At 40.6% G+C, this 72089-nt stretch overlaps 3 protein-coding genes and 2 long non-coding RNA genes across 7 annotated transcripts in view; 2 read left to right on the forward strand and 3 right to left on the reverse strand.

Moving 5' to 3' along the window:
- The window catches only part of LOC134098411 (titin-like), a 35218-nt gene extending 22322 nt beyond the window's left edge, over positions 1-12896 (reverse strand). For 2 of the 3 annotated variants that reach the window (XM_062551453.1, XM_062551452.1), the window contains exons 1-17: positions 12843-12896; positions 12075-12110; positions 11148-11426; positions 10335-10682; positions 9936-10214; positions 9443-9790; positions 9041-9319; positions 8551-8895; positions 6588-6866; positions 5799-6146; positions 5401-5679; positions 4910-5257; positions 4488-4766; positions 3995-4342; positions 3596-3874; positions 3100-3447; positions 309-587 (exon numbers count right to left, since the gene is read on the reverse strand). In XM_062551453.1, the coding sequence (XP_062407437.1) occupies positions 309-587; positions 3100-3447; positions 3596-3874; positions 3995-4342; positions 4488-4766; positions 4910-5257; positions 5401-5679; positions 5799-6146; positions 6588-6866; positions 8551-8895; positions 9041-9319; positions 9443-9790; positions 9936-10214; positions 10335-10682; positions 11148-11426; positions 12075-12110; positions 12843-12873 (4732 nt within the window). In that variant the 5' untranslated portion in view covers positions 12874-12896. The remainder of the gene's footprint in view (positions 1-308; positions 588-3099; positions 3448-3595; positions 3875-3994; positions 4343-4487; positions 4767-4909; positions 5258-5400; positions 5680-5798; positions 6147-6587; positions 6867-8550; positions 8896-9040; positions 9320-9442; positions 9791-9935; positions 10215-10334; positions 10683-11147; positions 11427-12074; positions 12111-12842) is intronic. The other variant, XM_062551454.1, reaches the window with a different exon arrangement.
- Positions 12897-18927: 6031 nt separating this feature from the next.
- LOC134098415 (GTPase IMAP family member 8-like) lies at positions 18928-36884 on the forward strand. Its single transcript, XM_062551457.1, has 6 exons — positions 18928-18956; positions 21012-21134; positions 29841-29900; positions 30921-31544; positions 31633-32271; positions 33697-36884. Exons 2-6 carry the CDS (start codon positions 21113-21115, stop codon positions 34947-34949), a joined length of 2598 nt encoding a protein of 865 aa, XP_062407441.1. The 5' UTR covers positions 18928-18956; positions 21012-21112; the 3' UTR covers positions 34950-36884.
- A 15590-nt stretch (positions 36885-52474) lies between these two features.
- LOC134097379 (GTPase IMAP family member 4-like) lies at positions 52475-54385 on the reverse strand. Its single transcript, XM_062550263.1, has 2 exons — positions 54268-54385; positions 52475-53981 (listed from the first exon to the last, which is right to left on the reverse strand). Exons 1-2 carry the CDS (start codon positions 54383-54385, stop codon positions 52567-52569), a joined length of 1533 nt encoding a protein of 510 aa, XP_062406247.1. The 3' UTR covers positions 52475-52566.
- Positions 54386-54856: 471 nt separating this feature from the next.
- LOC134098420 (uncharacterized) lies at positions 54857-55746 on the reverse strand. The gene is made up of 3 exons (XR_009941035.1): positions 55589-55746; positions 55446-55484; positions 54857-54936 (listed from the first exon to the last, which is right to left on the reverse strand). It is a non-coding gene; the product is annotated as an uncharacterized LOC134098420 (long non-coding RNA).
- A 13416-nt stretch (positions 55747-69162) lies between these two features.
- On the forward strand, positions 69163-71130 carry LOC134098419 (uncharacterized). Its single transcript, XR_009941034.1, has 4 exons — positions 69163-69247; positions 70152-70242; positions 70385-70425; positions 70835-71130. It is a non-coding gene; the product is annotated as an uncharacterized LOC134098419 (long non-coding RNA).
- The last annotated feature ends 959 nt before the right edge of the window (positions 71131-72089 follow it).

Here is a 72089-nt window from a genome sequence, read left to right on the forward strand (position 1 = left end):
AATAATACAGCAAGTTGAACAAAAATGATTGTTCACCACACTGCTTAAAATGACTTGAAGCTTCAAAGGGCTGTAGATTTGGAACCATTAGTGATAGAGATACAGTATACTATGTGAGATTTATGCATATGTTTAGTCTATAAACACCTGTGATTTTTTTTCAGGTTGTTTTGAAGAGGGTCACTTTCCAAATAGCTGAAATTGGGTGATTTCACATGGAATGACCCTTATTAAACAGTTATCTGTGTATGTGTTCTGACTGAGTCAATTCTATTTTTTTCATATGCAAGTTTCTCTTACATACTTACAGTTAAATGTTATGTTGACAGCATTGCTGTGTTGTCCAGATTCTGACTCACACCAGTACACTCCCTTATCCGATGCTGAAGTGCTGCTGATGCTGCATGTGGGTCCAACATCTGATCTCCAATAACGAGGACAGCCTGACTCCTCTTCTCTGCGTGTGAACCATCTCAGTCTCCATCCAGTAGAGTCGTCCTGCACCTCACAGCTCAGAGAGACGGACTCAGATTCAAACAGCTGAGTTCTGCTAGGTCTGATGACCAGAGAGACTGGAGGAGACAGACCTGAGACACAGTGAAGAAAGCTGCATTTAAGACTCAGGCACGCTGTTTCTCAAAGTCAAGGATGGGTCCTTCAAAGCCACTTTTTCAAGTACTTTACGTCATCGAATCTCGTCAATGCCAAGGATGCTTTAAAATTCTATCAAGCCGGCTACTGAGTCCTTTGCTCTAAGAATTTCGTAGGATGCATCGATGGATCCTCAGTGTTCAGAAATCACCCACAATCCTTTGTGCATGAATGATTAGAAATTCTCTGGTGGTCTGATTTTTTTAAAAAAAGTGGGAGATGGGAGATATATAAGTTCTGAAGTATTTTGTTAAAGAGACCCTATGCAACTTTTTCATAGTCATAAAATCGCTCAGAAATTGTTGTTTTGCTTGACTGACCAGTTTCATCGAAAACAGTAATATTTCCTCCCGCCCCCAGTGTCCCTATCCGCTATTGCAACCTTGCAGTTTCTGCAGGAGACGATCGCTCCTTGTTTACATCTGGAAGTCTGAGACGCATAAGGAACAAGAAGAACCACGCTTGCCATTTATATATTTATATATAGCCTATATATGTAAAATAAATAAATATACACGCTAAAGCTGTCAGGGAAGCTCTGCAGAGAAATATGCAAGCACAAAACGATCGAAAACAAAAATCTAAACCGAAACCAGAGATGAAATCTGTGAGTAACTTCGCCCAAGTTTGAGCAGGCTTAACAGACTAAGCTACCATTACCGTTGCCAAAATGTACCATTGACACTACTAACATAACGGATTATAATATGTGAAGACCAAGTGAAGTGTGAAAAAAGTTTGTTTAGAGGAAAGTGCAGCAGCACAGTTAAGGAGGGTTACATGCTGCCACTCAGACATGCCACCACTACGACATGCTTCCATTTAGACATGCCTCTATTTCGACATGCTGCTATTTAGACATGCTGCCAATCCGACACATTTTAGTACCCCCATTCCGACAATTTACAAATCCTATTTTTTTCCAAGACAATTTAACGGACCCTATGAGCCCGACGGACGCAAAGTGCGTCAAAAAACACACCCATTTTTCTCTGTACATTGCTCCGCGATTATTAGTCATAGCGAGATGAGACCTATATTGCATGAAAGAGCAGAACCGGGGCTTTAACGAGACTAGACAGTGTCTGTACGATCAAGTATGAAAATAAAATAAAATCATGAATTTAAATCAAAGTATAGGCCTATCATATTTACAGTCTATATTGCTCCACGCAGCCACTGCTCTCGCTTGGATTACTCCGGGACCAGGCATCGCAGGCAACAGACACGCATATCAAATGAAAGAGGAGAAACAGAGCTTTCCATTGATACCAAACACATCGATCCTTTTGTGTTATAAAAACAGACGAAGTGACAAACAAATAAGAATGTCATATAGCTTCGGCTACCGCTACTTTCGTTTGATTTAGGCTACTCGTGAAACCATGGTAAAAAATATATGGCTTGCATGTCAGATAAAAGAGGAGAGCTAGAGCTATCCACAGATGCCAAATACAACCTTCTAGGTCATAAAACAGACGAAGTGACAGGAAAATAATAACTGTAACATTAATAGCCTATTAATTACCTCATGTCGGAATGGCACGTTGTTTGAAAAAAAAAGTTAAATACCGCCACTGCGACCATGAAAAAAAAAATATGTCGGAGTGGTGGGACTTTTTCCCATAAGGAGACATGCCTCCACTACGACAATTGGACGTCAATGTCGGAGTGCTGGTATGTCGGAATGAACGGCGGATACCGTTAAGGTGATGCCGACATTGGCCCCTCCTTCTGAACTGACTGCTGTCGGCACTCCTGTAAAGCAGCACAATCTCTACGGCGTCCAGTTCACATGGCGTGCGTATGCAGAACTGTGCACGGTTGACGTGCACTTCCACATTCGCTGGGCTGTTCCATTGCATATGATCTTGACAGCTGGGAAAGGTACTGGGAAGGTGTGTAGCCAGGGCATGAAGTTAACTTTTTTGGCCACCAGCCATTGTGGCGGGTGGATTTTGAAATCCACCAGCCACTGTGTTCTTTTACCAGCCAAATTTTTTTGTGTCCAAAATAAAAATGAACAAAATATACATAGCCTAAGCACAGCTCATTACTGGAGTAACGAGCAAAACTTCTTTTGAATGGCATCAGTGTAGACAGGCATATCAGTCAAGACAATCACCCGATCTTACATGGTGTTACAGTGTATCTCTGTAAACATTGTTGCGAGTCTCGTTTTAACAGTGTTTTTCAGTGTTTCGTTGTTTTATTGGCTACCCGCCAATGTGGCAGGTAGGTTGAAAGTTTCACCTGCCAATCACAAAAGTTACCCGCATTTGGCTAGTTGGCGGGTGCCAATTTCATGCCCTGTGTGTAGCCTTGTCTCTATAGCACCCGACTCGCAAGAAAGCATTCTCTCATGTGCTCTTGACTTTGAGAAACAGCTACATGTAGGGTTAGAGTCAGTCAAGAGACAAATGTCAACTTGTAGGAATATTTACTCACCTGTGACCCAGAGGGCATTCACATCACTGAACTTTGTCTGATAGGTTGGCTCTCCTCCCTCTGCTCTGCACACATAAAGCCCAGTGTGTTGAAGAGCAGCAGGGCTGAGAGTGTATGAGCCTCCAGCTCCTCTGCTGCTGTCTGAGAGAAGCTCTACAGAGTAAGTGTTCCCTCTGTAGCGAACATCAGACGAGTGCTGTCTATTAGGAACAGTGCTGGAGGGAACTGCTCTGTACCAGAGGAACGTCCAGTTTAAGGAGGTGTCTCTAACCTCACAGCCCAGAGTCACTGAGTCTCCTTCAGCTGTCCAGCTGTGTGGGAAAACTCTGAGAACTAGTTGGGGTTTTGCTGTTGATGAGCAATTGAAATATTTTTACTAAAAAGTGTGATGAAAACAAAAATACATTTTAACTAGATGGCATACACAGATAACTGTTTAATAACAGATCGATAAACCTTCACTTTTCTGCAATGCAAATTTCTCTTGTATACTTACAGTTGAATGTTATGTTGACAGCATTGCTGCGCTGTCCAGATTCCGACTCACACCAGTACACTCCCTTATCATTTGCTGAAATGCTGCTGGTGCTGCATGTGGGTCCAACATCTGATCTCCAACCACGGGGACAGTCTGACTCCTCGTCTCTGTCTGTGTTCCATCTAATTCTCCATCCAGTAGAGTCGTCCTGCACCTCACAGCTCAGAGAGACGGACTCAGATTCAAACAGCTGAGTTCTGCTGGGGCTGATGACCAGAGAGACTGGAGGAGACAGACCTGAGACACAGTGAAGAAAGCTGAATGTAAGACTCAATGTTAGAATCAGTCCAGCAACAGTCAGAAACTCAGGGGAGTCCAAACTGAGACAAATGAGCAACTGTAATAGTATTTACAAACCTGTGACCCAGAGAGCCTTCACATCACTGAACTCTGTCTGATAGGTTGGCTCTCCTCCCTCTGCTCTGCACACATAAAGCCCAGTGTGTTGAACAGCAGCAGGGCTGAGAGTGTATGAGCCTCCAGCTCCTCTGCTGCTGTCTGAGAGAAGCTCTACAGAGTAAGTGTTCCCTTTGTAGCGAACATAAGGTGAGTTCTGTCCATAAGGAGCAGTTCTGGAGAGAACTGCTCTGTACCAGAGGAATGTCCAGTCTGAGGAGGTGTATCTAACCTCACAGCTCAGAGTCACTGAGTCTCCTTCAGCTAGCCAGCTGTGTGGGGAAACTCTGAGAACTGAACGGGGTCTCGCTGTTGATGAGCAATTGAAAGATTTTCAAAAAAACTGTCTTATGAAGAAAATAGAATTTAACTGGAAGATATACAGAGATAACTGTTTAATTACAGATAAATAACCTTTACTTTTCCGCTATGCAACTTTCTCTTACATACTTACAGTTAAATGTTATGTTGACAGCGTTGCTGTGTTGTCCAGATTCCGACTCACACCAGTACACTCCATCATCAAATAGTGAAGCGCTGCTGGTTCTGCATGTGGGTCCAACATCTGATCCCCAACGATGAGGACAGTCTGACTCCTCTTCTCTGTCTGTGTTCCATCTCAGCCTCCATCCAGTAGAGTTGTCCTGCACCTCACAGCTCAGAGAGACGGGCTCAGAATGAAACAGCCGAGTTCTGCTGGGGCTGATGACCAGAGAGGCTGGAGGAGACAAACCTGAGACACAGTGAAGAAAGCTGAATTTAAGACTCAGGGGTTAGTGAGAGTCACTAAGAGTCAGTGAAGCAACAGTCTGAACCTCAGGGGAGTCTAAACTGAGACATATGACCACTTGTAGGAGGTTGGGAATATCTACTCACCTGTGACCCAGAGAGCCTTCACATCACTGAACGCTGTCTGATAGGTTGGCTCTCCTCCCTCTGCTCTGCACACATAAAGCCCAGTGTGTTGAAGAGCAGCAGGGCTGAGAGTGTAGGAGCCTCCAGCTCCTCTGCTGCTGTCTGAGAGAAGCTCTACAGAGTACTTGTTCCCTTTGTAGCGAACATCAGGTAAGTTCTGTCCATTAGGAACAAATCTGGAGGGAACTGCTCTGTACCAGAGGAACGTCCAGTTTAAGAAGGTGTCTCTAACCTCACAGCCCAGAGTGGTTGAGTTTCCTTCAGATGGCCAGCTGTGTGGGGAAACTCTGAGAACTAGTTGGGGTTTTGCTGTTGATGAGCAATTGAAAGATTGTCACTAAAATGTGTTATGAAAAAACAAAACAATTTTCACCAAAAGACATACACAGATAACTATTCAAGAACAGATCGATAAACCTTTTCTGCAATGCAAATGTTCCTCTCATACTTACAGTTAAATGTTATGTTGACAGCGTTGCTGTGTTGTCCAGATTCTGACTCACACCAATAAACTCCCTTATCCGACACTGAAATACTGCTGGTGCTGCATGTGGGTCCAGCATCTGATCTCCAATCACGAGGACAGTCTGATTCCTCTTTCTTGTCGGTGTTCCATCTCAACCTCCATCCAGCAGAGTCGTCCGGCACCTCACAGCTCAGAGTGACGGACTCAGATTCAAACAGCTGAGTTCTGCTGGGTCTGATGATCAGAGAGGCTGGAGGAGACAGACCTGAGACACAGTGAAGAAAGCTGAATTTAAGACTCAGGGTTAGGGAAGTCAAGCAACAGTGTGAAGCTCAGAGGACTCTAAACTGAGACAAATGAGCACTTGTGGGAATATCTACTCACCTGTGACCCAGATAGCCTTCACATCACTGAACTCTGTCCGATAGGTTGGCTCTCCTCCCTTTGCTCTGCACACATAAAGCCCAGTGTGTTGAAGAGCAGCAGGGCTGAGAGTGTAGGAGCCTCCAGCTCCTCTGCTGCTATCTGAGACAGGCTCTACAGAGTAAGTGTTCCCTTTGTAGTGAACATCAGGTGAGTTCTTTCTATTAGGAACAGTTCTGGAGGGAACTGCTCTGTACCAGAGGAACGTCCAGTTTAAGGAGGTGTCTGTAACCTCACAGCTCAGAGTCACTGAGTCTCCTTCAGCTGGCCAGCTGTGTGGGGAAACTCTGAGAACTGGACGGGGTCTCGCTGTTGATGAGCAATTGAAAGATTTTCAAAAGTCATAAAATGGAATTTAACAGGAAGACACACAAAGATAAATGTTTAATAACAGATAAAAAAAACTTCACTTTTCTGCCATAGTCGGCAGGCCAAGACCGTAAAAAAAACGTACAATAACAATAACTTCTAGCATGGTTGCCAACTTTTCAAAAAGAGTGCCATGAAAATAGAGCCCCCCCAAAAAGACGAACCATAAAATCTATTGTTCTTGACCTTTTGACCTTCAAATTTGACCTTAAATTATGAATATGATTTTGGAAACCACTGGATTCTGGTACCTTGGAGCCCTCTAATAACTTCTAGCATGGCTGCCAACTTTTAACAAAGAATGCCATCAAAAATGTTTTTCAAGCACATTTCCTGGTGTTGGCCTGCCGACCACTATGCAAATTTCTCTTACATACTTACAGTTAAACGTTATGTTGACAGCGTTGCTGTGTTGTTCAGATTTTGACTCACACCAGTATACTCCATTATCCCATTCTGAAATGCTGCTGGTGCTGCATGTGGGTCCAGCATCTGATCTCCAACCACGAGGACAGTCTGACTTCTCCTCTCTGTCTGTGTTCCATCTCAGTCTCCATCCAGTAGAGTTGTCCTGCACCTCACAGCTCAGAGAGACGGACTCAGATTCAAACAGCTGAGTTCTGTTGGGTCTGATGACCAGAGATGCTGGAGGATACAGACCTGAGACACAGTGAAGAAAGCTGAATTCGGATCTTAAGTCCGATGTCATGGGCCCAACAGCTTTTTTCATGAGAAGACGTTTACTAGTGCAGCCAGACGGTTTTTGCAACCTGTGAAATTTGTCATCATCACCTCCGTTTTAGCAATTGTAAAACAAAAGCTAAACTTTAATAGAGTAGTTGCTGTTGCTTTGCAGCCAGATGATATATTTAAGGCTACTCTATAAAAAAAGGAAAAGTCAGGGCTGTTTCAAACCATATGATGTTACAATTACATGAAAAAGTCTAGTTCTGGATGAAACACATCCTTATTTTGTTCAAATAGTCATTCCAATTGAGTAATCAACTTCTTCTAATTGAATCATAAGGTAAAGGAAAATATTGTTTGTCACATTTACTAAACCACAACACAATTAAACAAACTCATGCTTTTCTTTCAAACACAATATTATTACGTTGAACTGACATATTTTGCCACAACAATGAATCCATCCAACTAAATCATGTTAGTTCAATGTGAAGCACCTACAGTACTGAACCAGTAAGGCAAATGAACACATGGGATGCCTTCGTGTCACCATTACATTTGTGTTCCCATTAGCCTTTGCAAGAACACTGAGATAATCATCTGGCTAATCGTAGTGCCACAAGTTTTCACATGAGTTTCTTAAGGGGCACTATGCTTAGAGACCAGTAGAATTTGGAGTTGAGTTATGATTTGAGATGAACCATGCTTTGTTCAAACCATGAATGTGTTAGGTATTGAGCATGCAAAAGATATCAGTGGTTCCATAGTGTATGTTTTCAACTCCAATGAATGCTTCTTACTGTGGCACAACATAGTTGTGCTTTAACATTGATGTTGCTATACTAAGTAGTACAACTGAATGCTTAGGCCTACTTTCCATGCCGCTTGTATCACACAACGATGTTTATTTTACATACAAATACTTCATATAAACTGAAATTAATCAATTCCATTTAAATTACTTGATCAAATTGGGTTGTCACAGCATGAATTACTTTCATAAACTTAGACATTTAATTAATGTGCAACCGTTGTACATGATAAAATCATGTAAATCCAGCAATTCTTTTTTGTAATGGCAGGCTTCCACGAATTAGAGGATTTTATTAGGTTGAGGCAACAAGTCAGTATTCAGATTAACATTTTCTTAAAGGCTACTCAGAATAGCTGAATTCTTTTTTTATTTTACTGTCTATGGAGAAAAACATGTGAGTCTGAAAGCCATTGGACCCGGAAAGAGATTTATTATCCCATTATTACATCATCACTTAAAAACCGAATTTAAGGCCCTGTGTCCACCAATCGCGTATTTTGCATCGACGGCGACAATTTTCAATATAAAGTCTTTGTAGCCCAGTTTTCACAGCGCTGAGCGCCCTCGGCAGAAAAAATCTATCGGCGCTGACGTTTTTTACCGCAGCGCTCAAAGTTGAAATCTGTTCAACTTTTAGAACAGCGCCGGGCTCGTCAATGTCGCTTCTCGTTATAAACCGTCTCCGGTTTTGGTAACTTAGCAACAATAAACACTTCCTGAAGCGCCGAGGAAATTGGTGGACACAGCACCTAAGACTCAGGGTTAGTCAGTCAAGAAACAGTCTGAAACTCAGGGGAGTCTGAACTGAGACAAATGAGCACCTGTAATACAGTATATACTCACCTGTGACCCAGAGAGTCTTCACATCACTGAACCTTGTCTGATAGGTTGGCTCTCCTCCCTCTGCTCTGCACACATATAGCCCAGTGTGTTGAAGAGCAGCAGGGCTGAGAGTGTATGAGCCTCCAGCTCCTCTGCTCTCTGAGAGAAGCTCTACAGAGTATTTGTTCCCTCGGTAGTGAACATCAGGTGAGTTCTGTCCAGAAGGAACAATTCTGGAAAAAACAGCTCTGTACCAGAGGAACGTCCAGTTGAAGGAGGTGTCTCTAACCTCACAGCTCAGAGTCACTGAGTCTCCTTCAGCTGGCCAGCTGTGTGGGGAAACTCCGAGAACTGGACGGGGTCTTGCTGTTGATGAGCAATTGAAAGATTTTCACAAAAATGTGTTGAAAAAATACACAATGTACAACACATACACCAAGAACTGTTTAAAAACAGATCAATAAACCCTAATTTTCCTGCTACTGTATGCAAATTTCTCTTACACACTTACAGTTAAATGTTATGTTGACAGCGTTGCTGTGTTGTCCAGATTCCGACTCACACCAGTACACCCCTGTATCCAATACTGAAGTGCTGCTGGTGCTGCATGTGGGTCCAACATCTGATCTCCAACGATAAGGACAGTCTGACTTCTTTTCCATGTGCGTGGACCATTCCAGCCTCCATCCAGTAGAGTTGTCCTGCACCTCACAGCTCAGAGAGACGGACTCAGATTCAAACAGCTGAGTTCTGCTGGGTCTGATAACCAGAGAGGCTGGAGGAGACAGACCTGAGACACAGTGAAGAAAGCTGAATGTAAGACTCAGGGTTAGAGGCAGTCAAGAAACAGTCTGAAACTCAGGGGAGTCAATATGGGAACAAATGGGCACCTGCTCTAGTAGTATTTACTCACCTGTGACCCAGAGGGCCTTCACATCACTGAACTCTGTCTGATAGGTCGGCTCTCGTCCCTCCGCTCTGCACACATAAAGCCCAGTGTGTTGAAGAGCAGCAGGGCTGAGAGTGTAGGAGCCTCCAGCTCCTCTGCTGCTGTCTGAGAGAAGCTCTACAGAGTACTTGTTCCCTTTGTAGCGAACATCAGGGGAGTTCTGTCCATAAGGAACAGTTCTGGAGGGAACTGCTCTGTACCAGAGGAATGTCCAGTTAAAGGTTGTGTCTCTCACCTCACAGCTCAGAGTCACTGAGTCTCCTTCAGCTGGCCAGCTGTGTGAGGAAAATCTGAGAACTAGACGGGGTCTTGCTGTTGATGAGAAATTGAACGATTTTCACAAAAATGTGTTATGAAAAAAATAGAATTTAGCTAGAAGACATACACAGATAACGGTTTAATAACAGATCAATAAACCTTCAATTTTCTGCTATGCAAATGTATCTTTCATACTTACAGTTAACTGTTATGTTGACAGCGTTGCTGTGTTCTCCAGAGTCTGACTCACACCAGTATACCCCCCTATCCCATGATGAAAGGCTGCTGGTGCTGCATGTGGGTCCAGCATCTGATCTCCAACCACGAGGACAGTCTGATTCCTCTGCCTTGTCTGTGTTAAACCTAATTCTCCATCCAGTAGAGTTGTCCTGCACCTCACAGCTCAGAGAGACGGACTCAGATTGAAACAGCTGATTTCTGTTGGGTCTGATGACCAGAGAGGCTGGAGGAGACAGACCTGAGACACAGTGAAGAAAGCTGAATTTAAGACTCAGGGTTAGAGTCAGTCAAGAAACAATTTGAAACTCAGAGGAATTTAAACTGAGACAAATGAGCAACTGTAATAGTATTTACAAACCTGTGACCCAGAGAGCCTTCACATCACTGAACTCTGTCTGATAGGTTGGCTCTCCTCCTTCTGCTCTGCACACATAAAGCCCAGTGTGTTGAAGAGCGGCAGGGCTGAGAGTGTATGAGCCTCCAGCTCCTCTGCTGCTGTCTGAGAGAAGCTCTACAGAGTACTTGTGCCCTCTGTAGCGAACATCAGGTGAGTTCTGTCCATGCGGAACAGTTCTGGAGGGAACTGCTCTGTACCAAAGGAATGTCCAGTTTAAGGAGGTGTCTGTAACCTCACAGCTCAGAGTCACTGAGTCTCCTTCAGCTAGCCAGCTGTGTGAGGAAACTTTGAGAACTGGACGGGGTTTCCCTGTTGATGAAGAATTTAAAGATTCACTAAAATGTGTTATGAAAAAATATATAATTTAACTAGAAAAGCACTCAGAGAGCGCAGCCACCTCTGCCTGCATTGTTCCTCCTTGGTTGTCATACATTTATTTGAACCTAAACTATTCAGATCGCCAGCACGTGGCCATACCATGCCATTACACCACTAAGCTAAATACATAAACGCCTCTGGAATCCCCACATAATTACGCATCAGTCCCAAATCGTTTATCGTTTCTTCCTTGGGTCATGTCCGACTTTCCCTGAAAATTTCATCGAAATCCATCCATCACTATTTTAGTTATCTTGCTAACAAACAGACAGACAAATGCCGGTCCCCGATGAAAATATATACCTCCTTGGTGGAGGTCAATTAGAACACATACACAGAGAAACAGATCAATAAACCTTACTTTTTCTGCAATGCAAATTTCTCTTACACACTTACAGTTAAATGTTATGTTGACAGCATTGCTGCGCTGTCCAGATTCCGACTCACACCAGTACACTCTCTTATCCCATGATGAAATGCTGCTGGTGCTGCATGTGGGTCCAGCATCTGATCTCCAACCAAATGGACAGTCTGACTCCTCTGCCTTGTCTGTGTTCCACCTAATTCTCCATCCAGTAGAGTTGTCCAGCACCTCACAGCTCAGAGAGACGGACTCAGATTCAAACAGCTGAGTTCTGCTGGGTCTAATGAGCAGAGAGGCTGAAGGAGACAGACCTGAGACACAGATGATAAACAGGTGAGCTTAAGTGAGTTTATACTAATACAAAAGAGCAGCTCAGAAAACAGTCCCTTACAGATGACTCAGTGAGCCCCTTCACATTGCTGAAATCTGTCTGATAGGTTGGCTCTCCTCCCTCCACCTGGCACTCAACACCCAGAAGACCAAGGAGATCATTGAGAAGTGAGCAGGGCACACATCCCCCTGCACATCGGTGGTGCTGAGGTGGAACATCTGTCTAGCTTTAAGTTCCTTGCAGTACACATCACTGAAAATCTGTCTTGGTCTCTCACCTCCTCAGTCTGGTGAAGACGGTGCATTGCCAAACTGCAGTATTTTGATTTGCACAGTGTTACTGTAAACCCGTTAGACTGTTACAGGATCTTAAGGAGGGAGATGTGATGTATGGTGATTGTGTGTAATACTCCTGACCTGTGGATGACACCGTCCATAGTCGGGGTATGGGAATGAAAGCTATATAACAGTATTTGTTTTTGGATAAAGAGATGGTTATGCAAAGTGTTGTATTATTACAATGCTTCAGTTAGTCAAGTACAGAACATTACACTCATGAATGTTTTCAATGCTTATTATACATAGGTTTGAAATCATATACTCAATTTTATTAAAATATATCGAGTTACCTTCAGTGTGTCTCAGTAGAATAACAGAAATTATCCCTGTTCAAAAGGAAGTAGAATTTCCAGTCATATAACATGTTGATTCACTCTTGGACAGTAAGTCATTTCCAATATAGCTCAGAAGGCATTGCAGAAACAATGTTGAGTATTTCTAAAGGAGTAAGTTTATATTCCTGATGTTATACAGGTCATTATATATAATTCATTTTAAGTCTACAAACACATGTCATGCATTTCAGGTAATTTATTCTAATCTAGCACATTACATTGAATGCTTTATTCAGACTTCACCTGAATTTCAGAAAATAACTAAATATTGTTTTTATAGTGATTTTATATCAAAAATGTTATCCTATGCAATTAGCTTGAGCATATCCATCTTGGCTCTATGCTATGGGATATATAGGCCTAGCAGTGCCAGAAATGGTGAAAACCTGAATGTCCCACATCCAAGCAGTGATATGAAAGCAGGGACCTTCATGAACTTTATGTATACGAAATAACCTGTTTAGTCTACACTTGTCATCCAACAACAAATAAGCCAAATGATTGATGAATAATATACTACCTACAGTAATCAGTGTGAGGACGCTGTACAGATTTTTTTTTTTTTATATGAAGACAGGTTGACAGGTAAAATTTTGTTCATTGTTATGTTCAAATGTGCAGGCAGATTAGATGGTAGCCTATCAATTGATAGCTGCTGTTCCTGTTTCTAAGTTAAAGTAAAATCACATAGTACTGAAAGAAAAGCACAGAGACATAACTCACATAACAGCTGATATGATGCAGAGAGCTCCATGCTGACTGACTCTGGTCTCAGCGTATCTGTACTGTTCACATAAGTGACGTAAATACATCTAGTCAACTTCCTGTCTTCTACTTTCTAAGCCAGACTATGGACTTTTTATTGTTGACACTCCTGATGGTAAATATGTATTCAAAACAAACAGGACAAAGGACAAGGACTGGATGAATTTGCATTATTTTCTCATATATATTGCTATTCTCCCTACTGTAGTCTGACCAACTGTAAAAAAAAAATATTATTGTATTGTTTGTGTGTGTTGCTTTGGACAAAGGTCTCTGCCAAATAACCATAACAAAGATCCTTAAGAACCCTTTTTCAACCATCTCTGACCATAATTGGTCAATAATTGAGAATTCTGATATGGATTCTAAACCAAGGGGGGGGAAGCTCTGGGGGGGGGGGGGGGGGGGGGGGGGGCTAATAATAGTGGACCTACAGTAAAATGTTTTAATGGTTTTAATGATTGTGTCAGTTGATTTGTACATGGATGCGAATAGATTGTGCAAACCAAGGCTCATGTGGCATATGAGGCACATGAACATATTATATTAGGCACAGAGATTCTTTCGGTACTTTCTGGATAGTGATCTTACACTCATCAGTATCTGAGGCCCTCTGCTGGACATTTAGGACACTCTACTACAGCCTGTTTCCAGTTTCTCTTGGACTGACTTGGGTTTCAACTGAATCAATACCTACTGGTCTACTTTTCGAAGACCTACTGTACTGCTGAAGAAATTTGTCTTTTTGTCCTTCCCCCCTTAGTATGAAATTCAGAGTACCAAAGTGTGATGTTCCGTTTCCATGATGGCACTGGCACTGGATCTAAACAAATGACCGAAATGGCTGAAAAAGTAGACATGTGCCGTCGTTTCTAATTAATAAATTGTTACGGGGGGTGACAGTTTCCTTCCGGAAACTAAAGTTTGTAGGCTGATAATCATCCAGAGGCCCAGACAATGGCAGAGGTGCTATTTGTCATGTTATGAGGTGATGTGCCATCAAAATGATTTGGAATTGTTAAGGTCAAAACACTGTTTAGGGTTCCTGCAAGAATGTAGCCTCAGTTGCAAAATCATGTCGGTTTGTCCTGACAAGATTCCACACAAGACCTCCCAACTGGACAATTGCTAATTTACCTACTGCACCTGCTACAAGATTGTTATTGATTCAGAATGCTACAGCACACCTGGTCTTCAGTCAGCCAAAGAGGACACATGTACTGTAACTCTTCTCCTAACTACTCTCCACTGCCTCCCTATAGTGGCCAGAATTACATTGGGTCATTCCGTGTCAAATCACCCAATTTCAGCTACATTTGGAAAGTGACCCTCTCCAAAAAAATCTGAAATAAATCACAGGTGTTTGTAGACTAGACCTATGCACAAATCTTAAATAGTATGTCTGGATCACTAATGGTTTAAAAACTGCAGCCCTTTGAAGCTTCAAGTCATTTTAAGCATTGTGGTGAACAATCCTTTTTGGTCAACTTGCAACGTTATTGGTTCTTTTGATATTTCACACACATCAGTGAAACTATGTGAATGGAAGCACATTTTCCTGTTGAATTAAGAAATCTAATCAGATGAGACGTGTCTTGTGTAATTTCCCCTCTGCAAAGCTCTGAAAATGGCTATAAATTCATTATGTGAAAAGACATCATCACTTTTGAAGGCTTCTCATTCGAAAGGTATGTGCCACAAATTTCATCAGGTTTTTTTCCCACTCATATATGGACTATAAGGTCATGTCCATGCATCAACTTTGGTTGTAATCGTTGTCATATTGTCAGAGCATTTTGTTTTAATTGGGCTTGATTTTCAAAAAGCCCATTTTCGTCCTATCATTTCACCATGTGGACAGTTAACAGGATTTTTTTTAATTTTACCATATGACATTCTGTATGTGAGGATCATCTGTCCAAAATGTGGGCTTGTTGCTGAGTTTCTTTATTGGAGATATGATTTTTGGAAAATATTCTCTATAAATCCACTAGTCTACAAACACCTGTGATTTATTTCAGATTTTTTCGGAGAGGGTCACTTTCCGGCACTGGGTGATTTGACACGGAATGACCCCATTTCAATCTCTCACTTTGGCCTACTGGATCTACTCCCTGCTATCATAATTCTATGATCAAGCTGTACATCCCCAACCACCCACAACAGTCTTCTGGTGAGCATCTGTTGTGTCAACCATCCTTAAACGCTATAGGTCAAATTCAAGACTCCTTTCCTCAGTAGTTCCGTGTTGGTGGAATGAGTTGCCCACAGTGTTCTACGTTTCTGTGATGGCTTTGGGTCTTTCAAGAGGGGTCTAGAGGCATAACTGATCAGCATGCCTTAATAAAGCATGTCTTATGAGTTATGATACAGTACATACACATACACATACACATACACATACACATACACATACACATACACATACACACACACATGCATGCTGCACACCCAAACACTCACTTAAAACAACATTTTTGGTAGAATTCTTTCCTGATTAAAAATATGGATTTTTGGGTGAATCTTATGGACCCCCTATCTGATCAGAGATTTAGAATTAAGTATACAGTAAGTGAGAATCCACAAGACTGTAAGGAGATAGATACAGCAACACATCTAATACAACTAATGCAGTGAGAATAGAAGAAGGAACCTGTTAATAGCATGAATGTAACATAATGTGAAGAATCAGGCTACAAGACAAAAGTGAGCCTTGATTTCTTTGATATGAGTCTTGACTTGAGATAGCCTAACCCTTACAAAAAAGAGCTATAGTAATCATATAGTATTTTGAGACAAAATATTTCATAGGAATACTAAAGTAGGCTACAATAGGAATCTTATAGTGAATTTCCTTCACCCTTTCACCACTAGATGTCACTACTCTCATTCTAACCTTAATACCTGAATTAAGGAAAGCAAATATTGATGATGAACATTTCCTACTAAATTTGACTTCATCAGAAACATGCAACCAACTTGACCTTTAACTTTATCCTGTAGTGCTGAATGTTCTGACTTTGATGTGTTCATTATGATCTGTCATACAGTGCCGAGTGCCATGCATCTCATATTGCCACCCCTGGTAAAGTTAACTGCACAGGGGTAGGGAAGATCTTTAATGAAATTAAAAAAAAAACTAAAAAAAAACATAAAGAACAAAATTATTGCCACCCATAAAATATTACAGGAACAAAATGTAACAAAATGTTTTCCATATTCAACTTTTTTAAGTTAACGAGTTTCCCTGAACTGTAGCCTTATTGCATGCTATCCACCTCTTTCCTTAACCCGGAAATATGTATCGTTGCGATGGTTACGATACTGTTTTCAACTTCCGTTCATTCTGTTAACATGTGCGTTCTCCCAGAGAATGTCTAATAAGGGGAGAAGGACCACTAGCGAAATACTTCCGCATGGTACTGCAACTAGAGGGCGATCGCGAGCAAGTGATGAATGAATGGGTAGCAATGGAGCTGAACCCCCCAGTACCACATTTGTCGTTATATAATTTTTTCTCCTGAAATTGCATTAATGCATGCGATGCAGGATAACTTGACTTGACAATCAGCTGACCAATAAAATTTTTAATATGTGTTGTTATTCCTAAAAACCCTTTCAAAGTTTTCATGTCACGTGACACAAGCGAACCACTTTACGGCCATAGACCTAAAAGAAGGTTCAGCTTCACGACGGTCGTAATCGGTCGCGAGTGTCGCGAGCATCCATGAGCTAAATGCTAGCATGTTACAGGGAAAACGGCCCATCCTATGAAAAGCAGAAAGGACATGAGTGACTTTTTATTTCATTTCCAGTGGAAAACCTATACTCAGGTAGCTACTACGACAATGTACATTAAGAAATGAAGTTGTCAACTGTGAAAAAAACGAGTTCTAGCCGCTTAGCCCCATAGACCATTTATCACTTGCTCGGCAACGTCCCTAGCGGAATTTCAACAGATTGCAGGAACAATCCGGTACAATGGAGTTAATAGGAAGTGGACCGGCTCTCCCTAAAGGGGCTCTGGTTCTCCATGGCAAACTAGGTTATGCCTCAACTTAGATTTCTTTCGAAATGTTGACAATTCTGCCCTCAGCATGTATATACTGCATCACATATAACCGATATAAAATAGAAAAGTTGACTTTTATATGCGTTATGATATGTTAAGCACCGTAAACCGTCACGTTAAAACAGATACAATGCAGCTTCGCCGGAAATAGAAAACCGTCTCGGTGTCATGGCGACCCCCATTGTTGGCTGCGGAATAGGGAGGGAAAGTAATCTCATCGCCATCTAGTGGTTGCGTTCCTAGAGGCTAGCGGGAGGGGATGGGATTTTCTTTTAGAAAAAATATATCTCTGCCCGTGATGAGAACTTAGTTAAATGCCCTCAAAATGCAATGCATTTAGGTCAGCTCTATTGCTTCTAGTGGTCATACTTTATTTTTTAGGATCAGTTTAATTGTTTTGAGTTTGTTTGTAACATGGTGATAACGAACTACAGTAGGCCTACTAGCTACAGTAGCATTTGACGTCACCAGTTTGGGCGCTTCATCTCCAACTGATCAAAACGGCAATTTGCTGAACTGGCTTTACATATTTTTGTAATAACAGAGAGCGATGTAAACCGCGTGGTAATTACCTTTATGTTGGGATAACTTGCATTGTGCTCCTACTCACACAAGAGCTGGTAGTAAGTGTGATTGTCTACTAACTAACCAACTAGCTAACAGGCTAATAAACAAACCATGCTAGGCGAGTAACGTCGTGGAAGGGTGTCACGTCACTTCTAGTTGTAGTCCATTTATGAAATGAAACGAGCAATTACGGTTTTTTAAATTAAGGCGAAATAGGGTCTGATATTTTCACAGTTAGTAGATTATTACAGTATGAAGACTGAAAAATATTTTTGGTGGATAAGATCGCTGGTATAGCTGCGTAGTATTTTTTTGAAAAGTCGGTCTATGGGACTTAACATTGGAGCTGCTTTTCGATAGGAACGCAACCACTTGTGGCGCTGGTTTTCACTTTCCCTCCCTTATAGGTGGTTAAAAAAAAAAAAAAAAAAAGACACACATTTCAGTATATTACTTTAGGACAAATGCAACAGCAGATAGAAACACATAGGCCTATTTTATGCCATTTTTTCCCAGTCAGTTCCAAATGTTTTTTTCCCAGTTAGCCTATTAGCCTGTTTGATGCTCATTGAGCTCATTGCAAATCAAAAAGGCTAGGCTAACTGGAAAAAAACTCCATGCCAATCTCTAGGTATGGTGAAGGGTATGTGATGATGTGGGGCTATTTTAATTCCAAAGGCCAAGGGAACTTTATCAGGATGCATAGTATCCTGGATCCATGAAATAGCTGTACTATACTGTATGTATATATATATATATATATATATAAATACTCCTGCTCCTATGGGAATTTAACATAGAATTTACTTTTGCCCCCTGTATTTAAGGAGGAACATTTATTTATTTACGATACATTCTTCAATTACATAGAAAATTGGTGTCCTTAGCGGCTGGATTTTTACTAATTTTTAGGGCATTAAGATCAATTGTCAAAAGATGATTTTATATTCCTCCTTTGAGTAAATTTTAGCATGGGTTCAAATACTTATTCTCCCCACTGTATGGATTATGTAAGTCACTTTGGTACGGTAAGCGTCTTCTAAATTAATAAATGTAGGCCTATGCATTACAAACAAACCGGGCACACTTCGCTCTCTCTCTTCTCCTTAACTTTGCTTTAATTATTATCCTATTCTATGCAAAGAGTAGGCTACTTATTGCTGCATTAACATGTCCTACTCACAATGTACCTTGACTTTTCATAATCCAGACAGCCACGTTCACAGGATATATTTTGTGCAGAATTTTAAAATGTACCTCTTTAACTTTATTCGTAACGCAGTATTTGTTCGGCAAAATCCAAGCTTTTTTCCACACAACTTCCTGAACAAAAGGGCTCCAATAAGGAAGCACGCACTGCCTTTCATATTCCTTTCACTTTTACTTCATTCGTGTTCTTTAGATGGCGGCGGATGGACACTCTTTTTGTTAAGGTGAATAAGAAGATTTATACGTTTAAATGTATACATTTGAGTCAATTTACAATGCTGTGATCTGACTTGAGTAATTTTGAGTGATAATGAGTCAAAACCCTTGAAACTTTTGCCTGAAATTGTAGGCCTACGCTCAGTGCGGTGTAGGTAGCCTAGTAGCCTATAGCCAGGCCTATTTGGCCTTAAACTGCGATGACATTGAAAATAGGATCATTTTCAAGATCATAAAACAGCATCAGATTAAACAAAATAAATCATTTTGTGCACAGATCATCCCAAGGTGTGCTCAGGTTCTCTGGGGTGCTTTCCGAAAAGCATAGGTCAATTAGCCTACCATGCATTTTCTTTGGCAGCGTCACTGTAAAATCTGAGTTGACATTTGTCACACAAACAGCTTGACATTAGGTCGCATTTTAAAGTTTGACATGTTGAATGTTTAGCGACGGTTTGAACCGTGTAGCGCTCTGTGATCTTTGGTTTGAACTGGCCTTAAGACTGTGCCCATTACTCAAATATATTGTCCTTTAATGTAGTCTGACTGTCAGAGTAAAACGTGTCTTAATACACCACAATTTATAAAGGAACGAAGCTCAAAAAGAAAAACACAATAGCCTATCAGATGTATTACACGAATAATTGTCAAGGAAGATTATTCGAAGTTCGCTTCCTTTCTAATTGATATAATGGGCTACATTACATATTTTAGGCCACTAGATGGAGGCATGGCACTGCACTTCTGGCTTTTTTTAGATGTAAAGGCAAGCAGTGTAATGGCGCCATCTGGTAGTCGTGCAGCGCAATAGCGCCATGAAATATGTCATTTAACAGGAAGGGTAGTGGCTTACTGAAGCGTATCTATTGCATTCATTAAAAAAAAAAAAAAGCTAGGCCGGATCCATCTAACCATTAATTAAAATCAAAACGAAAATACAAAAACGTTGACATCTGTTAGCATCCCAAGAGGGCTACACAGGCCTAACTAATTGTATTTATTTAACATTAGATTGTTGTAATGTATTTATGTTTGTTGGAAGATAGATAGATAGATAGATAGATAGATAGATAGATAGACAGATAGATATAAGGATACAAGGAGGTTTATTTGTCACATGCATATGATTACTAAAGTAAAGAATGCAATGAAATTGTCAGTTCCTTCGCCGGTTGTGCATATAGGGGTAGTAGGGAGGGGCAGGATAAGTGCAAAAAGCATTTAGGTGCATGGGGGGGGGGGGGGGGTGTAAGAGTTAGAGCAAGAGCTGCAGGGGATTCGCGTCCAGACGTGTGCAGGGCTGAACCGCACAGGTTCAAAACAACACCGAAGGGGCCATTCCCAAACTGTTCCCACAAAGTTGGGAGCATGGAATTGTCCAAAATCTCTTATGCTTCCTTTCACTTGAACTAAGGGACCAAGCCCAGCTCGTGGATGGGCTCTTCCTGTTCCGGCGCTCTGCCTTCCTCAGTGTGTGGAGGCACTGAGGAAGGCAGAGCGCCGAAACGCGTCTGTGTGAATAAATGGTCATTGCCTATGCATAGTGCGGCCTGTTTTCTTGTTTTCAATGATTGTTTATACTTTGGTCAGCACTCTAAAAAATTTTATAAGTCTTGAGTGAAGCCTGCTCCTACCTTTACGAACCCTTCCTGTTCCAACATGACTGTGCACCAGTGCACAAAGCAAGGTCCATAAATGGTTGACAGAGTTTGGTGTGGATGAACTTAACTGCCTGCACAGAGTCAAAGTTTGAATATAACTGTGATACAATATAGAGGGAATGTACCGACAGTAGAAAGAAATCTCTGAATTCCTGTAGGGGTGTTGTGTGGGCAGTGTTTCCTATGGCTGTTATACAAGCGATAACACCTGCGGCAGAAGTGCTGTTCACCCTATAAAGAATGTAAGTGCCATCAAAAACGATGTTTGAGGTGTGGAAAACTTTAGGGGGGCTTTAATACGATGTAGGAGTACAATTTGTGATACGATGAAATGCTTTGTGAATATAAGGGCTAAGGTGTAAGCATAATTTTGTTCTTGAAACATTTTGCTTTCTTTTATAGATCACACCCTGACACCTGTACCCCTTCCACTGTGAAAAGTAAAAAAGCAGTCAGACCGGGCTCACCCTGATGTTATCTCTTCTGAAGATAAACACAAAGACATGGCTTCTTTCTTTCAAAACAGTGAGTGTTCTTAAATGCTTTGTCAATACTCTAACATTGTCCACTAAAATTAATGGATATTATTGTACCTAATAAGCGTAACTAATTAAATATAGGGTCTATATTGACATTGATCAGTTAGGTGAACATCTGTAAATGGCAAGAGTTACCTGGCTGGAATGATGTTACCAAAGATCCTTAAATATTGACAAGATAGAGCAACGTAATGCATCTCTATGGAAGCAAAATTCGAACAGTTCCGGTCTGCTTAAAGGGGCGTGTTGCAAAGACGTCATAGTGGGATATCGATCTCTGTCAGATTGGCTAGCAGTTCAGTTCGAATGTTAGCAGGTCTGCTTAAAGGGGGATTTAGCCCCCCTCCCCCTTGTAAAGACAGAACGCGGAAATTATCGAACGTTTGCGCCTCTCGCTCCGCTTTAACCCTCTCTGATGTTACTCATTAAATTATGTGTGATTTTAATTAATTAAAACAGAGCAATCTTGCCCATAAGCACAATATAATGTGCAACACCATTAAAAAATTGTCTACATCATGGGTCTACATGGTCAAAGAAACTAATAACTTCATAAGGTCTTAAAAATCAAATTTGGAATATTTGAATATGTGGAGGAAAGTGTCCCCCAAATACTGTAGCTCTGGTTTATTACAATTGAAAATGATACTACCGCTCGTTTGGCCATTAAAAGGCATATGAAGTAAAGCAGTAAAAATATGAGGCACACTGAAACTACATTTGCACTTATCAGACGCTTATCCAAGGCAACATACATACACTACTCTCACCACTCTAAAAAGTCAGGGATATTCGGCTTTCAGGTGAAATTTCAGGATGAACCTAAAATCGACTCTGACCTTTACAGGTGAACTTGATGTGACCTCTCAACTTTTGAATGCACATGTCAAATAGTTCAATGTTTCAGTACTATCTGTATTGAAACATTAATTCACCCGAAAGCCAGATATCCCTAACGTTTGGTGAGTAGTGTATAGTTATGTTATGTATGTCAGTTACAAGGAAGGGCCATTGTCCCTGGAGCAACTCAGGGTTAAATGCCCAGGTTCTTAGCCACATACCACCGCCCAAAACAATGGGAATCTTCTATGATACCACTACACTGTTAGTGCCCATATGACAACATTACTACTACTGTACACTATCACAGATCACCAAAGGTACACCAGTAAAAAAGCTGTGTACTGTACTCCCCCAGATCTTCCAGGCCCCCTTCCTAGAAGTGGGCCTTTTGACCTATAGAGAGCACATACTGTACTCACAAAATAGAGATGCAAAGTAAGCATTATAATAAATGATTAAACACATGGCTACAGTATCTACATTAAACATTTTACAGACAGATTTGTATGATAATGCAAAACAATATCTTGATACATTAGACAATGGTAAGGGAATTGGCTAAATCACTGTCAGAGAAAATCACCCTTTTCTGAAAATATTGCACAAACAACATGGGTGACACTTAAAGCAATAGTTCGGAATTTTGGACATACAGTAAGCGTTACTTGAGAATGGCCATTTCACTCACGCTTTGCCTGATTCTAGCCCGACTCTCGCCAGACCCTTGTAGTTCCGCCATGCTCCACCAGAGGCGTTTCGCTGAGCTCCACACAAGGGTCTGGACGCGAGGGCAATCCAAACCCCTGCCACAGTGATCAAGAAATGAGCAGCCAATCAGGAGCGCCGAAGCGAGTGTTTGATTCAAATAACAATGGCGGCACGCAGCGAGGAATCTTGTGCTGACATTGATTCTGCTATTTCAACCGTTTTGTCGAATCTATCGAGTATTCATTCTTTCAGAGAATAGTTTTGAAGACATTTGTTGGTGGCAAGGATGTTTTTACTCTTCTTCCGACCGGGTTTGGCAAGAACTTGAAGAAGCCTAGCACGTCATTCAAGATAACAGGCAAGTGGTTTATCAAATCACATGCGAGGATGTTTTACAAGGACCCGCCTTCAGAAATACATCTCCTATCGAGAAGTCCCAGATCCTTGTGTGAAGCAGACAGCGAACTACAGGATCTGGCGAAAGTCAGGTTAGCCTGATTCACGTTCGGCGTGAAATGTATTACAGCTGCATTACAACTTACCGCCACTAGGTGGCAGTACAGTCCGCTGTAGCATTGCTGCGGTGTGATTGATACTGTAGCCCAGTTCTACTCATTCAATAGGCGGCCAGGAAGCAACCTCTAGTGGCCCAGCCCATATAGTATATTTCGGAAATGCCAACAGAAATCCCTAGGAGCCTAGTCACCTACAGACTGCAACACTACAACTCTTTTATTGTTTTGTTTTTTCGGGTGTTTGTCAATTCAGTCTGGCACTCTGAAAATGTTCGCAAGGCTCTGCACTTCGAAAAAGACGAGCATGAACTAACAAACTATTTGTCATAGTTCAAAATTGCCATTAACACAAGCAGCAGATTGAAATAACACTTAATGTTTCATTCGAGAGTTTGACTGCGTCTCCGTAAGTTCCGTAGTTCCGTAATCTGACGTAGGCCTAGGCTATTTCCTCATGAATGTAATTCTGTAATTTCTCTTTGGATAGCTATCTATCTATCCAAGGGCGTCAGTTTAGTTTTCAGGGGACAAAAACGCTATTTTACAGCTTGGTTTGATAAGTGCTGGGGACATACATTTTATATGATCTTAACGATGTTGAGGACTTGTTGCGTTTCTGACTGCTGCGCCGTTGCCGCCAGAACCAGTTTTAAACGCACGCCTAGGCTATATTTAGGTTACTTTATCAGCTTCGTACTTAAATGGCTCATTCCGAGGAGAATGAAGGCTAGTTCGCTGGCTTCTATCATGTCCTCAGGACTCGGCTCGCGCAAAAAAAAACCGAAACCAGAGCCAGAGTGATGCTGAAACCGGTCTGTGTCCTAGTTCATTCTAACTCCACGAAAATTACCACCGCTGGTTAGTTTGCTTTACTTTGTGGAGTAATCCATATGGATTGGTGAATATGTAGGCTTTAGACCTACTTTCTCGGGGGGCAGAGACATTTTTCAAGGTGGTGTAGCCTAGGCCCTGAAATACAGTAGCCAAAGCATAAATATTTTAATCGTAGTTGGGCTATTCGAAATTGCACTCTGATCAGCGGAGGACGGGAGCAGTGAATATAAATAGCCTAGGCTATTGGTCGTTTATCGAAGAACAGTAGCCTACCATGCCTTACTATTATCTTTGATATTTCATGTGCATGGTTTTGAATATTTTAACAGTTGCCAAAAAAATATAAGGGATTCAGTCAGTCGAGTAGCCTATATTTGATATTCGCGGCATAGGCCTATACTTGAAACGCACGATCAAAACGTGTTGTTTCTGCGTAGACAGACCCTCGGCTACACTTGACATGCAGTTGTGTTCTGTTCTCAGAGCATATGCTTTCTCTGTCTATGATCTGCAGCTTTTTTCACGAACTGCTGCCCTCCTCGACACTCGACAGAAAATTCGGCCACTGAGCAGCGAAGTTGCCGATGCCATGCGTGCTTCTCAAGTCTGATAATTTGCAGCACGATCGAATGGTATTATGGAATCATGGACTGAAAGAAAAATAAACTAGCTAAAGGTTTCTCCAATCAGGAAATACATCTTAATTTACATTTAAATTCTTCAATTTAAATAGCCTAGGCTACTTAATTTAAATACTTCTTAATTTAATCACACTGTCAACTCAAATTGGTGAGGGTTCTGTTACATCTGCGATCAAGTGATTTGAAACATAGAAAATATTATAACGATTAGTCTAGTCTAGTCTTTGACAGTCGTTTTCCAAGCATCTGCCGTGCCGACTGAGGCATTCCATTCAAATAGTAGCCTATACACAAAGCGAGCCATCAAGTGTTGGAAGCTAACTGTACCAACCCCCTCTGTGAGCTGACCTCTGTGCCTTAGAAGACGAATTTACCCCCCCCCCCCAAAGCAGTTTCACACATCATTAGCAATCTTATGTTGAGTGTGCGTCTGCAACAGGGAGCTTTTTCGGCTTTCAGAAACAGCAGCGTCATTTTTTTGCCGGGGACCGGGTGCTACATGTCTCCACCACTTTTTTTATGACGAACGATTTTGTCCCCACCACTTTTTAAATGTTTATCAATTCATCAAAAAAAGTTGGTGCCCACTGCCCAGGGCTACAGATAAACCTATTGTGATCGACAATGCCAACGCATGGACCGAAATAGCCGAAACAATGTGTTGTCATACCTGCAACAATGTAGGCCTTTTCCAAAAACAATTTCAGTTACTTTAACTGGAAGTGAAAGCTAGGGGTATTTAAGTATCTTTGCCTCGGTCTTGTCTTGGTCTTACTGTCTTGGTCTTGCCGTCTCTGGTCGACATAGTGGTCGGGAGATTTGCAACAAATTACAAACAACAAATTTCTGGCGTAGGGGCCTACTGAGGTGTTTGCGGAAAGAAAAACAAATCAGGTTCGCGGATAGAACTCGGTCAGATTAGCGTGATAAGGCATTGAACATTTTGACATTTTTGACAATAAAATACATATTTCCCTCACATCCGTCTTCCTATGTGCAGAAATGTGTTAAACTAGCCTACTATACTGGTGTTGTCCTCTTTGTCTTTTGTGTAATGCTGCAACCTCCCTGTCTCCGGGACAAATTTCTCCCTGGTGGGGACTAATAAAGAAATCTTATCTAATCTAATCTAATCTATTGACAACAAAATACGTGCGTTTAAGCTATAGGCTATTGTGTCAGCGCAACGATGCAATATAGGCCTACATTTTTAAAAAGTTGTCCATCCACCGTTGATGCAATCATTTTTCTGCATAAGAACATAGCCCAAACTTTCATAGGTAGATTATACCAATAGATCTCATGTTGCAGTTAAGTAGCCTATAGTTAAGGTAGCCTACTGTTTTCGATGAAAAAGGCAAGAGCTGATTTTCATGTCAATAACCCTCATTTGCGCTATGTTGATGTTAGGCTACACGCGTTGATAAGAATTTCATTTAGATAGGTCCACAGGACCTGTTGTGTTTTGTTCTGTTAGTTTGGCCATTTGTTTCTGAATGCCTTCCTACAGTTGCTTAATTACTAAATCAGGCTTTCCACACAAACAAACGTATTGTCATAGCCTAAGTATGAGAAACCATCAAGAGAATGACATTTTAACTGTATTGGGCTCGGACAGAAAAATCCGCACACACAGATATCCGAATCGACCCTCTGACTGATCGCATGGCTGATTTTAAAAATCGCTCATCCACTCGTCATCGCTCATGAGCATCCAAGCTATCTTATTGTACACGGCATCTCACCAGAATTCTTGAAATTGTCCATTACCCATGCAAACATTTATTTAGTAGCCTATTTACAAACTCTCTGTGTTTATTTTCAATTTCTCTCGTTTCTCTGCGTTTCTCTCAATAGCCAACTAGGGCGACAAAGGGAAGGAAATATGATTTGACATTTAAGCTGACAGTTGTCAAATTTGCCGAACAAAATATAGGAGAAGACAAAACAAAGACAAAACATGTGTGGCTTTCAACTTGTATTGATTGAAAATAGGCCTAATGTTACGATTTTCAAACCTGTCAATATTCAATAGGCTTACACTGCAATGCAGTGATATACGAGATGCATCCCCTAAAAAAGACAAGTAGAACGGCAAACAACCGGATTCATGAGGTCATTATCCTTTTGAAATAAATTAAGCCACCGTTAATGCCACGGGGCAAACGTGTTTCTTAGCGTCTTGAAACTTTCTTCTGTGAACTGAAAGTCCGATCAAATTTCATTCAAAGGCAGTCAATAATTCAAATGAAATTGTTTTCTAACGAAAAAGTCCCAACTTTTATAATAGGCCCAAATAATAGAATATTTATAGGCAAGATGTTTGTAGTGCTTCGGAAAATGGGACATTTTATATTTAATCAAAACCGTTCAGTTCGTAATTCATTCTCCCTCCTTCGCATTCGGTTTGGAAAGAAACAGCATAAGAGAGCATAAACCATAGTTTCTCCAGTAGGCCTATCTTATTTTACAGATTTGACAACAGCCAGCTTACATTTCAAATAAACATAGCCTAGGTTTGTTGTGCGTCGGAAAATGGGACATTTTATTTTTAAATTGTTTCCCGCATTTAGAATCAAGAATAACATTCGTGAACCATTTTGTTTTGTTGCCAGCATAAAAACAAGCGTACCATCGGCCTATCCACACATTTGAAATAAAATGTATGAATTGACCCAAAAACGAGAACACAGTTGTGCTTAGGACATAGGCTTATGCTTTTAGTGGTTAGGCCTACCTCATGATACCATTAGTGACAGCAAAACAAACCTAAACGAAACAGCCAGATGCCTCTTCATAAAATAGGCTAACACAGGGGTCTTCAACCTTTTTCAGCTCAAGGACCCCTTGGCTGTGAGAGAGACTGAGCACGGACCCCCACACCTGGCCCACCTCAAATCCTGCCTATCATTTTTAGACCGTCAGTCATGAGTGCCTAGGCCTACATGCACGCATGCACGCATGCACGCGCGCGCGCGCACACACCCCCACACACACACGAACGCACACATTCTAAACAGAAGTTATTATTAACAGGGGGTAACTACTGCTTTAAACAACTCGTTTCTGATATTTCTTTACATAGTGTTGCATAAATTCGGCCTAAAATAGAATGAATGTCACAGGTTAATAAGGTGGATATATTCAGCTAAAATCAGGCAAAGCTTCATTAGCTCAAACTGATACAGACAGAAAGCCTCCTACTCTTGTGTAAATACAACTTTGTCTTACAGAAGGAAACACAAACACGTGAGATTATCGTTTTATTGTGATGGTAGCCATTGAAATCGCGGAGAACGTTGGATGAATGAATTCGCGCAGAACAGCTTGACGCGCAACGACCGCAGACTCTCATAAAAAAAAAACACAAAGAACAATAGGCTACTCCGCAAAGTTCAGGGTCCATCAGTCCCGACAATGAGCAAACGAATCAAACAGTTGAATGAAAACGTAATTTATCTCCCGGAGTGAAAAGAACGAGTTTGCTTATGGTCAGATGCCGCTGGAAACGAGGTTTTTTAACTAAAACGCACGGGGGAAAAGTTCTTTAATCGCGATGATTCAAATAATTTAGCATTTGAGTTGGATCAAGTATTTACGAGTCTCTCGTCTGCGTTTCATGGCTATTCATGGAAGTCGTGTTGGCATCCTCTGAAGGTGGATCATCCGAACCTCCATCAGTCGTGTCTGACGTGGAGCTTTTCCCCCGGGGAGTTAAAAAACGATCCACAATTCACATTTATGAATGTGCTTGGCATAAGTTAGCAAAATGTTACACAGGGATGATCACATGCATGATTCATGTGTAGCCTACAATGTGTTGTTTAAAAACGAATATGAAGCTATTTTCTTTTGAACATTATGTCAAAAGAATGACAATTTTATTTTTTGGAAGAGAAAAAAAATGCTTATACGAAATATTTTCGCGGACCCCCTGCAGTACCTCCGCGGACCCCCTAGGGGTCGCGGACCCCCGGTTGAAGACCCCTGGGCTAACAGAAGACACCTTCATAAACAATAACAAGTTTTGTCGTGAGACTAGGCTATTAAAAGCAGAAAAGATGTTCAGCTTGCTTCGGGATTGAATTCAATTTGGGACTGTTTGGCTAGTGGTAAATGCCGAAATTCCTAACCCTGCTCACAAGTGCCACCTGGTGGTTGTTTGGGACATTGCAGCTTCACTTGGGAAAAATAAATAAAATACACGTGATTCACGTGTGATTCTCATGAGAATCTCACGTGAAAGCGGCCAATGTCAACCAACGCCCACTGTAGGACCTCATTTCCAACTCAGTCTGGGTGATATAGGTCGGTGAAGACCATTTTCAGTGAATTTCTGCTCTTCCTATGAGTTGCAGCGTTCATCTCGTGCTAATCTGGTGCCAAGATAACGCAAGTCAACGGTAACATCCAGCCTGCCACTGAAAACACTCCACAGAACACCCGAAACAAATACATTTTAACGTCAGACTATCGATGCACATGCCTAGTGTTGATAGAACCATGTTAGAAATAAAACGAACCTTGCATCGCATTGCAATAGCCTACTTTGTTCCCTGTATGGCAGTGGCGGATTGATATTGAGAAACTAGTCCCTCAAAATGTAATAAATCATTGAGTTGCAAGGTTAGTTTTATTTCTAAAATTATTCTAGCAACACGGACATGTATATCGATAGTCCGACGATTTAATTGACTTGTCTCGGGTGTGCGGTGGAGTGAGTAAAGGCCATCGCCCACCAGAAGTGTACGCGCCGCGCCGCGCCACGAAAAAACTTAGAATTCCATTGTTTTCAATGGAGCATCGCCCACTGGAAACGTCTGCCGCGCAGCAGCCGCACAGAGATAGAAAACTATTCTAAAATCCTGCGCGGCAAGCCCAGACCGCCGAACACCGCTGATGCCGTTTCTGGTGGGCGTTGGGCTTAAGACTGTTGTTGATGTCAGACTGATGTTACCGTAGAAATGTGTTAGCTCAAAACCAGCGTTAGCAAAGGGGGACGCTGCAACTGAAGGAAGGGGCTAAACGCGATAAAAACGGTCTCCACCGACCTATATCACTTCGGTAAAGTTTGAAATGAGGTCCTATGTCCAAAATTCCGAACTATTCCTTTAACAGTAATCTTGGTGTGCTTTTCTCTATCCATAAAAGTATTAAGACGATCTGTGCCACCTCCCACATTGCAACGGAGAGGCAGCCTGGAAGAACCCCGTGAGTATTCTTATTATTCATACCCTTGACTGGACTGTGTCGGATGCCTTCATCCTATCAAACTTATCCTTGCACTGCTGCTACAATTCTACATACATTATACCTTCTCTTTGTCCATATTTAATTTGACCAATGATATCTAACTTATCCTTGCACTGCTGCTATAATTCTTATTTTACTATCATAATTTTCCGACTATTGGCCGCGGCTTATACATTGATTTTGCAACATTTCTTCAGCTATGACGTTAGTACAGGGGGGCAGTTAATATGGCGTTAATATGGTTTTGTTTCTTTTAACTTGCATAATACACTGTCCTGTGGCTTATACACCATGCGGCTTATATGTGGGAAATTACTGTATGTTATGTTTATCTTATTTATCCATATATCTACAGTATACTAGTACTGTTATATTACCATGCTAACATTTTTACTGTACATATTTATTGCTGGTCACTAACCTTGCACTGTTGCACTGTTGGACTTATTTGCACTACCAACTTAACACACCTCATACTAGATCACAGTACCAATCCTCATTACTCATGCACATCAACAATGGAGAAATAAGATGCAAACTCTGGTCGCGTACGCTGAGAACCGGCACGTTACAGTTGAGCCATAAGACAAATTAGCGGTTATTTTCTATTTGTCTTGGCCATACATTTCTTGATCACAGATATTTAACACAAATAATGACTAATATTGGTCACCTTAAGTACTGTTTTATCTGGTGACAATAGATTTATTATTTTTTTGCTGATGTCAACGATAGTGCCATTAATGACCTGTGGCTGAAATTGGAAACATGTCACACAGGCATGCAGGCTGTAAGAAGAAGTCATAACTGGTTTTAGGTCTTAACTCCAGTTGTCATTGAGGAAATTGTATTGAATTCTTACTTTCGGAATCAATGGTGAGGGGGACTGTTGAGCAACTGTTGAGCTATTGTCAAAACACATAAAGTACACATGCAGAGATATTACACTGATAACAATTTTTATTTTATAATTAATAGCAACATTCAGGATCATATTGGTGGGATCTGACTGGCAGAAAAAATGCAATGTCATTAACTCCCTCCTGGGCAAAGATGTGGCTCCCACGACTGGTTCAAAGACACAACACAGCACAGCATTCACTGGATTTGTGCAGAATAGTGTCATCACTGTAGCCATCACTGCTGACCTATTCACACCACGTCTCTCAGATCAAGATATCAAAAAGAGGGTTAAGGAGTGTGCGTCCCTCTGCACACCTGGATTTCATGCATTGGTGCTGGTGATAAACTCCCAGGACTTTGATATGACAAAGAAAAACAGAATGGAAAACATTGTGTCCTCTTTCTCTAAGCAGGCATTTCAGCACTCAATTATCTTCTTTACTGACAGTACTCCTTGGAGAGCCAAAGAGGAAGTTAAAAGTGTAATTGAACTATGTGGGGGAAGGACATACCAATGCAGAAAAAAGGACAATGGTGCACTGAAGGTTATAAAAGACATGATCGCAGAGAAAGGTGTTGAGACCTGTGACATGTATGAAGAGGGAGTAGCTACAGGATCACCTTCTGCTAAATATTCAAAGCCGGAGGATCAAGACCGAGAAGCATACCAGGTTATTGCATCATCAAGTAGTAATGTTGGTGAGTTGCCTTTAATTAAAACTTTGTTATGCTTCATTTGAATGGTTTAACTGTCACTTACTGTTTCGTTGTGTAATTATGCCTGCAGCTCACATTTCGTCTGAGAGGCTGAACCTGGTGTTGTGTGGGAGTAACGCAGAAGCAGTTGCCTCAGCAGCAGCCCTGATACTGGGAGAGCAGACAGACCCCATCCCACCGCCCAGCTCAGAGTGTGTGAAGAGAGAAGCAGAGGTGTGTGGACGCCATGTCACCCTGGTCCTGCTGCCGGCTCTGGGAAAGACACAGCTCTCTGAAAAAGCACCGCTGCAGCACTGTTGCAGCACTGTCCATATCTCTGTTCCTGGGATCCATGCTTTCCTTCTGGTCATTCCTGAGCATCCATACACGGATGATGACAAAAAGGAATTGAGCAACATTCAGCAGTTTTTCGGCAAAGAGGCTGGACAATTCTACATTAGTCTGTTGACTGAGCAACAAATTGAAGGTCTAGATGCCAGTGGTACGGCTACAAAGGCCATAACTGAGACGGTCAAGAGACGATTCCACATCAGGGATCACAACTTTGAAGTTGTGGCACTGTTGGATGAAGTAGAGAAAATTAAAGCAAATCATGGCTACTACACTTCTAAAATGTTCTCAGCTACACAAGTGAAGACCCTTACTGAGACAAGGAGAACTGTACAGGAACTCCAGTTTCAGATCAACAGACTTCAATGCAGCGGTCAAGGTAGCAGTGCAAGAAAAAACATTCTCATGATTTTTATTAGTTTTCTTTCCCCCAAATGCAAATTGTATGAATGTGATGTAATACAGGAATTAAACAATGGTCACACACTTTATAGCTTGCCAAATGTCACACTGTGATTTTACTGTGTGGGATGACACTGGAGAAACACTGGAGCAATCTGAAATAGTGACCTGAAAAAAACTTAAAGGCCAAAACTTAATGGATAAATCTGGCGAGTTTTCACATAGTTCTCCGTTTCTCAAAGTCATCGAGTACTGTTAGTAGGCTACTGTTAGGCTATATACCGGTTTTGTGATCTTGATTAAAACATGATAATATGAACATTATGATGCACCGACGGTATTACTGCATAGCACAACAATGGCATTTTTAATGAGTGGGTGATAGAAATCACGTCAGAGAACTATTAGAAGAAGCTGCACTAGACGTGATAGTGGTGTGTACGTTAAAAAAAAATAAAAAAAAATAGACCAGTTCTCTACATGTTGCGAACGAAACGCTTAAGTTATGCATCTATCTTCCCTGTTACTATCTTGTGATTACTCTCCTTACTTGCTACCTGCAATGTCACACACGCAAAGCTGATGTCGTAGCAACGCCAACCTTTTGATTGTATAGGCTAACTTGAAAAGATGCCTTACATGATTGCAAATTCAGCTGATAGAATATTTATCCTTCAGTCAGTCTCTATTGCTCTGCATCCATCTTTATTTATCAAACAAATAAAGAATAAATTATATTCATCTTAATATCACTAATAAAGTTACACAAAATTCCAAATCACTTGTGTTAATATAATAAGGTTAACAGGCCTCACAATAGCGCAATTTTACCTCCACATGCTACTACAGTATGAATGTAAATGTAGGTAAATTTAAAGGATACAGATGCAGTAAATACGAAATATGCAAAGTGATAGTAAATGAACTTAGGCCTAATCTACATTACGTTCAATAACCTTTAAGCTTGTTTCAGCCACGCTTTAACATAATATGCTGAACTCTGCAACTGCATCTAACCCCAGCGGTCTGTAGGACAGACTGGTTGGCTGGCATGAGTGGCCTTTCTAACACATCCATACATTTGCACAGACTTCTGAACTGTCGAGCAGCATCTATATTCATATATGTCTCTGATTCGTTTGTAATAGAGGCTGATATTGTTATGCCAGTCTTTCCACTGTATTCAAAACTGCAGTTCAGTCAGTTCACAGCTTCGTATAGATAAATTGGTATTATGAGAAGCAGCTGCCATTGCAACTTTCTTTCTCAACAGTGAGTTAAATTATGGACACACCTCACCTCACCACACCACACCTCATCTTGACTCTGTGGACTAGAGAACTATGTGAAAACTCACTAGCTTTATTTTAGAAATGCCTAATGTCAAAACCTTTCTTTTCAGGTTTCATGGAAGATGCAGACAATCTGAGGATTGTGTTGCTGGGAAAGACGGGAGAGGGGAAGAGTTCCACCGGAAACACAATTTTGGGAAAAGACGTGTTTAAGGAGGATTTTGACTCTAATTCGGTAACAACTGTATGTCAGAAGGAGACTGCTATGATCAATGGAAAACTGATTACTGTGGTAGACACTCCGGGTTTGTTTGACACAAAGACGGACAATGAAGAGATCAAGAAAGAGATCATAAAATGCATTGGCATGGCAGCTCCAGGTCCGCATGTCTTCCTCCTGGTGAAAAAAATGGGGCGCTTCACTCAGGAGGAGAAAGATGCTGTGGAGATGATCCAGAACATTTTTGGTGACGAATCTGGAATGTACACACTTGTGTTATTCACATGGGCAGATCAACTTAAGGGAAAGTCAATTGATACGTACCTTGAAAATGCAGGAGATGATCTGAAGAATATTCTCCATAGATGTGGACAGAGATACCATACAATTGACAACACAAATAAAAACAATAAGAAGCAGATCACTGTGCTTTTGAGTAAGATAGAAAGCATGGTAAAAGTGAATGGAGGAAAGTGTTACTCTAATGAGACATTTCAGAAAGTAGAGGAGACTCTGAAACAGGAGCAGGAGAGAATACTGAAGAGCAGAGAGGAAGAGACACAGAAGGAGAAAGAGGAGCTGCAAGCAAAACATCAAGAAGAAATGGATAAACTGAAGAGGGAGATGGAGAAGGAAAAGAAGAAGCAAAATGAGAAAATTAAAAAGAGAGAGAAAGACTTTGTGAAGAAGGAGCAGAGCATGAAAGAAAAGATGGTACAGTTGGAACAGGAAGAGAGAAGCAAAATGGCAAAGGAACTCAAAAGGCAAAGAAAGCAATTTGAAGAACAGAAAAGAAAGGAAGCTCAAAGCAGTAATGAGAGGCACAGAAGGAACACAGAGTATCTTAAAGAAATGCATGAGAAAGATAAAGATCGTCTGAAGAGAGAGACAGAGAGGGCAGCCAGAAAGCAAGCAGAGAAGGAGTTTAATGAAGAACTGGATAGAAAAGTGAAAGAGGCTAAGTCAAAGGGTCATGATGAGGGATACAAAGAAGGCCATGATAAAGGGAAAGAGGTGGGGCAAACTGAAGGACAAACTAAAGGGTATGATGAGGGTCATAAGAAGGGACAGGAAGATGTTGAGGCAACTCGAACTGGCATGGGTAGATTTATAGATGGAATTTTTAAAGATCAGAAATTGTAATGAAAAAAATCTAAATCTTTACTGAATTCTGAAGACAAATATTTAGCTTTGTGTTGAGCACATAGGGGCTCAAAAGTATTTGAAGCCATGATAAAGTTGACTAAAGAGGAATATAAAATCATCTTTTAGAAATTGAGTGCCTTTAATAAAAAAAAAAAAAAGAGGAAATATCTTTCTAAAGGTGTTAATACCTTTTAAGGACACCAAATTCCTTTGCGAATGAATAATGTATCATAAATGAATACATGTTTTTCCTTGAAATACAGGGATCATAAGTATTTGCACCCCTATGTTAAATTCCCATAGAGGCAGGCAGATTTTTATTTTTAATGGCTAGCTATTTCATGGATCCACGATACTATGCATCCTGATAAAGTTCCCTTGGCCTTTGGAATTAAAATAGCCCCATATCATCACATACCCTTCACCATACCTAGAGATCGGTATGGTGTTTTTAAGTTAGCCTATAGCTGGTTTGATTTGCATTTAGCTCAATGAGCCCCACTGTATATAAGAATAACTTCATTCCACATCAATCATACAGAATCTATATGATCTTTTTTCTTTTGATCTTATTAGTCTGTGAGACTACCGAATTCCTGATTGCAACGTGAATGTGTTATGTGATTTTTTTTTAATCTAGATTAATCTCACTGTAATCTTGAAATTAATCTAGATTAATCTAGATTAATTGTAGGTGCACCAGCACAAAATGTAGGTGCACCCACATTTTTCATTGCATCGCCTTTAACGCTAAAAGGTCAGCTTTTTATCGCTGTCCTTTCATATAATGATTTTTTAACAACAAAAAGCCTAGAAAAAGCTTGAAACACAATAAAAGAATATATTCTTTACAAAACTATTTATATAGGCCTATCATGACAGCACACTGTATGCAGATTGTAGCCTAGGCTACTATTCATATTACAACTCCGCCTCTTTAATTCAGCTGTCTGCTTGAAGCCTCAAAATGTAAACAACGTAGCATTGGCTAGTTTATCATAGTTTACTGGTTGGACTCTTCAGTTTCCCCACGTGTGTTTAGCCTACTTTAAGTTTCATTGTGGGCTGACACTTTTTCTCCTTTCGAGTTTTGGAGTTGGAAAACATTGGTATTGACATCATCAGTCAACTCGTGCAAGCGTGACTTGAATGTAAGAGTTTTAATCAACTTTCTGCAGGAATGATGCTAACCGGAATTAATATTAATTTTAGCTAACGTCTTCATCATTGCGTTCACGATTGTGAACGTTTTATTTGGATTAAATGTGCATGTCGAGGGGCGGGTGTCCATTGAGCGCGCACGGGAGAGCGAGAGCAAGAGCAAGCGGGCCAAGGAGACCTCGGGTAACTTCTATACTGTTTGGTGAAGTTGCACGCATAGTCTACAATGACAACTTGTGAAAGAAAGCAGCCGAGCAGCGTCAGGTGCACCAGTGCGACCTAGACTTTTTTCAGGCGCACTCTTAAACATTTGGCGTTCGCGCTAAAATATCAAGGTGAAAGTGATCATAGCTTGCGTGGTATAGACCCAGCTCCGAGCCCAACTTTGTGAATAGATTAACGCCGATATTTTTTTTTATCGCCCGATAAGAGTTGCACGTTTACGCCGATAACGGCCCACCACTACTTTTTTTGCATGTCTCGCAGTATGGGGGGGTTTAAAAGCAAAATTAAGATGAAAAACTTTTTTTTTTTTTTTTTATTAAAAATAAAATGAAATACATTTGGGTTTTAATTTTCCTGATAAACACAATGTTTTGTTACAAAAAATATATATATATTGAAAACGTCTATTTGTCATTTCATTTTCATTACCAGGTACCATATTAGGCCTAGGCCTACTGCCAAAAATTAAAATGAAAATGTTATTTGGAAAATGAAAATGTAAACTTCACTTTGACTTTGCCTTTTCCTGACAATGAGCACAATGTATGCCAAAATGATAAATAAAATTAAAACTGAGACTTGTTTTCCATTTCTCAATTTTCATTTTCATTTTCAAGTTCACAACATGCAAATGAGCGGCATTGTTAATGAGATTATACTACACACACACACACACACACACACATACATGACTGTAGCACCACAAGTGTGTTTAGGCCTATACAGCAATAACATCAGTTCAGTAAAGATGAAGAACCAGTGGGGTGTACTACGAAGCTCGATTAGTGGGTTAGCGAGGTATGTTGCGCTCAAAGCCAGGGTATGCTGTCATATGAAAGTGGATTTGTTTTAGCGTCGCTGTATCACCATGGTATCTCATGCTCGCAACCAAACCTCTGTGGGGTAGGCCTATCCTACGAAGCAAGTTAGACAAATCTATCTAGACCAGGGGTCGGCAACCAAAATGTTCAAAGAGCCATTTTGGACCAAAAAAACAAAAAACAAATCTGTCTGGAGCCGCAAAAAATGAAAAGCCTTATGTAAGCCTTATATGATGGTAACACAGGCTGTAAGTGTATATTATCTATATTAGCCTACTATCAAAATGACTAAGTAGGCTACAACGAGGCTACATAATGAGCTTTCATGATTAAATGTTTTTCCCTACAGCGAATCTCGGAGAGAATGACACACCACGTGACTACTCCGCTGGTGCTTTAAGTTCAACTTCGTGTAATCACCATCCGTGAACCGTTGTTTTCCACGTTTTAATATCTCTCAGGCTGCAACAAAATTTCTCCAGAAGTAGGCTACTGCAATCGCACTTTTTCTCTCAGTCCCAACTGGGTAGTCGGCTGCAAATGAAGCATGCCTTCCCTGAAAATGTCTTTCTAAATGGCTCTCTTTTTGTTGTTCGCCAACTTCTCATTACGCAAGCAAACATGCAGGCAATCCTTCCGCAATGGCAATGAAAGCAAATGATTCGGTCCATTCTGCCTTAAATTCTCTGATCTCATCGGCTATCTTTCTCTTTTTCCCTTTGGGATCCATGGCATGGCCATGCTGACACCCGCCGGTTTGTTTACAACCACAGCCACCTGCATGGCACGGCGCCGCCCTGAAACGTGTGTCGCAGGCTATCAAATCTTCGTTGACAGAAATGTTGAACTGTAATATTTATTATGCACATTTTTACAACATTGGAAAACGTTAAGAATGTTTGTCCTGATACAGAAACCATATTAAAACAAACAAACAAAAACCCCCCCATTCATTTTCATACATTTTTGAAGACGCTCAGGGAGCCACCAGGGTCGCGCTAAAGAGCCGCATGCGGCTCCAGAGCCGCAGGTTGCCGACCCCTGATCTAGACATATCGAGGCGGCTGCACAAAGCCTTAACTCGGGTATTAAGTTAAGTGATCCTACGACAGCAGGTATGTGATCAATTTGTCAAACTAGGCTTTCAGCTCAGATCTGTGCGCGTTCTCGTGGTTGGGGTGATTTTGACCAATCGGGAAACGTGGAGACGAATAAGACAGCCTAGGTTTAAAAACGATTACTTCCGCATTTATGAGCGGTAGCGAAATCTAGGGTGGTCTTTTTTAGTGTCGAACCTATAACATCAAAAAATCTATGGTCATCAGATATTGTATGGTATGCATGTCCATATAGCGATATATCTGCAGTTAAAAGCGTCTTCGAGTTTCAAAATGTTTGAAGAGGCAGAGCTGCTCCAGTAGATTCTCACACGTGAGATGACTTCGTTTTTCAAGATAATTGATTGGTCAGTAGTCAGTAGTAGGATTAGTCAGAGGGCGGTGATTTTTCACGATTTGAGCTATAAGTTAGCAGATAACCTGCTCCCGACCAGAGGGGTATTTCACAAAACCTAGATAAGGGATTAAACCGGGATTTTTTGGTTATCCTGGATGATTACCCTTGACTTGACTTGAATTATTTTTTAGTGACATAAGAAGCGCCAAGACGGTTTTCCATTCAAAAGAACAATTCTAGCTAATCAAAATGATGTCATCGGAGCCCTGTTAATGCACATATTTCTAATGCGCTAGATGGTTTTCCATCAACAGTTGTAGCGAATGGAACACATCTAGCAAATTTATCAAAGGTATCGAATGGTAGCCTACACCATTGTGAGGTGGACGTCTTTGCATGCGCGAGACAGAATTCAGATTTTAGCGCCGACTTTGTGAACATTCTGAGCAGGCGTCACAGTAACTTATATCACTACAAACCTTTTCCATCACATTTTATCGATTTAGCTCTCCTTAACTTATTAATGGAAAAAGGGCTTTTGTCTTTTTCTTTTGTCATTTTTTGCACCACCTACTGCTGTGTTGCTAAGTGATATTTGCAAACAGAACCCCCATGTTCTGGAGGTTCGTATACTAGAAGCATGGTGCATATGAATCATGTAGGCTAATGTGAACTACAGTAGGGGTCAGGGGGAGTAACCACACTCGAATCCGGTCCAGTTAAACGGACCCAGTGTGAAAGCAACCTCAGACAGACCTGGGTCCGGTCCCGGGTCTGCACCCGAGTTCGGTACAGTTGCGTTCACATTATCAAAAACAACTGAACCATCGGACTAAACGAACCCGGGGCCAGGGGACCTAGTGTGAATGCACCCTCAGTGCCAAGTGGCAGTTGTCATTCTGAATCAGTATTCAATAATGTGTTTATTCCCTATTCTTCCTCCTCACTCACACTCACACCTGACTGCCCTCCTACCCCACCTTAACCTACAGTAACCCACATACCCGCACACTCAACCCCCCCCCCCCCACACACACACACTCTGCCCCTTACCAGCATCTTATTAAGCCACATCTCTGCCCCCCCCTCCTCTGAATCATCAGTATGCCACTGCCCCACACACACTGCACACTGCTCCCCCCCAACACACACTGCCCCCTTACCAGCATCTTTAAAGGTATACTATGCAACGTTTTTCAGTTAATCAATTCGTTCCATACTGTTATATATGATTAAATGAGTCATTACCGGTCGAACGGTGTGTTTTTTTGGCCGCTCTAGTGGTCTGTAGCGGTAGAACCACACTTGCAACTTCAGGAGACACTGGGCACGCACCCATGCTCTACTCCAGGAAGTGTCATGTAAAGTCTCATGAAAAGGCACGGCAGACTGACCGATTGAGGAGTTTTGTCAAATATACACGCTAAAGCTGGGAAGCTCTGCAGAGAAATATGCAAGCATAAAACGAACGAAAATGAAAAGTGAAAGCGAAACCGGCGATGAAATCACCAATCCTGCATAGTATACCTTTAAGCCACATACATACAACACACCAGCATCTTTAAGCCACATACATACAAACACACCACTCCACCACTCCACCCAAGACATCACACATGCATGCCCTTAGGATTCCCTTGCCCTCACACACTCACACACACTTACATGCTCCCTCTACAAGCACGACCCCAGGCAGTTGGGTTGGCCCCTTGAGCCGGGGATCTGCCCAAGATTTCTTCCTGAACAAGGGAGTTTTTGCTTGCCCCTTTATGGCTGCAGCTGGATGATATTGGCTTGGGTGTCCCTTGGTGCTCCCCAACCCCTCTTTTTGTATAGTATCTATTTATTTATTTTCTTTTAATTTATTCCTGTAGTTGAATGGACACTTGAGCACAAGGAATTTCATCACTTATAAATAATTTTCATGAGTACATGACAATAAACTTGGACTTGAGCGTGAACTTAAAGAACCAAACAAATAACAGTTGCGTAACTTGTGATATAGAAATACTATTACTTCATATATTTTTAGTGCTATGCAATCTGCTTTCATTGTTCTTACCTTTTGGTTCAGGCCCAGGGTAGCCCCATCTCCAACGCTTCCCCATAACGGTGGCTTTAATGGAAGTTTGCCAGGTGACTCACCTGAGGGCACAATTTGCCTTAAACACAACTTCATAACACATGCAGATATGGAATAATGGGTAACAGCAGCAACATTTTGAGTTTCGATTTCATGTTTGAATTATTATTATTATTATTTAAATAGTATATATTCAACCTACTTCCAGCCAGTAATGGATCCATCCTGAGTGAAAGACACTCTTGAGTTAACCTGAAAGTTGGTATGGTCAATGACAATTGAAAAGTTAAAATTAAAACTACCTCTGAAAATGAAAGGAGTTGGCTGAACGCAGTGCTTGAAGTGGGCCGGAACGCAGCGGAACGCAGTTCCGGAACTTCTGTATTTTCGTCTTTTAAGTCCCGCCACTTTTTTCTGCGTTCCGGTACTTACTGAAACTGATCCGACGCAGTGACAGTCACAGTGGCCCGAGAATAGACAATATCACAAGACCGATGAAAGACTACATTACCCACGAGCCACAACAGTGCCCTATCACAGTGTTTGTCAATCTACCGGGCCGCGAGAAGATCACCATCGGGCCGCCGGCAAACCCTCTCTGCCCTCTTCAAGACGCACCATGCGGCCGCGGCCGCACTCATTCTTCTCGGTCATATTGCTGTGCTAGAAGATCGCACCGAAATAACAGGCATATCACATGAAACTGCAGAACCTGACCTTTCCAAAGGCACTAGCCGCTAGTTTCTATGATGAACGGGAGATAATTAGCGTTGAAAAGTAGGCTACAGTTACCTACAAAAATGAATGGCACATTTAGTTCTGCGTCATACCCATTCTTCTCTGTGAAATATCTGACGATTTCGTTACTGCCCTATGGCAAACTACATATCAAAATAAACAGGAGATCCTACTGATTCCAATGCTCTGTGTAATTAGCAGTAATCACGAGAAATCCTTTTTGGAAATCACATCAAATTTCTGCATTGTTTCATATCTCTCCATATCCCCACTTCAAAATAATTTATTTTTCATATCAGAAGTTGTATTCAGATCCCTGTTTGTCATAGCCTTGACAGATGCTTGAAATGCCATTTCAGGACCCACAATAGCAATAGAAAGAACACTTAAAGTCACACTTACCCACTTGTTCTGACTTTTGACCTAATCTCTGTTCTTGGCCAGTTATTGTTAATTAAATCAATGTAACAAGTACCTACAGCCTATTTCACAGTTTTCTTCTTCTGGGCCTTCCTTCTGGTTCTAGGGCCCTTAACCCAGTATATTGTTAGGCCTACAGGTGGCTATCACACTGGTCTGGTTCGTGTTGTTTTAATGGTTTTCATATTCCATTTGTGAATTAGAAAAAAAGTAAATTAGGCCTATAGGTTATTGCTTGAAAAAATGATTAAATTAAAAAAGTTTTTCGACCAACACCTCCTAAAGACTTATTTTTTCCCACTTCAAGCACTGGCTGAACGGCAGTTTGCCACAGAAGTAACCTTTCTAACCAAAGATTCTAGTTCTAGAGCGCTGAGAGAGTGATGAAGCAAGTATCACTACCCAGAGCCATATAAAGTTAGGATCGAACACTCGTTAACAGACAGTAAAAGACGGTTATTTTATGATTCTAAACGAACAGTCAAAATCGCTTCCGGGAACTATTTGAACTACTTGAAGTTACACGATCCACGTCACAAACCGAATTTTCTGTACCCGGGTTGTCGCAACTCTCTTTTTATATGGCTCTGGCCTGTTTGTGATTCGGTTTGTGACGTGGTTCGTGTAACTTCAAGTAGTTCAAATAGTTCCGATTAGAAGCGATTTTGACTGTTCGTTAGAATCATAAAATAACCGTCTTTTACTGTCTGTTAACGAGTGTTCGATCCTAACTTCCGGGAACTATTGTTGAGAAAATATGGAACATTAGCGTCAATGGAGTTGTCGCAACTGTCTCTTTATATGGCTCTGGCCTGGTCAGATTACACGATTTCAGCCCGATTTTGGCCCGAATTTGTCGTAACCGACAAGTTTACAGCGTCGTAACCGATTTCAAATGGTCGGGCACGACATCGAACGCGGAGTGAATCTTATAATGTGACATGCTTCACGACTTGCGATTTGTCGTTCACGACGTTCTAAAACAGCCCGACAAAAAGTCTGGCTTGTCAGAAATTTGACGGGGACGCGACCGAAACACGAAAAATCCTGCTAAAGACCCTCCTGGCACGGCACACATTATGTGTGGCCCAATTGGACGACAATTGTTTTTGAATCAGTAGATGTTCCTTTCTCCAGCAACAGTGAAACCATCCACCAAAGCCACTGCGAATACGAGATAATGCTTCTTAAAAATGACCGAAATTTAGAGGGAGGAAAATTCTGCTTTCAGTGGTGTACTGTAGATAACCCCTCGGTGCACCTTTTGGTCTTTAAAACTATGCTACCTAGGCTCTATGGAAATATAAAGCTTATGTTCATATCTTTATCAGGATAATCAGGGTAGAAATGGCAATTTCAGTCATTTTCAGCCATGAATTGTTGGATTTTTGAGGGTCTCTGAGAGGGGTCCCAGAACTCCATAACAAAAAACAGCTGGAGGGTTTTAAGTATATGGCTGTTCATAGTTCCACATACTTATCACATATACAAAGTATGAGCCGATTTGGCCGACCCCCATCTTCCCACCTCTGCCTGGTTTTATCATGCAATGACTCTTAAAAACACTTCCTGCAGCATTTTGGTGATATTTTGTGTTGAATTTCAGGACAATAATTGTTGTTTCAGTTGTGTTGAGCTATTGAATTAGTCCTAGTTTGTTAAAAAAAAAAAAAAAAGAAATGATGACAGTCTGCCAATTAACATTCTTGAGAAGGAAACTAAACAATCTTGTACCTTGGGTTTCAGTATTAGCATGGCCCCGCCCATCTTCTTTCAGGGAGATCTAGTCTGGAACACCCCATAGTTCATAACCGCTTCCCTCAGACAAGAAAAATGTCAGGGCAATCAGCGACAAGAGAGGAAGACAAACCAAAACTAATTTGTGATAAAGAGAAGCACCCTGCAAACCTCAAAAGAATTTTGGAGTTGGGAAAAAAGGCAGAAATGTATTTACAACATATACAGTGAGGAGCACATGTATTTGATACCCTGCTAAAACAGGAATATAAAATCATCATTTGACAATTGATCTTAATGCCTTAACTCAAAAAATTAGTACAAATCAAACCGCCAAGGACACCAATTTTCTTTGTGATTGAAGAATGTATCGTAAATAGATAAATGTTTTCCTTAAATGCTAGGGGAAGGAAGTATTTGACCCCCTATGTAACCCTATGGGAATTTAACACATAGGGTTAACATAGGGGCAGGCAGATTTTTATTTTTAAAGGCCAGCTATTTCATGGATCTAGGATATTATGCATCCCGATAAATTTCCCTTGGCCTTTGAAATTAAAATAGCCCCACATCATCACATACCCTTCACCATAGCTAGAGATTGGCATGGTGCTTTTTCCAGTAGGCCTATTAGCCTGTTTGATTTGCATTGAGCTCAATGAGCATCAAACAGGCTAATAGGCCTACTGGAAAAAGCACCATGCCAATCTCTAGCTATGGTAAAGGGTATGTAATGATGTGGGGCTATCTTAATTCCAACGGCCAAGGGAACTTTATCAGGATGCATAATATCCTGAATCCATAAAATAGCTGGCCTTAAAAAATAAAAATCTGCCCGCCCCTATGTTAACCCTATGTGTTGAATTCCCATAGGGTTACATTGGGGGTCAAATACTTACTTCCCCCTAGCATTTAGGAAGAACATTTATTTATTTACGAAACATTCTTCCATCACAAAGAAAATTGGCGTACTTAGCGGTTTTATTTTTACTCAATTTTTGAATTAAGACATTAAGATCAATTGTCAAATGACGATTTTATATTCCTCTTTTTAGGCAACTTTAGCATGGTATCAAATACATTTTCTCCTCACTGTACACCCAAATGCACTGTTTCCTTACTGTTGGTGCGGTTTACTGTCAGTTTGTAAAGTTTAGGCAAAGTAGGAAGTAACTTTAGGAGTATGAGATTAATGTGATTGATAAGGCACCAGCAACCCCAGACTCACACCCTGATTGGAAGTGGTTCAACAAGTGGAGAAAGGGTGCAACCGGCTGTTCATGTGAATAGCGTTGGGGCAGAACCAGCAGTCCTTCGCAACAGACTGTAAACATGACATACTGTTATATTAATGTTTTATACATTAGATTTGTATGTTTATATTTGTGACCTTGCCACCTTGGGTGAATTAACTCTCTGGACACGACATGGAGAAGCACACACGGACAATCACTGGAGTACTTGGCCTATGGCTTCATTTATCTGCAATATATAAGTTTTAGAATTGGTCGTGGTTGGGCCAAAATATGGTTTCTTCACTTGGTAATTTACAAAATGCCTCTACTGTTTTTGTTTAACGGGATATTCCACCTTTTGGGGAATTTTCCACCTCCCCTTGAGTTAAACAATGACTATACTCTCATTCAGGCGTAATAATCCAGTCACTAACCAATTTGTCTGCTGCAGCTCAACCTTGTTAGCCTAAAGGGTATTCTGGTATTGCATTCAGGGCCGGATTAACGAATGGGTTTTCTGGGCACGGGCCCAGGGGCCCGCCCATAGACAGGGCCCGTCTTGCAGATCTTTTTTTTCATAGCATTGCTTCACTGTAAACTTTCAGCACTGTAAATGTTCAGCATTTATATGAACTTTGTCATCGCAAAAGTTGGTGGACTGTTTTGCATTTAGTGAGCCTCACTGTTCACCATCTTCATCTGATCAGGCTACCGCTACATAATACCACAACATGGTCGGAGGAACAGGAAGTGGTCATCCCCAAACTGTTCCCACGAAGTTGGGAGCATGAAATTGTCCAAAATCTCCTGGTGAATGCTGAAGCATTCAGAGTTCCTTTCACTGGAACTAAGAGGCCAAGCCCAGCTTGGGGGAGGCCCCTTCCTGTTCCAACATGACTGTGCATCAGTGCACAAAGCAAGGTCCAAAACGACATGGATGACAGAGTTGGTGTGGGTGAACTTGACGAGTCAGCACAGAGTCCTGACCTCAACCCAACAGAACACCTTTGAGATGAAGAGCGCAGACTGAGAGCCAGTCTCCTCGTCCAACATCAATGTGTGACCTCGCAAATGCGCTTCTGGACTAATGGTCAAAAATTCTCTTAATATGACGTTGGTCCACCCTTTGCAGCTATAACAGCTTCAACTCTTCTGGCAAGGCTTTCCACAATGTTTAGGAGTGTGTTTAAACCCTGGATTAAGAATGGAATGTGACTGAAATTCATATGGGGATCAAGGCAGGTGACCCAATTATTTTGGCAATATAGTGTAGGTCTATTTGTTATCTCTCCGTTGACATCCCATCATCAATTGTTATCTCTCCATTGACTTCATCATTTCGTTTTCCGTTGGTCTTATTGTACTCTCTAACTAGAGAGGAGACCAGTTTTAAAGAGAACTACGGACCCCGGGAAGGGTCAGGTGGGTGAATATTTTAAGTGCACTTTTGCGTTCCCTCGCAATAACTTTTGCGTTCCCTCGCAATAATTTTGCGTTCCCTTGCAATACTTTTTGCGTTCCCTCGTGTGAAAATATGGCCCATACTCACACACAGGATGAGCTACTAGGACTCACTGAGGTGAAGTGATGATGTGGTGAAGACACAGCAAGCAAACGTGGATTTTGGTGGAGAGCGCAGATTTATTTACAGTACAAAAATAGTGACCCGACATAGAAAACAAAAAGAACTTCCGACGGAAAAAAGAAAATAAATTAACCAACAGGTTACTTAACTGAATACCAATCACCGTTCTCTCACAAGACCTCAAGCTCTCCCTCAACATGAAATGAGCCAGCCTTAAATAGGCCAGCCAATTACCCAATCAAGACCTGGGCTAAACCATTTTAGAGGGGTGACAGTTTGTACCAATATTCAATCTTTTGCCATTACAAAGACTAATACATACACAAGACATAAATACATATACAACAATAAATGTGAATATGAGTAGGTAGGTATGTTTGGTTGAACATCTTTTAACAGTTCAAAACATGGTCTCCTTTTCACACCTCGCAATAACTTTTGCGTTCCGTCGCAATAACTTGTATGATCCTGTCAACTTGGGCTCCATACATTAGCCTACCATGGTTTACATCAGGGGTACAATTAAAATTCAAAGAGCTCCAGTTACTAAAATTTCCTCCCAGCAAAGGTCCGAATCTTATATTGTCACTCAAAATAGTGTACATGGACTGCAGTTCATCTCATGGATAATCTGGACATTATTAAGTTTTACTTTAACCTGGGGCTCACATACAGCAATATACTGGCAGATTCGTCTATGAGACACAATGTGATAAGTATGAAAACTCTGAAGCGTCTACTAAAGAAAAACGGCTTGTTTCGGCGCAGCATGAGAGTTGACAGCGCATTAAAAAAGAATAAAATGTAATGACAGAAAATATGGAAAATATGGCCCTCTACTTCCTCCATACTACCCACCCAGCCCTGGACTACCCCCATACTACCCACCCACCTCTCTACTACCTCCATACTACCCGCCCATCCCTCTACTACCCCCATTACTACTCACCGACCCTCACCCACCCCTCTACTACCCCCATATTACCCACCCCTCTACTACCACCACTACCCAACCACCCCTCTACTACATCCATACTACCAACCTCTCTACTACTACCCCACCCACCCCTCTAGTACTCTCATACCCACCCCTCTACTACCCCCATATTACCATACCACCTTGGCATTACCACATGTAATTAGGTCATTATTTATAAATATGTTTACCAAATGTTTGTTTCTTTGTCATTTAAAGCAGTTCAAATCATATTTGAAAAAAAAAAAAAAGTCCTAGTTACAAAATCTGATTTTTGGCCATTTAACTCCTCTGTTGCGCAACGTCCACATACGTGGACAGTTGCTTTTTAGGGTCTACAAACTCTATTTTACATCAGATTTAATTTCCGAACACATAGAGTTGTTCAACACACTCTCCTGTACAGCATAATATGTTTTCTTTTACCTGATTTTGCCTTCTTGAGTACTAACTTTTTACAGATATGCCTGGAGCATTCAGCATAGGCCTATGGCCATTACTGTCACTCATGTTGAATTGATGATGTCATCAAGCAGTCAATATTCCAAATGATGATACATAATTGTTAATATATCGGTCTCTGTCAGTTACGTTATTATTTTCATTGTGACGTCTACGAGCCGCCATTTGTAATGTACTACTTGATGGAACGATACACTGTGACAGTGGGCGGCAACTCTGAGGCAAAGTGAAGTAGCGAAATTAGTAGCCAATTAGCCTATCTGCTATCTTTCGTATCTAGCGAAAAAAAATGGATAAGAACAGACAGCGTGAGAGGATACCATATAGAGACAAGCTCAGCAAAGATGCCAAAGACCGTTATTGCGAAAAATTGTTTTCTATTAATAATATCGACCCATCTGACAGGAAAAAGCTGGAGCACCGATCCTGTATTGCTACCTCCAACATCTTATATATTATAATATTACTAACTACCTCATCCACGGCATTAGCAGCTAGTGCTTACACTTACGAGCAGTTTCGTAACTATAAATCTCTTGAAGCCCACGGACATTTCACCAATGGTTGGGTACAGGATTTGTTGACATTTCGACCAAAGGACTGTGACAACGCCGTTGTATCCACTAAGGTAAGCTGGTTTTCAACATTTTCAACTGTTTTACAAGGCTGATGTAGCCTATCCTAAATAGACCAAGGCTACTTAAGGCGGGAGGGATCAGCTTTTGGGATCGGGGAGGGGCCAACAGTAACATCTATACGGTGCGGTATTTTTTTGTTTGTTTGTGTAGGTGCGTCATGTGCCTGTTTTGATTAGTCCAGTGGCAGCAATATGGGTTACACGCACTACGATGCACCGCAGGCCAGGGAATAGGCGAGGCCTATAACGTATCTGCTACATAGATTCAACTTGTCATATAAACAGACATTAATTACCACTTAGTCAATAAAGTCAATAAATAGCCTAGTATTTATAGGAAATAAATAAATAAATACATACACATAAATGCAAAACGAGCAATACATTGAAAAATCTGGTTCAAAGTCTTGGTAGGGCCATTGTTCTGCCTTCTCTAAGAATGCATCTATTCCTTTGTATATGCTGCCACCTTGTGGCGTTACTAGGCAATTGTCTGGTAGTTAAGTAGACTACTTCCTGTTTTGCGTGTTACAGGGGAGCTACACCAGACACGTAACTGAAGCGCTCCGTTCGCGACGCGTAAAATCCATTTTAGAAGATGGGTCTATTTTTTTCGAATGTACGCGCCACTGTTGCGTCTGGTGTAGCTACTTCCATTGACTACAGTGATAATTAACTGCTGCGACCGGCTGCAACATACGCGTCGTGAACGGAACGCTTCAGTTACGCGCCTGGGGCCGGTTTCACTAAGGTAGTTTATACTGGTCTATGGGTTAAGATAGGTCTTACGTTTCTTTATAGACCAGTCTAATGCAAGTAAGCCAGTTTCACAAAAGTTAAGACTATCTAATTTTAGACTTAAAAAAATAGACACCTCACCCCCAGGCTAACATGGGCCTTAAGTGCTATATCACCATTGTAACAACAGAAAAGGTGCTAAATTACGTTAGCTTATCCATTTGAAATAAGCAGGCTAGCAGGGCTTCAGTCCTACAGCGTCTGCTTTAAACTAACCTGGCTAGATTAAGGCAACAATGTTCCTGCCTACGAATAAAATGTAAACGACCTTAAACGTGTAATGCACACATTAAAAGAGCATGCGGACTGGTAAGTTGCATGGTGAAAGTAACTTAGCTTCCTAGCCAGCTAGCCAGCTAACGTTACAATGCCTCTTACGGTGAAGTGGGATAGAACATGGGTAGGACAAGACGGGAGCAAAATATTTATCCGTTACGTTAGCCAGCAACGACAACCACACTGACCACTATGCATGACACAAAAAAGTCTTTATACGTGTTAAACTCCTCCAAAATGCACAGGTTCTCTGAGTGAGTAAAAGCTACGTGGTTAGTGTCCACTCGGTCGGCCATGTTTTTTGTTTTGAAAAGAGTCTTAAAATACCCAGATTACCCACAATTCTTTGCATCTAGTCCTACTTAGGATAGTCGGTGTCTTAACTGCTTTGTACAACACTATTATTTAGACGTCTATGCTAAGTCTGACTATACCCTTAGTCTAAGTTATAGTTACAGTCTATCTTAGTGAAACCGGCCCCTGGTGTAGCCCCCCTGTAAGTCCAGAGAGGGTTAAAGCGGATCTTTGGTTAGTCTAAAAAGAGTTTGAAACAGATGAACACGTTCCTGGCGATTTCCTTTTACATGAAAGAATTTACGTTTGAGCCCTGGACATTATTTGTCTGTAAGTACATATTAGATATATTGCTTGTCGGGTGTCTCTTGCCTTTGTAACTTTGTAATTGGAATGTGTTTTGTCCGCTTATTTTAGCTTAAGTTTGCTAGTTCTCGTTGGTCACGAGTGATTGCTATTTGCTAGCAAACGGTGTGTTAGCTGCTTAGCCTATTCTATTTCATATGTAACGTGAAATTCATGTACCTTTTCTTCTGTATTATTTTACAGTTTTACAAAAATCAAAATACAAAACTAAAGATATCTAAACCATCAAGCATTGGATTTATTTGAAGCTTTTGAACTGTTAACTAGCTGTCTAGTCCTGCCTGCTAGTGGAGACGCAGTACGAGGGCAGCATAGCCATACTAAGAAGCTAAGCAGTTTAAAAATAACCGTAACCTGACTGATAATGAAATATTTAGAGTCAAAAAGTCTGATAACAGAACATTTCTTTCTGTTATCAGTCATCAGTTATCATTAATGTCCTCCTTTATCAATGTTACAATAAACACTTTGTCTATTCTAACTCTCTTTATGCAATAACTGTTTTTGTCCTTTGGTGTGACATCTTTATTGCCTTCTTTCCTTTTTCAAAGAACGGGTTCGCCTCAGACACACATATTTTGTATGGCAGTCCCTGCAGTAGGCCTATAGCTACAAGCATGGATATATTATTTACAGTTGAGAAAAATGTGCAAACATTTTCATTAAAATTATAACATAGGGAAGTGATAGGCTATTAGGGCCATCAGGCTGACTTGGACAAGGCTTTGACTGGAGAGGCAAATACTTTGAGCACAGGGCAGTATAGTGCGAGCAAGAGCCACAAATTGGCTCAGGACACAAGAAATATGAAAGGATCGTAACAATGGTGAAAATTGACCAAAGGTTTTTTTTTATGAATGTACATCAAATAAGGTGTGGAAACATAGGCTATTTTTTGTTGATCAAGCACTACAGAGCTAGCATTGGCATAAGCTACATCCCAAAATCACAAACAGTGTATTAGCTAAGAGCAGTGAGATTACATTCAGAAAAACATCTGTTGGTCGATTTTCGCCGGAGTTACACTTTAAGGGTAAATAGAACGATCTACACAACACAAACAACACTTTTAAGTTAGTAATTGTTTGGGTTTACAGTGTATACAAGCTTTGACTGTGCAGGGGTCATCTAACAGTATGCTCTAAGATGGTTTCACATCACTTGCAGAATGTCTGTTATTGTTTTCATTAATGTTGATCAGATTTATTTGTTTACAGTATAATAGGCAAGTCAAGGCAATAATTGCACATTTCATACAGAAGGAAACAATGCTTTACAGAGTATCACAAATTGTCACGGTATGAATGATGGACCGTCGCGCAAGACTCACTTTGACAAACCAACATGTTTTAACAGTGTCAACTTCAAACTAGAGACTACAGACTTACGCATAGACATGAAAAACAGAGAGACCAACCAACAAAGGACAGAGGAACATGGGGAACAGCAAAAGGAAACAGAGGACAATACACAAAATGGTCACCAGGGTTGCAAAAGCCCACTCAGTCCAGTTCAGATCCTGACAGGCTGACACAAATGGATATAGACAGAATAGAACATAAACAATAAAATAACATAAAATACGCATTAAAAAGTCAATAATGCACAAATTATTACATATTGAACACAAGATGCAAAAAGGTCATAAAACAGAGCCGCATTGACCTACTCCCCAACTAATATCTCCCCCTCTCCTTACCCTTTCTTCTGTGTCTTTCCCTTTTTATTTCCCTTTCTCTTCTGTTGTCCTGTCAAGATTCCTATACATCGGTGCAGTATACATTTCTGTGTCTTTATCTGGGTATATCGGTTTTGTTTGAGTAGTTGCACTATGTCAAATATTGATTATCTATTGGTTTCATGTGTTGTTATTTCAAGAAAACAATAAAAACAAAGTTGGAAAAAGTCATAAGACACAGAGTGAAACTTATTACAAATAAGCGCATTTAATCAGACTAGGATCATCAAGATTAAGCTTTGATTCCAGAGCTGAGGGCAAATGCAGCTTCAACATGTTTGGTTCTGACAGAGGTTTTTTTTGTTTTTGGAAAATGTTTCTGGTCTTTTGGGAAGGTCATCTCTTAGTGTGGCAGAAGGTGATGAGACTGATTTTTTTTTTTTGCTGTTGAAGTTTTAAATCACTGTCCTTTGGCCTGAGCCCTTTGGTTTCAAGAAGAGTTGCAACTCTAAGCCTTTCATCCCTTTTTTTTAAAAACATCCACGTTGACAGAGAAAATCCAGGGGACCAGTCAAGATGATAGTTCTAAATCATTTTGGGTATTAAAATAGATATATCTGCGAAAAGTCCTCTTCTTAAGTTAATTTAAATTTAGACTTGTAAAGATTCACTTCTTAAAAACTTTAGACCAAGACCTGACAGCTACATCTACACCTCTTCCTGGATTGGTTCGTGTGGCCTCAACTTCCTCCTTTCCTCTTTGTTTTCCTTCCTTATGGCCGCTTTCATATCCCTTCTTGTGTCCTTCTTGTAAACCCTCCCTTATTCCTTTCTCATGCCCGTCTTTCTCCCCTACCTCCCTCCCTCTGTCATGTCCTTGCTTGTACCCTTCATCGAGACCCTGGGTTTTAGCCTCTCTCACTTTTCTATCCAGTTCTTCATTAAACTCCTTCTCTGCTTGCATCCTGGCTTTCTCTTTGGTCGATGTCTTCAAATCTTCCATTTCGTCACGATGTACTTCCATCAGGTATCTGATGTGTCTTTTCTCCCTCTCTTCATTATCTTTGTCTATCTTTATTTTCTCTTCTTCAAACCGCTGTCTCTGTAGCCTCTGTTGTTCCTCCATGTCTGCCCTCTGTCTTGCTTCTCTCTGTCTACTTTCCCTTTCCTCTTCCTGTAGCTTAGCATAATCTTGCCATTTTTGCGTTTTGAGTTCTTCCTGCATTTTCAAACGATCAACTTTTTCTTTCTTTTGCATATCTTTCATCTTTAATTTCAGGTCCTGCTCCTTACTCTTAAATTCCTGCTCCCTTCTCATCCTCTCATTTTGTTGTCTCCTTTTCTCCTCCTCCATCTCCCTCTTCAGTTTCTCCATTTCTGCCTCATGTTTTGCTTCCAACTCCTCCTTCTCCTTCTCTATCTCTTCTTCTCTATCCTTCAGTATTCTCTCCTGCTGCTGTTTGATGGCATCTTCTGCTTTCTGGAATATCTCATTAGTGTAGCACCTGCCTCCATTCACTCTCACCATGCTGTCTATTTTACTCAAGAGCCGGATGACCTGATCTTTATTGTTTTTAGCAGTGTTATCAATGACATGATATCTGCTTCCACATTTACGAAGAAGTTTCTTCACATCGTTTCTTGCTGTTTGAAGGTGCCCATCAATTGGCTTTCCCTGAAGTACATCTCCTCTTGTGAATAACACAAGTGTGTACATTCCAGATTCATCACCAAACATGTCCTGGATCAACTTCACAGCATCTCTCTCTTCATCTGTGAAACGGCCTAGTGCTATTACCAGAAGGAACACATGTGGACCGGGTGCTGCCATGTTGATGCATTTAATTACCTCTTTCCTGGTCTCTTCTGGATCGCCTATTGTATCAAACAAACCTGGAGTGTCAACCACTGTTATAAGTCTGCCGTGTATTAAAGCAGACTCTTTCTGGCACTCAGTGGTAACAGATTCAAAGGAAAAGCCTTCCCTAAAAACATCGCTCGCCAGGATTGTGTTTCCAGTGGCACTCTTCCCTCCTCCGGTGATCCCCAGCAGCACAATTCTAAGATCGTCAACATTTAAACCTGGAAAACAGTTTTGAGATGTCATCATAGAACAAATTGGAAACATTTTAAATATCTCCTGTTCAGTCTTCACAACAGTCCCTACCCAGTTAAAGATGCCATTAATATCTCTGCAATAGACTCAAACTTAATTGAGAATTCTTTTCAAATTAACACAGTTGTGTAAATGTATCATTCAAGAAATGACATTGATATCTATTGCATTGCCTTAAACATAATGTTTTTCTCAGACACGACATGCTATTTTAAAATAAAACCACAATGTTAAACCAAGTGGTTGCATTACCTTGATTAGTGCCTTTAAGTTTGTTGTTCTCCATTTTAAGCTCTTTCACAGTTTGTGCCATCTCCTCAATCTGTCTCTTGTATTTCAGCTGGGTTTCCAGTTGCGCAATCAGAAACATGTCTGTTGTGTAGCAGACATCTGCATTGTTATCTTTCATTTGGTTTACTTTGTCTAGCAGGGTTACCACTGATGAATATTGCTCCAAAATGTGATATCGCCCGTTGCAGATGTCCATGCCAGCTTGTGAAGGCTTCACTATGGCTTCACCAAGGGTAGTTTTCTGCTTGGATACATTAACAAGCAGGATCATTCCATGGTCTTCAACTGCTGTGCCTATTAAGTTCTGGATTCCCTCAAATTCCTGCTTGTCTTCGTCAGTAAGTGGGCCAGGAGGAATGGCCAGCAGAAAAGCATTAACTCCAGGTGTAAGGAGACGAAGACACTGCAGAGTATTCCGCAGTACCTCGTGTTCAGAAATCTGTGCATCGGTTATATAAGGCAGATCCACCAGAGTCACCTGAGTCCCCGATATGTCAGCTGTTCTCTTCATACATGTGGAGCTTAGCTGTTCCCCAGGCACTGTTGGCATTGACTTGCTGAATATCAGGTCTGCTGCTGATGCCTTTACAGCTGCATTGCGTCCACACAAAACCAGGTGCATCTGGGATACTGGAGCAGAGGCATTTATGAATGGGATAAAATAGCATTTTCATTGTAGATGTGCAATAATTGAGGCCCGAACACCTGTGTGTAGCCCTATTGTTTCTGTAAGGATTAATGCTATTGTAATTAGCTTCTTTCCTCAAAAACCTCCTTTATTAGATAGTTCCCTTGGGCAAAGACTTGTCAAATTTGGCACACAAATTAGTTGTCACAGTCTTGCCAAATGTAATTAATGTATGCAAAAACACAGCAGAAGTGATGATGTTCAAATCGCACAGAATTATTTACACTTTTAGGCTACCTTCCATCTACATGTCAAAAGTCTATAGGTGCCACCATCAGAAACTTGGAAGTAGGGCTTCCAATGTCCAAAATTCATTAGATCTGGTGCACACATCACACATGAGTGTGCACAGTTGGAGGATTAAATGTTACAGGTTGTGGAACCTAAGGTGCTCAGACCCATTATTATCGCTGGCATCTACTGTATGTAAACATGAATTAGGCCTACTTACGGGTTGGATGTCTCGATGAAGCTCTTCTCTTATACAACTCTTTTTTGTAAGATAAATCAAAAGAAGAGAATACCATTATGTTTTCTAAACAACATGACTGCTCACATCAATTTGAAAAGCATATTTTTGCATGCATAACTCACCTTTTTCCCTATGTTGTTGAATGGTGTCAAATTGCTTTCCTTCAATTATATTTTCACTGTGCCTCTCTTTTCCAGTTTGACCATGCATATTATATATAACATGCCTATAGTTATTTTCTTGAATCATCTTCTCTATGGTTGCAATGGCAGAACTTTGACTTTTGTAGTACTTGTATACCCTTCCTCCATCTGCCTGTATGATTTGTAGAATGTCATCACAAATATCATCTTTGGGCTCCTCCTCAATGAAAGCAATTAAATGCTGAAATGCCAGGTCTGAGAAAGATGTCAGCATGTTACACAACCTTTCTCTGTCAGTCTGACTGAAGTGAGAACTCATAACTAGAACAAATGCATGAGGGCCTGGATCGCAAAGAGCAGCACACTCCTTCAGATTCTGTTTCAAAACAGGATTTGAAAGCTGTGGGTCAAACAGATCAGCAGTGTTGATCATGGTGATGTTCCGTCCCAATGTCTCTGCAGTAAAAGCCTCATTTTTCTCCTTCATTTCAGATCCATGTTTTTTTGTTTCAAATGCATCTGTGCCCAGGATAAGGTTGCCAACTTTGTTTTTCTTCAGCCAAATATCCCCCAGCAACACTATTCTGAAATGATCTGTAAAAGGAAAATTGAAATGAACTAAAGTTACACAGTGTAAGCCTACATTTCAAATATATATTACACTCAAATAGTTGTTCTAAGGGTTAAACGAGCCCATGCACAAAATAAATATATTAAAATATATTTCTGAGTGTCCAAAATATATGTGGAATATATTACATATACTTGTCTTTCAGACAGCTAATAAGAAGATATTCTGAAATACACAGTATTTGTAATCCCTTAACATTACAATGTAGAGTGAAAGATGTTTTGAAATATCTTACAATATATGATGAAATAGGCTATGTTTTATATTTCTTTAAAAAAAATCTCAGTAAATCAGGTTTCTATGACCAAGAATAGTTGTGTATACAAGGAACTTGGTTGAGGGTTGGGTTGAGGTCAGGACTCAGTACACGCGATATGCACACATCCAAGCACTAGCCAAATCATAGATACATTTCACGAATGACAGGAAATAAGGGTACATAAAAGTGTAGTTCTGCTACTGATTGTAAAAGCATTTTCCAGTCTTACTCAAATTGTACCAACTGACATGGTTTTGGCAGTCATATCATTGATTTCTTTAAGTTGGTGTTTGTGTCTCACTTACCTACAAGAATCTTACTCGACTTCCTCAAAGTTTTACTACTTGGGCTGACTGTGCTTTGACCTATTAAAAACCAGGAAAAAATGGTGAGCTCTCAAGAATGTCTTCCTTCAGGGATGGGCAAAGATACACACCCATACCTGTAGTTACACAACCTTACTTGGTTGGGTAACTACTCATGTAACTGTATTTTAAGGGGAAACGTGGAAGTGTTTGGTCACTTCTAACTTAATGTCTGTTAAAAAAAAAAACGGTGGCGTGTTCCGTTAACAGAAATGTAAAACCTATATGACCACCACTAAGATCAATCAATCATGCAACTAAGTAGTAGACAAATTAAGACGATGAATCATAATCAAACAGACAGGACATAACATACCACTTTTGGCCAGACTAAGAGAGGGTTGGTAGCTTATGGTTCTTTCGTTGATTTAGAGAAGATTGTTTGCTTATTGATTTTGTTTGACAGGGACCATACATAGCTATACCAAGGTTAGGTAAATAGCTAATTTACACCTGTAGTACCATACTGTAGGCAGGATGTTCAAGCACAGTAAAAACACAGACAAGATGAAAAGACAAGAAAAGACAAGAAAAGACAATGGCCGGGTTTCCCAGAATCGTTAAGAAGCGGTCTTTTTAAATGTAGTGTAACAGTCACCTCTAGATACCCTACTATTGTCTGACACACATTGCTTAAGTGGTGGTGGTGCAAGATCATGGGTCAATTTGCACATCAGGCACATGTCAGAGAACCAAATAAAACTGTCAAATGTTAACAGGCTATGTTTTTTTATTTCTATAATAGTACAGTGGTGATAATTTCTTGTTTTTTTTTATCCAAAACTTTCACAGCCTGTTTGCATAGAGAGTACAAGAGTTTCAGAGTCACCCCTGCCTGAGACCAACTTGTAGCACAATAAGACAAATGGCAGAAAATCACTGAATGCATTTAGCAGCATGTAAGGGTAAGATAGTAGGCTACACCACATAGCTCCTTGACGGTGACAAACTTTGAGACGCTCAATTCCCTCAACACAGTCAAATCAAACAGCTGAAAAGAAGTGATTCGCTATGACGTACACTTATTTATTTATTTTTCCGGCCACCACCCCTACTCTGCAGTCCAGTACCGAGGTGTGTTGGTTAATGTGGTCCAGAGAGAGTGAACAGGCTGAATAATAAAAAAAAGAAGCTGTTTGACACATTTGTCATGAGTCTATATAATAAATTTGGTTGAGATATGTTAAAGGGTTGCTGAGAAATAGGCTTACTTCCTGTTTGGCGACATCTATGGCAAGTTTTATTGGCCGTCACAGCTAAAAGCCTTTGAATTTCAAGATGTTGAATGCATACGTGTGTCATGGTCTAAATCTGGGCAACATTTCAGAAAGATTTGAGACAAGAGTAGCCTTTTAAAGGTTTTTGATAAAATCCAATATGGCTGAAAAAGACATAAAATATACATTGAATTCGGCTTGGCCCAAGGGTTCCAGTGATACATTGTTTGTTATAAATGGACGAACAGGTCAAAAGTTAATAAACATTCATGCCTGTTCAATTTGAGCTGTTGGTGGCGCTAGAGTTCTCCAGCTAGAGTTGCCTACACAGTATCACCACTTGAGCCCCAGTTACGGGTGGTCTGCTGTTAATTTATTACAATATTGAGGAGTTATTACATTATCAGGACCTGAAAAATGAAGGCTAACCTGATAATGTAATAACCTCCCGTTAATGCAATACATTATTACATTATCAGTAAAAAGTTTATTACATTATTGGGAAATGCACTTTATTACATTATCGGGCAGTTATTACATTATCAGGTTGTATTACATTTTCAATGGACTCAAGTGCCATTTTTTATTACATTATCGGGGTTATTACATTATCAGAGATTTATTACATTATCAGGTTCTACAAGGCTGGCAGAGCCAGGTGGCATGGAAATAGGTGGAACATGGAACATTTATTTTGGTATTGTTCCCTGGTCGTTTTATTTTGGATTGAGGTACAGAATTGGATGCTAAAATGCGATACATCTCTACATCTAGATTTGGCCACAGTACTTTTGGGAGACTTAATATGTGACAGCCAAGAACTCCAAAATATAATTCTTCTGCTGGGAAAAATGACAGATGTTAAAAAACTCAACATAAAAAGATTTAAAAATTACATTAGAATCTACTGTGATATAGAATGTTTAATGGCGAGAGAAATTAATAAATCATTATGGTGATAGATGGAAGAAAGTAAAAGAAATAAAAGGGTGGATTTAGAAAAAAAATATAATATTATTTTTTATTTGTATTAATAATAAAAAAATATTTTGCTTTTGATTAAAGATTTAAGCTGTTGGTAGTGGAGAAATTGATCTCTCCCGATCCCGAATTTCTGGATAATTGAGATGAATGGCGTAAATTTGTGATTTTTAAATACGTGGTGAATGATGCCCTTTTACTGCCATTTGGGGAAGTGTATCGGTTCATTGTGAAGACGGAAGTCAGGGTTGTGTCAGATGTGGGTGTACCTCCATGGTTCGAAGAGTGATTTGGTGATGTTGTTGGTTTTCCACCAGGCTGCCAGAGTTGTTGATATTGTAATGTTATGATAGAAGTCCAGTTTTTTGATTGACTGTCATAGAAAGGGGAGGTCTGAGATTGAGTTGGGTGTGCACAGGTTTTGCTCAAGATCAAGCCATGGGTTGGAATGTGTCCATTTATATTTAAAGGTAAACTATGCAACGTTTTTCAGTTAATCAATTCATGCCATACTGTTATTAAATGAGTCATTACCGGTCGAACAATGTCTTCATTTTGACTGTTGCGATACGGCCTATGAGTGTGAGTGGGAGCTTGTTCCAATGTTTGTAATTATCTTCTATTTTCTTGAGGAGTGGGACATACTGTAATTGAGGTTGTATAGCTCTGACAGCCTGGGGGAAATTGAGATACCTAAGTGCTTGATGTTACCCATGTTGAGTAGAGGGGAAGGGTCATGGGCTGCAGAGTCCACACCGTCCCATAATACCGGAAGTAGCCTATGGTAGATTTGTTCCAGTTAATTGTGCAGTGAGAGACTTCTGAGAATTCGTTGATGACATTGAAGGTTTCGCTGAGTGATTGGGATGGAGTTTGTAAGTATAATAATAAATCATCAGCATATAGACTGATTTTGTGATGAAGGTTGTTTACTTGGATTCCTTTGATTTTATTATTTTGGCGTATTGCTGTTGCAAGTAGTTTGATGAATATGGCAAAGAGGGATGGAGAGAGTGGGCATCCTTGTCTGGTTCCTTGTTGCAAAGTGAAGCTTGGTGAAGTGATCCCATTTGTGACGATTGTGGCCCTTGGGGAGTGTACAGTGTTGTTATCCATTACGACTATCCGACTATCCAATGCCAAATTTACGGAGGGTGGTGAATAGGAATGTCCAGTTGACCTTGTCGAATGCTTTTCTGTGTCCAGTGATGCAACTGTTTTTTTTTCTTGCTGTCTTTGTGCAATGCTGATGACATTGGAAAGTCTGCGGATGTTGTCTGTTGCGTTTCTGTTCTTGATAAAGCCTGTTTGGTCTGGGTGAATTGGTGAATTACATCCGGGTGTAAATAGTAATGTTGATTATTTGCACCCGGGTGTAAATAGTATTGTTGATTATACACTATTTACACCTGGGTGTAAATAGTAATGTCCATTATTTGCACCCGGGTGCAAATAGCATCTGCCTTAATCTTCCCCTCTGACTCCTCTTTGCTGTCTGCCAACTGGCTGGTCTGTAAGAACCAAAAATCACTCTAAAAAGAATTATTTTGATGCAGCCTTGTATCAAAATAGTAGTGCCCCAAACCATTCCCATTCAAAACGTGACTTGACTCAAAAATGACAACACTAGGATGTATTTTGACAAGAGTTAGCCTTTAAGCCTTAATATGAACCTTTTCTATTTTCTGACAATGCAACATTGCGTGATTGGTGTCATAACCTAGTAACTCACTTTAGGACTGAAGTCTAAGGCTAAACTTTTTTTCCAAAGACAATGCTATCACAACGTAATGAGCATGCGACTTAGCATCGCACAGGGGCGAAGTAATTGTCTGACCATAAGTCTGGTCCCTACAGTGTTAGCAGTACAAAACAACTAAAGCTCTTGAGCTAACTGTTGTTAAGAGGGAACTTGCACCCCACTGCCCTTTGATCAGATAAATCGTAAACTATAAAGATCAATCATATGACAGTAGTGTGCTGAGACCAAGACTCCCCAATGATTACCCCCTTTGAAAGGTTTCTTTTTTTGTTGTTGTTGTCCATAAGCAGCCCTCAAAGCAGATGTGTGCTCCCTTTGAGCTGATGTTCTGCTAATGCTACTCATACATCATAAGACTTTGAAAAGATTTGGAAAAGTTTTTAAGACTACTACAGTCTCCCACCCTCTGGTCTGTTCTGGTTCAATAAGGGCAGGGCTGTATGATCACTGGCGGATCTGACTGTCAATCACAATTCGTGCACAGTCACTAACAGCACAATCTCAATGGGAGGGTGCTCGGTGGTAGTGGAGGAGGGGCATGAGAGTTGTATACATTCAAAATGTTGGCTGAGTCCCCTCAATCTGCCAGATTGCAGCTTTAAATTATAGCCTACGTCAGGATACGTGTTAAACAGCCCATCACCAAAATTATTGTAGCCTAACTTAGAGCTCAAGACAATTTAATCACTCAACCATCAATGGGGCCATCCATTCCCCCCCAGGGATTATTTTTTATCCATTGCCCATAGATGCTGTGGACTAATAGACCGGAGCTGCGTTGAAATATTAGTAGGATACAGCCTACTCTGGCCTGCGGCCCACTGTCTATTGACCATGAAAAATACTAGCCTTTGGCCAATGCTTCTTGCCGGCCCCTGCTATAAAAGTTTATATTAATCTGAGTAAACTGAACTTTGAGCTAGCTCTTGTAAAGAGAGAACTTGCACACCATTGCCCTCTGATCACAAACTATACAGTAAACTATCAAAGATAAATCATATGACAATAGTGCGCTGACGCCTAGACTCCCCAATCACAATTTTTACCCCCTTTTAGAAGTATTCTGAAATGGCTAAATTTGTAGCCTGTCTAAATTACATATTAAAACAATGTCTATTTGCATGTCTATCCATTGTCCATCCATTGCTGTTGGATGCGTTTATTGGTCAATCCTATTCTTGGTCAATATACTAAAACTTTATAACCACCATTATACCACTGCTTGATTGAATTTCCCATAGTCATGCACTCTTAGAGTGTATAATAACCGTAGGTTATATACACACCTATGAAGTACAGTAGATCCATTTTTTTGGCCATATCACACAAAATTTGCCAATTTGCATCTGAGCTATTAACTACAGACGTTCAGAACATTGCAACATTGTAGCATATGACGGAGGTGGCTTTTACCTAGTTACATGGCAGTAAGATAAGTAAAATAGTGATGTTTCAAAGTAAAGGTGTATCAGAATCCAGGGATAGGCCTATGCCTGCTTGCCAACGAAACATCCATTTAGAACTACTAACAGCAGAAGTAGTGAAATTAGTTGATATGTGATGGAAATAATATAGTTCTATAAACAAGACAGTATAGCGATTAAAATGTTTCAATTAGAACAGCAAATGAACACAGCACAAGTGGCATCAGTTTTGTAAGTGCGATAATGTACTCCACTGTGTTCAGTTCACAGAAAGAAATGCATGTAAAAGCCGTTTTACCTCAAACGTGCCCACCTTTCTGTGAACTTAATGCCGTTTCATCCAGTATGCCTTACATATATTACCATGCTGAAGGTTTATAAAGAAAATGAACAAATACATACAAAAGGGAAAAGTGCGTCTGACACAATTGTCAAGCTAAAAATGAAAGTGGTGACCAACAGACTAAAAATATTTTTTTCAATATAAGGAGCGAACTATGGAACTTTGAGAAACACTACTAGATATTCTGGAAAATGCAATAAAGAATACTTATTCAAGAATGTGAAGTTGTGCCAAGTCCATCACAGACTAAAGTGATGTTGGTATGGAGTACAGCTACAGCTACAGTGTTACACTCTGGGGGCATGTTCATGAGTCCTCATGTTCATGTCCCCAGAGAGTAGCACCTACAGTAAAAAGGGGAAAAGAACTGTACAATGATTTTACTCGCAATACGTTAGGATAAGTTGCATTAAACAGAAAGAATTTCTGTTCAGTCCATCTACTTGTCCTCTTGTCCAATGGTCCAAACTTTAGTTCTTATATAAATTTCTGTTTTTGATTTTATGTGTTTACATGTTTTCCAAATATCCTGGACAACTTATGAACACCCCTATGAACATACTAAATGTCAAACCAACATGATTTATTTTAAATTAGTCTCCTCACCTGAATGAAGTGACGCCATTGCTTCTGCTTTTGTGCAATGAGGAAGGAAATGTAAAAAATCCACAAGCGCATGTGCAAACTAAAGATGGAATTTGTACTTGTCTTCTGCCAGCTGGTCTTCTGCTGTTTAATTGTTATTACCCATGCCAAAGTTTAAAATGTTACGTTCATTGCTAACTTATATCACTTGAACCATGATGGACAGCTTGATTCATTTAAGACTACGACTAAATACTTGAAAAACTAGATGTACCGCAGAACAGTACAAAATATGACCGCCACTCAGTCCTGCACATTCTCTCTGCAAAATATCTTGTCAATTTGTTTCCATCCTCCATCCCCTACTGCAACTTTTATGTGAGTTTCCGCTTGCCTTGTGGATGTGTGTGGTGGGGGGAATGGTGTGTCTGTGTCTGTTTGCCTGCATTTGTGTGTGTGTTTTATGTGTGTATATTCACTTGTGTGTGGGTGATGATGGGGTGTGTGTGTGTGTGCGTGTGCGTGTTTATGTGTGTGAGTGTGTGCGTCAGGTGCGTATACCTGCCTGTCTACTGTGGATTTATGTGTGTGTCTTTGTGTTTATGTTTATGTGTGTATGTGTGTGTGTGTGTGTGTGTGTGTGTGTGTGTGTGTGTGTGTGTGTGTGTGTGTGTGTGTGTGTGTGTGTGTGTGTGTGTACTGTACGTGCATGTGTGTGTGTGTGCATGTGTATGTATGCATGTGTGAGTTTATGTAAAAACGGGTGTTATTGGAATTGACTGTATTACAGTTTTTGCCCGTTGCTTGAACACATTTTGCAACACTTCGCTCACCATACCAAAACTCTACACACAAGTAAACATAACACAACACTAGGAAATAAACCTTTCACATGTATGCCAAATTGAAACTCTTCTATCAGTACCTAAACTCTGCAATCAAAACCCAACAATCCTTTGTCAAAATGTAACTCTGGTGACAAAATAAAACACACTTGCATCATATGCATACACTTGCAAATCAGGAGGAATGCACTAGTCTACTTTATATAAAACATATTTGCTTGAATACATTTAGAAAAACTTCACTCATTGTGCCAAAACTCTACACACAAGGAAACAATGACACAACACTGGGAAATATACCGTTCACATCACCATTTCCAATGGCTAAACGAATGGGCTTTTTGTAGATGACTGATTGGTGTTCAGTTTTGCAAGTAAGTGTGTTCAGGTGTGTATTTGAGTGGTTGCAATTACCCGATGTGTTTTGTATTTTGGATACATGTGTTTAACAAATGGTACTCTGAGATTTCATTTTTGAACGAAGTGTCTATGTATGACATAGAGAGTAGTATGCAGGACCAAGTGTGTTGCATAAAGGAGTAAGTGTGTTGCAGAATTGCAACTAGAGTGCAAAGCAGCACTTTTGTTTAAGGTATAGGTATAGGTGTTTGAGATATGGCAACAAAACTTAAAGTTGTGTTACTTTAGTCTAAGCATGGGTCTATAGTGTTCAAGCAACGGGCAAAAACTGTAATGCTTAGATAGCTGATTTTGGTGCCCGCAATCACTACTGGGAGTCTGGTAAGAACTGAATGATGGAATTCCTCAACGAAGCTTTATTGCGTGCACGAACACGCACACACACACACATGCCACTCATGCAGGGTCGGTAGATCATTAACACTGTGTAGCCGTGGTTTCTAAGTAAACAGAAATGAACAGAAATACACAAATAGGTAAATATACACAAGATAAGAACAAGATGTAGTATACACAAATGATTCACAATGTTGCGTTATCTAGTCAGCTGATACAATTATCAGAAAGAAGAAATGTGAGCGATTAAGGCTCGCACTGCCTTGCAGCGGTAAGCTAAACTGTAACGAATTACAAACTAAAACAAATTCCTCCTGCCTGGCCTACTGAATAATACAATTAACCAAAACTAACAGATTATTGCTGGACATATGTAGTGGGTATAGGACGTATGCAATTGAAATTACACTTTGATTGGATCAGGTGGGTGCCACTTGGTGCTGCCTTGTTAAATATAGCCGCGTCTTCCAGTGTCTCAATACTCCCCCCAATGGGTTACACATACATAATGCCAAGAAACGTACAGTCTAAAGGACCACGGGAATGATTGATAGTCTCTGAAAGTTCTGTAACTCCACTCGTGACGTTGATTAACAAAGCAAGGGTTGCGTTCGACTGTTGTATCTGGGGTTCATTCTCTGTTCACGTGCACCCCATGAGCGCTTACAGAACTCTGGATGCACAGGATTGGATGCAACATTTGCGTGCTGCCACGGGCGCACACCATCCCATTTTGAACAGTTTATGTGTGTGTGTGTACATGTGTGTCTGTGTGTGTTTGTGTGTTTTATGTCTGTGTGTATGTTTATGTATATGCATGCGTGCGTGTACATCTTTACTGTATGTGTGTGTGCGTCAGGTGTGTATACCTGCCTGTCTATTGTGTGTGTATATGTGTTTTGTCTTTGTGCATGTGTGTGAGTGTGTGCATATCTGTGTGCATGTATGTGTATGTGTGTGTGTGTGTGTGTGTGTGTGTGTGTGTGTGTGTGTGTGTGTGTGTGTGTGCTTGTCTCTGTGTGTGTGTGTGTGTGTGTGTCTGTGCTTGTCTATTTGTGTGTGTGTGTGTGTGTGCCTGAATGTGTGTGTGTGTATCTTTATACACTATATTGCCAAAAGTAGGCTATTCGCTCACTTGCCTTGACTCACATATGAACTTGACTCACATCCCATCCTTAATCCATATAATCCAGATATAATAGGGTTTATGATGACATCAGTCCACCCTTTGCAGCTAAAACAGCTTCAACTCTTCTGGGAAGATTTTCCACAAGGTTTAGCAGTATGTTTATGGGATTTTTTTGACCAGTCTTTCAGAAGTGCATTTTTGAGGTCACACTGATGTTGGACAAGGCGACTGGCTCTCAGGATCTGCTCTAATTCATCCAAAAGGTATTCCATTGGGTTGAAGTCAGGACTCTGTGCAGGCCAATCAAGTTCATCCACACCAAATCCATACCTTTCTGGACCTTGCTTTGTGCACTGGTGCACAGTCATGTTGGAACAGGAAGGGGCCATCCCCAAGCTGTGCTTGGTCCCTTAATTCTAGTGAAAGAAACGCTGAATGCTTCAGCATTAACCAATTGATTTTGGACAATTCCATGCTCCCAACTTTGGGGAAAGTTTGGGGATTATGTGTATAGTTTTTTAAATTTCACATTCCAAAAAGTACACTGTTCACATATTGATATGCTCTTAGATGGATCAGTATCAGTGTGCTGGACACAAATAACTAGGTCAGTTAGTTCCTACATCATACATAAATCTGGTGCACCCAGATGCAGTGCAGTGGTCATATGTAGGAAATTAAGCTTATTTCCACAGTTGTTATCAATTTGGCAGGGGAGAGGAGGCACCAAACAGCTAATTAAACAAACAAAGTGGGGGCAGCCTGTCCCCCAAACAAACACAAAACCCTGTGTGGACTTCCTCTTGGAGTGCTAAAGGGAGGTGTCTGTGTGTGTGTGTGTGTGTGTGTGTGTGTGTGTGTGTGTGTGTGTGTGTGTGTGTGCGCGCGCGTGCGTGCGTGCGTGCGTGCGTGCGTGCGTGCTGATAAATGGACACCACAGACATTTGTCTTAATCATTGTTTGCCTGATTTAACAGGCATAATGTTAACCTAGCACCTGCCTTAGCAACAATTTTCTCAGAACAACATAGTGTATTAAGGACAATATTTTAGGTGAACTAATGGCCTGTACAGACTTCACAATTTTTTTGTCTTTCACGATTGACCATGTCAGACTAGACGATCAGAGAACCAGACAATCTTGCCGCATCTTGGTCGCAAGAGTGGCCACATTACAAGATCATCTATCATAGTCATAGACTTTGAATATTCGGACACAACAATGGAAATTTGTCGGCCATGACACAATCGTGTCAAAATCCAGCCTGATATGGTTGTGTCTGTTGCGTGCGCGACTCAGGGAAGTGAGATCAGTTCTGTACATGGCAGTGTTAGGCTATTATTCGCGGACTAGTGGAGCTGAATTAAGTTATTATTTTGCTGTCACTTCGTCTGTTTTATGGCCTAGAAGGTTGTATTTGGTATTAGCTAACACACGACCATCTGGCAACGTTGCCTATAAGTTGCCATTAGGTCATGGCGACATTACCTTCTGGCAACGTTGCGGCAACATTGCCACAACGTTGCCTACAGGAGGTTGCCATAAAGTAAACAAATTACGTTGCCACAACGTTGCTGTTTAGTAAGTTGCCTCTTGGTAATCTGAGTGACGTTGCCATGACGTTGCCTACAGGAAGTTGCCATAAAGTAAACAAATAACGTTGCCACAACGTTGCCGTTTAGTAATTTGATAACGTTGCCATAAAGTAAACAAATGACGTTGCCACAACGTTGCCGTTTAGTAATTTGATAACGTTGCCATAAAGTAAACAAATTACGTTGCCACAACGTTGCCGTTTAGTAATTTGTTAACGTTGCCATAAAGTAAACAAATTACGTTGCTGCAACATAATGGGCTGGTAATTTTGCTACATAGTAGCTAATGTTAGGCTACTGCAACATGGTCATTTACTTACCATCATACATCAAACTTCATTACAACATACATTAATCAAAAAGACGTTTGCAGCACAAAGATTGGTTTGAATGCTATATTGAATATGTATGACAATTTCTAGTGTAGAAATTGTAGGCCTATTACTTCCATGATAATAAAGGGCTCACCTTCAGACAGCACAGCAAAACCTATGACATTTTTAAAGGTATTCAATTCTTGCAGAAAGTATTTGTGCTCAACTAGGATTAATCCACAATTACCCATTCTCAGTTCCACAAACTCTGATCCAGTTGAAAAAATAGCAATGATGCATTCATTGGGCTCAAATAGGATTAATCCAGAACTAGCAATTATCAGTTCCACAAACTCTGATCCAGTTGAAAAAATAGCAATGATATATTCAGATATTGAATGATGAGGCGTTCATTTCAAATGCATATACAGTGACCACATAAATAAATCACATTGACAATTCTTTCCATGACAACAATTAGGCTATTGAAGTAAAATTCTTATGTTTCATGGATTCAAGTGATGATCAAATGGGTTGGGTCAGACCCATATATTTTAAAAAGCTTTAGCCACATTCTTCTGAAATGGCATGGGTTATATTTTCAGATGAGCTTTAGTTGCAGCCATACTTTCTTAATAACTATTTGCTAAGCTATATTTCAACTAATTTTGAGTTGTGTACAGATATTTTCGCGACATTTACAGTCAGACATGTAAACCAGCACGCGTACTCGCATGCGCAGAATTCGTTTGTTTATTGCGTTCTTTGGCAGTTGAAGAGACAGTCGAGCACCGAGCGAGTCGCTCGCTACTGTCGTCCGGACATATTCGTTTGAAAGAAAGATAAATAAATGTCTAATTACGCATTATTCGACTTTCACCAAGAAGGCACAGTGGAAACCGGCGAATTATCCTTGGTGGGGAAATTCATTGAGAGGATCCGTGTCAAACACTCAAAGTAAACCGTACTGGCCAGCGAAAGGAGTGATAACACAATGTCCAGCTCGGATATTAGCAGTGAGTGTGGTAAGTAACACCATTTTTGGTTTTCTTTTAACTCTGTTTATTTAAAACATGTACATAACTACATGTAGCAGCTATAAGATGTCGGATATTACGTTAAACGCCTTCGTTTCCAAAACATTACCTAATTGTTATCCTTAGCTAGCACGCTAGCCTGGTAATCACTAGCTAGCTTAATGTTACTATGGAAACTATAGCCATGAATTATCTGTAATGGGGCGGGTTCATAGTGTCTATTTTGTATGTCAAATACTCTCTGTAACGATTTTGCCACTGTGTTCAGACAATAGGCAGGAGATATCCTGTAAAATGACTCGTTATCCTCGCGGAGAGCTCCTGTCGAGTCCGGAGGGAAAGGGAAAGAGGATGAAAACTACTAGCGCTTGTACTCAGACGGAGAGCTACCGCCGGTAAGTATTAACTTTCTCACAACTATGTATCGTGTGTGTGTGTGTGTGTGTGTGTGTGTGTGTGTGTGTGTGTGTGTGTGTGTGTGTGTGTGTGTGTGTGTGTGTGTGTGTGTGTGTGTGTGTGTGTGTGTGTGTGTGTGTGTGTGTGTGTGTGTGTGTGTGTGTGTGTGTGTGTGTGTGTGTGTGTGTGGTGTGTGTGGGGGGGGAGGGGTTCTCAAATGTACTCTTAAGTGCCATACATTAAAGAGTGAAGGAGTCAAGGAAGTTTTATTTGACACTCGATGTAAAAAAAAAAAAAATGCAATGAAATTAGTGTTTGGTTTCAGCCAAGGGGTGGGGGGCGGAAGGGCTAAAAGTGCCTAAGTTGCTATATGACCCACCCCACCTCATGACTTAAGCGCTATCTGCATCACTCTATCACTATCACTATCTTATTATCCTGCATCACTCTATCCTATCATCACTATAGTAAGTAATGTTTCTTTGTATAGCACATTTTAACGTGCACAAGTACAACCCAAAGCGCTTATCTATCACTATTACTATCACTAACACTATCTTATATGGACATCCTGTAGCCTACCCTAGCTACTGTTTTGACTTTCACTGCGTGATCCCTGGCAGTTGGGTTAGTCCCTTGAGTTGTGGAACTGCCCAAGGTTTCTTCCTATCAGGAACCTTTTTCCTTGCCCCTGGTGCTCTTGGGTGCTCCTTGCTGTAAGGCGCATTGAGACAATGCTTTTGTTATGCACACTGTTCAATTAAAATTGAATTGAATTTAATCATTACATTATTAAAGACACAAAATGTTATGCTGTTTTGGATGATTATGGGGTGAATTAACTGTCTTGGCTTTTATTGTTTCTGCATTCTTTGAAAAATGTAACTTTATTCTGGTTTACAGTATCCTCAGTTGAGTCAAGCCACAAGTGGTAAGAAGAAGAACAAGAGAAAGAACACAGCACTAAATGTGTTGACTGAGCTTCAAAATCAAGGTATTCAGATTGTGATGGTGCAATGTGTCATATCTTTAATTTCCTTCAGGATCAATAAAGTATCTCTGTCTATTTATATATGTTCTACATGTAGTCATGATGTAACCTTTTAACCCTTGTCTACATCTTCTGTCTGTTGTAGGATCATCTCAGTTGAATGAAGCTGACGAAACATGGAATGAGGTGAGATTCACTAGATTTCTTTTATGTTCTACGTACAGCTGCAAGAAGACTATTATAGCCTGCAGAAAGAAAATGACTCACTCAAGAACAAAATAGCGACATTGAAATGTAATGACCAAGTTCATACAGGAAAGTTCAAACTGGCCACAATTTTCAGTATAAATTTGTATTTCTATGCAGCTTCAATTCTGCAGCTTTGCAGCAGAAACATCTTGAGCAGATCTAGGGTGTTGTGACCAAGCATACTACTGTGTATTTACAATCTTGAATACTAATTCTGAGAATTTCTGAAACGCTTTTGTATGAAAATATGTTTTTCACAACCAGAACTCTTGACACAGTTTTTTTTTGTTGTTGTTCATTTGTTTCACATGTTGGCTAACTTGTTTCGCGTGTTGTCTTTGCTCAGTGCTACCAGAGGTTTTGGAGAGGATGAAGGAATTTCTCTGTGCACCAAGATTATCAACAGCAAGGCCACACCTAGGCCAACCAACAGCAACAACATCAAGGCCCACGCCAGGGCAAGATCCACCAACAGCAACAACATCAAGGCCCGCGCCAGGGCAAGATCCACCAACAGCATCATCAAGGCCCGCGCCAGGGCAAGATCCACCTACTAACTGACATGAACATTGAAGCATTCATACGGCAGAAATGTAATAATGCTGGCAAACGTCAAAATCAATAAATAATCTGTTCAATGAATTAATCATTCTTATTCTTTTGTATTTTAGTGCATAGAAATGGTAAGTGGTTGTAGGCTTAATTTAAATGCGGTGAATTACAGCATTGTTTAAAATGACAACTAGTAGTGATACGGTTTACTATCCACCAGGTAAAGTAAAACAACATTAGACAACAAAAAGCCTTATAGTGTAATGCAGTATGTATCATATTGTGGTATTCTCTAGTGTAATAAAAGTGTAGCAAAAGGTCTGAAATACACTACAGTACATTGTTGTATACTATAGTAATAATACCACAGTAAAAAGTAAAACTGCAATTTTCTGTATTATAGTTTACTATAGTAAAATTACTATAGTAAGGTTCAAAAAACATATGGTATGCTGTAGTGTATTTACTGTGATAAACTATGAATTTTTTCATATGGGTAGCAACAGCCACCAGTCAAAATTCAGGTAAAATGTAAATGTGGCTTGTATATTGTCTATTTCAGACAACTAGATTTTGTGAATTCTATAGATATTTAAGGGCAAATGAGGACTGCACATGCAGATCCGCCCTAACGTGCCGACGACGTCATGGCAACCTTTCTCAAGAAGGTTGCCGCAACGTCGCCAGTATGTCTTCTGGTTGCCGCAACGTGGCGGTTACATGGAGGTTACGTACAGGCAACGTTGCCAATTTACCTTGCGGCAACGTAACCGGGACTTTCACCCGCACGTACCGGCAACGTCAGAACTTACGTGCCGGCAACGTATGTTTGGTCATGAAGTTACGTAACCGCCACGTAACCGCAACGTAACCGTGTTAGCTGGTGATCTCCTCTTTTATCTGACATGCAAGCCATATCTTTTTGACGGCGATTTCACGAGTAGCCTAAATCAAACGAAAGTAGCGGTACCCGAAACTATATGACATTCTTATTTGTTTGTCACTTCGTCTGTTTGTATAACACAAAAGGATCGATGTGTTTGGTATCG

This window comes from Sardina pilchardus, chromosome 12, assembly GCF_963854185.1.
Source record: "Sardina pilchardus chromosome 12, fSarPil1.1, whole genome shotgun sequence".
Lineage (NCBI taxonomy): Eukaryota > Metazoa > Chordata > Actinopteri > Clupeiformes > Clupeidae > Sardina > Sardina pilchardus.

Bases quoted from the DNA above. Each gene is read 5' to 3' on its own strand.
- LOC134098415 (XM_062551457.1), top strand. From the start codon at position 21,113: ATGGCTTCTTTCTTTCAAAACA. The intron at 29,901-30,920 runs GTGAGTATTCTT...TATAATTAATAG, and splicing joins AGGCAGCCTGGAAGAACCCC to CAACATTCAGGATCATATTG. The intron at 31,545-31,632 runs GTGAGTTGCCTT...TTATGCCTGCAG, and splicing joins ATCATCAAGTAGTAATGTTG to CTCACATTTCGTCTGAGAGG.
- LOC134097379 (XM_062550263.1), bottom strand. From the start codon at position 54,385: ATGTTTCTGATTGCGCAACTGGAAACCCAGCTGAAATACAAGAGACAG. The intron at 53,982-54,267 runs GTAATGCAACCA...ACTGTTTTCCAG, and splicing joins ACTTAAAGGCACTAATCAAG to GTTTAAATGTTGACGATCTT.